The sequence below is a fragment of the Quercus lobata genome, chromosome 4 (assembly GCF_001633185.2).
Source record: "Quercus lobata isolate SW786 chromosome 4, ValleyOak3.0 Primary Assembly, whole genome shotgun sequence".
NCBI classification, from domain to species: Eukaryota; Viridiplantae; Streptophyta; class Magnoliopsida; order Fagales; family Fagaceae; genus Quercus; species Quercus lobata.
Window position 1 is genome coordinate 21,013,087 of NC_044907.1, and position 60,948 is coordinate 21,074,034.

A 60,948-nucleotide genomic window follows, 5' to 3' on the forward strand; every position below is an offset into this window, starting at 1 on the left:
CATTCTCCATGCTTACAAAATTTCTAGAAAATTAAAGATCAATAGCTATGTAATCAATAAATTGTTTAAATTGCATGTTTTTATAGTTTAGAATTATACATAAAATATAAGCTACTTATAAATCATATAATAAATAATATCCGATTGACACATAATTTGACATATGTATTAAGAGTATAAGGAACATACAATTCAGCGGTTAGCTTATTGAGAATAAAGTTGTAATCTTAGATTACAATCAATTTTGTAGCTAAACTTTGTTTAAATAAAAATATGTACAAAGTTTAACTACAAAATTAGTTGTAACCTAAATCTATAACTTTACTTAATAAATTAAACATTACTACATATTTTGAAAATCTAACTATTGAATTGCATGTTCTTTATGTTCTTAATACACAAGTCAAATTTTGTGTCAATCGAATATTATTTACTATATGATCTATAAGTTTATATTTTATGCATAATTTTAAACTACAAAAACTTGCAATTTAAACAATTTATTGATGACATAGCTATTGATCTTTAATTTTTCTTTTTCTTTTTTAATTTTGCAAGCATAGAGGATATATGAAGAATGTGTAATCTAATGAGGGATTTGTCAAAATTTACCTGCATTAAAAAGATATTGAATAAGATTGTAGTCTTAGGCTACAACCAATAATTTTGTAACTAAATTTTGTCCTAAAAATATATGATAATCTCTTTTTTTTTTTTTTTAGAAGAAAAATATATGACAATCTCAAAATGTAATACTGCAAGAAAGTTATTTTTTTTTATTAAATGACTTGCATTTATTGATGTAGAGTACCGTGTTATCTATACTCCAAGTGTAATATTGCATTTCCTCCACGAGACCACGATCAATAAATCTATATGGATGCTCAACTGTCTGGAGACTCCCTTTGGACCTCTTATTGAAAGATGCGGAAAAGAAACAAAAATTTTAGTGTCTTAAGCATAAGCATTCGGTATTCACAAAAAATCTCATTTTATTATCTCAAAAGTTGTTTTATCTATTATACTATACTATTTTTACAACACACTCAACATCTAATTTCTTAATTATTCCATTTATTCATTAAAATATTATTTTTACCAACTCTTTCTCTCTCTTCCTATTCATATAAAAATAATTAACATAATAAAAAGGAAGGGAAGACAAGACAGATAGGAGAGAGAGTAAGAATTTGTAGGTGCTTAAGAATTCTTGCCTTTGGCTTTGGTATTTTTGGCTTGATTGCCTAACCTTGCCTTTGGCTTGAATTCCCTTGTCCCACATTGGAAAGATCTCTTTCCTCTTCATGCCTTATAAGGCATGAAGAGGATAGGAGAGAGAGTAAGAATTTGTAGGTGCTTAAGAATTCTTGCCTTTGGCTTTGGTATTTTTGGCTTGATTGCCTAACCTTGCCTTTGGCTTGAATTCCCTTGTCCCACATTGGAAAGATCTCTTTCCTCTTCATGTCTTATAAGGCATGAACCAATGGATGAAGAGTACCACTAGTTTGGTTAAAGCCAAAGGCAAGAATTCTTAAGCACCTACAGAATTAAATAATGATATATATTTAGTTTTGTAATCCATGAATAGTAAAGTCTAAATGTAAAAGTGTACTATAACACTATTGTAAAAAATTTTACATTTTGCAATTAAAAGATTGGGTAATGGACTTGTTTTGTACTTTAATGCTAAAATCTCCCAACATATACCATTCGCTAGACCCAATGCCAATGCGCCTGGACAACAATGCCAAAAGTATCTCCAAATAAAGCAAGAAAAAGGAGGCAAACCTGAGGAAATTTAAAATAAAATTAAAAAATTAAAAAAAATAAATAAATAAATAAAAAGATCCTCCAAAGCCCACTGTGTCTTGTGAGACAAGCACAAGAAAGTAACTTAAAGTTCTATAATCTTGGTACGCCAAGTCCACGTCCAAAGGGCTTTCAAAGAGCAATGGAAGCCCATAATTATAAAACATTCATGGAAGAAAAAGTGAAAGAATTCGAAGAGGTAAATGAAAAGCTTATAGGCAATGGGAGGAGTGAGTAGGACTTGCTGGGTTGGCCCAAATAGAGATCCAATAGTTGGGTGCAAATTCAAAAGCTTAAACCTTTTAAGTTAAGTGAAGTCTCTATAATGACATATTAACTACTCAATTAGAGTTTCTCTAATGTGTTCTCTCTCCAACAAAATACAAGTTAATTAATGGAGAAAATGTACATACTATTTTTGTGAGAAAATTTACATACTTGATTAGGAGAAAAAAAATACATGACTTCTATAAGGAAGCTGCTAGATTATTTATTTGCTTTAATGTTATATATCATAAACTCAAAAAATCATGATAACCACCTTCATAATTGTTAAGTTATGATTTTTCTCATAACATTTGTATTGGCTTATTTCATGACAAAATGTGTTGTAATTGCAAAAATTTATTTCCTTATATTTTTGTAGGATTTATTTGTAATGGGTTTAGTATTAAGTGGTGAAGATTTGATCAAGACAGCTGAAGGTCACATGAGAAGCACATACAAGAAGGTGAACAGTCATGCTAGGTGTCCAACTCAGTACAGCTTGTCCATGAGGTTAACTCACGACTTGGATTAGCAACTTACACCAATTGCAAGTGACTCGCAAAGTTCCCCTGTTTTATTGAAAATTGTGACTTTTCGTATTCCCATCACTCATACTATATATACCCTCATTACCTAAAGAAATTGTGAGGAGCCTATTAAGAGAAAAACCCTAAGAGAGGTTTCTACAACACACCCACCTTATCAGAGCGAGAGCTACTCATTCTTAGAGAAAAATCTCTATAGTCTTTTCTCATTCCCTCTCCCATTGTTATACCCATTAAGAGGAGATTTGTACCCAAACACTACCCACACCCATTTAGAGTGTTGAGAGTGTTTTTGGAGCTTGGGAAGCATTGGAAGATGTCAAGTATGGCGGATGTAATATGGAGCTTATTGCGGGATCCAGAAAGCTAAAGAAGACACGGTTAGACTTAACCTTATTGGAGCAAGAAGCTTGGAGGGCTTAGATGCATTGGATAGATTAGGTTTAGAGGATCTATTGCTATTCGTGTATCATAACTTTATTCTTTAGTTGATCATTTTACTGCTTGGAGGGCAGCAGAGAGGTTTTTCGCCAAGTTCTTCGATTTCCTCTTCGATAACACGTGCCGATATTATCCTTGTATTTGCATCTCTCTTCTCTTACTCTTTAACCATGAATTGCTACTATTTTTGTGATTAATTTTGTGTTAAAGTAGTTTACCAAATTGGGTATTGCTTATATTTCATATTCCGTACATAAATTCTTTGAATATAAGCTTGCTTAGGTAATTTTGTAATTGGGGGTCCAAATGTTCATTAGTGTTTTATATGCTAATTGAACTTTCACTTGGTATCAGAGCGAGTACACTTGTTTTGGTTTCGTTACCTAAGTGTGATTCTTGAACCCTTGTGTTTTTTTTTTTTTTTTTGCCATGGATAGTGCTTTGTATGCTTCTATGCATGTTTTGGTTGATGATGAATGTAGCATGCCACGAGTTTGTGAAAATGCCTCTATGAGTGTTTATCCTTATAATTATTGATGACATGTTACTTAAATCATTGGTTGTTGTTGATATTCCAAACATCAAACTTTTGAAGAAAGAAGCTAAGAGGTTTCATAAGAATGTGAGCAAGTTCATTTGTGAAAATGATGATTTGATTGCTAAGCTCAATGAATCCAACAAATTGGTTGAGAAATGTAAGAAACTTGCTGAAAATTCTCTTGAAAAGCTAAAAGGGTTTTGAATGTTTGAATTTGGACTTAAATGCTAAACTTGTTTTGTCTAACAAACTTGTTGATGAGCTAAAATGTGAAAATAAATCTCTTAAGATGCATGCCAAGTATTTGATTGCTGAACCTATTGTTAAAAATGATGAAAATATTTGTTACAATCATGTTGTGGTATCTAATTTTGTGCCTATTGTGTGTTCTACCTCAAAGGACAAATCGATGTACATTCCTCCACATAAAAGAAATCAAAAGGTGGAAAAAAAGGCTATTAAGTCAAAGCCTCCGTTTAGGTCTCAACCTAGGGTTTTGGATGGATCTAAGTTTGTTCCAACTTGTCACCATTGTAGTGTGATTAGTCATATAAGATCTCAATGTCATAAGTTGAAGAGAGAACAAAACCATGTTACTAGATCCCTCCCCAAAAAGCCTAGTGGACCTAAACACAATGTTTGTCACCATTGTGGTGCTTTTGGTCATCTAAGATCTCATTGCTCTAAGTTTTATGCTCTTATAAGAATTAAAAGAAAAGATAAACTTGATCTTCTTGGAAGTTGTGCTAAAAAGGGATAAACCGGTTTTAAGTGAAAATAACATGTTGTTAAAAAAAGTGTTTAATGCTCTTAACTTACTGTCTATGTGCATCTCCAATTCTCATTTTTCCAACCCTCGTCTCTCTTCTCTTGAGACACTCATTCCAAGCAATTGTTTCGTTTGAATGAGAAATGGTTCCTATGATTGAACTTTTGCTCTTTTGGTCCTTGATCTAATTCTTTCGATCTTTGTAAGACCTTTCATGCATTGAATATCATATCTTCATGCATTTTGTGCATCTTGCATTTATTCATGTGCATTGTTTTTGACTCTTCATGCATTGAATGTCATATCTTCATGCATTTTGTGCATCTTGCATTAATTCATGTGCATTGTTTTTTACTCTTCATGCATTGAATGTCATATCTTCATGCATTTTGTGCATCTTGCATTTATTTATGTGCATTGTTTTTGTTTTGATCTTACTTTTATATTTTAGTTTTGTGTGAGTAAAAAATCCAAAACCACATAAAAAGTGAAAAATTCAAAAAGTTTGATCATATATGTTTGAGCACATATCATGTGTGTTTGGCCTAGTGCCTTCGTACAAATGGCTTAGTGTATTTATGAGCTTAGTTTGTTATGTATGCACATCTATCTTTGTAGGAAAAATTTTGACATCTATGTGTGATTATTGTAAATCGATCTTCAAGCTTGCCATGAATAATTAGTCAAAAATCATGTTGGTTTTGATATATGCGTAGACTTGTGCCTATATCTCTTCCCACTCTCTTATGTTTTTGCTTAAGAGCTCAACAAATGTCAAATCTCAAAAAGAGATAATGAGTTGCAAAAACCGTCGTACATGTTAGTATTTGACTAAGAAAAAGGAAAAGCGACTTTTATTGAAAATGTATGGTACCTAGTAGCCAAAGGCTTGTTCATCAAATTAAAATATCAAAAATTTCAAGTATCAATCTTAAAAAGAAATGTAAAGATAAAAAATAATCAAATGTTATAAATTGTAAAGAAACCAAATGAAAAGTTTCAAAGATATGTAATCATTTTCTTGTGGGAAGTCATATATGTTCATTTCTATAATTGAGATAGACCACTTGTCTTAGTACTAGTTGTGTATAACTTGATTGATTTGATCATTGAAGTTTCACTCTAGACTAAGGCTATTTCACATTTGATACACACATGCCTAATGTTCAATGAATATCTTATTCATTTGTTCGATTGTACTTATTTAAATATGATGTGTGTGTACTCAACTATATATGGATCAAACAAAAACAAATTTTGATAATTTTATATGTATTCGGAAGTGATTTTTATCACTCTTTGTGTTCATGTTTAATACTTAATTTGTTTTTCATTGTTTTAAGCAAGTTTTGTGTTGAAAAACAGGTGTCAGAATTTTTGGCTACTCGTTCTGGCTACTCGTTCTGGCTATTCTCGCAAGTAGCGAGGTTTGGCTATTCATTTTAGCAACTCGCCCAGTCGTAAAATGCAAGTCGCAAGTTCATCCAAAAGCTTTCGTGACTCAGCTCATGACTTGCCAGTCGCAAAACGCCTAAAAACAACTTTTTAAAGGGCTTTTCGTGGAAAACATGTTTTAAACTTCTCCAATCCTCTCTAAAACCCATCTTTCAATATTTTTTTCATCAGAGCCCAACCAATTTTAAACTCTTTTCGTTAATTTGGATCCTTATATTATGTTTTGGAGAGTTTTGTACACTTGGTTGGGATTTTCATTATAGGGATTGGGAACACTTAATTTTTGTCAAAAAAAATTTTATGAGATTGGTTTCTTTTGATGATTTGCTTTGGATGTTGGCCCCTTGTGGCAAAAAGAACATATTTTAAGAGTAGATTTCATGATGTTCATGCATTATTTTACATTATTATTCATATTGTGCACGCTAGGTGTTTGATTAAATGCCTCTTAAGCATTTTCTCACTTGTTTAGATTCAGATGAGTATCAAACTTTGGGGTTTCTCGTGTTTCCTCATTAGAACATATTTGGTTCATTAGTTGTGTATTTAATACACCTTGCCCCACGTGTGCATTTTTTATGCTTTGGTCATACATTGCACATAGTCATCTCTTGCACACACATTTGCTACCCTTGTCATGCATTGGTCTATACCTTGTTTCTTCATCCTAGCATGTCATGTTTACCTTATACTTTGTAGCATTTTTTCTTCATCCTAAGAGAGGTTTCTACAACACACCCACCTTATTAGAGAGAGAGCTACTCATTCTTAGAGAGAAATCTTTGTAGTCTTTTCTCATTCCCTTTCCCATTGTTATACCCATTGAAAAGAGATTTATACTCAAATACTACCCACACCCATTTAGAGTGTTAAGAGTGTTTTTGGAGCTTGGGAAGTATTGGAAGATGCCGAGGATGGTGGATGCAATAAGGAGCTTATTGCGAGATCCAGAAAACTAAAGAAAACACGGTTAGGCTTAACCTTGTTGGAGCAAGAAGCTTGGAGGGCTTAGGTGCATTAGGTAGATTAGGTTTGGAAAGTCTATTACTATTCGTGTATCCCAACTTTATTCTTTAGTGGATCATTTTACCACTTGGAGAGCGGCAGAAAGGGTTTTCGCTAAGTTCTTTGGTTTCCTCTTCGAGAACATGTGTTGGTGTTATCCTTGTGTTTGCATCTCTCTTCCCTTACTCTTTAACCCTGAATTGCTACTGTGTTTGTGATTAATTTTGTGTTAAAGTAGTTTGCCGAATTGGGTATTGCTTATATTTCATATTCCACACATAAATTGTTTGAATATAAGCTTGCTTTGGTAATTTTGTAATTGGGGGTCCAAACATTCATTAGTGTTTTACATGCTAATTGAACTTTCAATAATTGTAAATTTGTGATTAACAACTATATTTTATGTTGGTTTTATTTCATGACAAAAAGTGTTGTAATTGCATTAATTTATTTTCTTGTATTTTGTGGGATTTTATTGTATTGGGTTTAGTATTAAGTTGCTGAAGAATCGAGCATGTATTGGATGAACAAGTGGATTTCGCAAGTGTCTCGCGAAGCCTACCCGCGAAAGAGTCACGTGAGAAGCACATGCTGGAAACTGAAAAGTCGCATCAGGCTATCAGTTTCACAAGTGTCTCGCAAGAAGGGCTAACCCGCGAAACTCTCTGCCTAAACGATTTTTTAAGTGTGACTTTCTTACCCTTCACCCATACTATATATACCCGCATTACCCATAAAAGGATGAGAGGCCATTTAGAGAGAAAAACCCTAGATAGGTTTTCTACGACACACACACCCATTTTTTAGAGAGAGAGCTACTCATCCTTAGTGAAAAATCATTCTAGCCTCTTCTCCTTCTCTCTCCCATTGTCATACCTTAAGTTGAGATTTGTACCCAAATACAACCCACACTTTTTTAAAGTGTAGAGAGTGTTTTGAAACTTGGGAAGCTTTGGGGATTTGCCAAAAGAAGCCGGCGAGGCTTGGCGGATGCAATCAGGTGTATTGTGGGATCCGGAAAGCTAGAGAAGACATGACTCTGAGAAGTCTGTTGGTAGCAGGAGCTTGGAGGGCTCAAGTACATGGGGTAGATTAGGCTTGGAGGGTCTTTTGTTATTCGTGTACTCCAACTTTATTCTCTAGTGGTCGATTTCGACTTGGAGGGTTGCGGAGAGGTTTTTTGACGAATTCTTTGGTTTCCTCTTCAATTACACGTCTTGGTATTATCTTGTGGTTGCATCTCTCTTCCCTTACTCTTGTGCTTTACTTTTATTGTCTGTTATTCATGTTTATGCACTAAAGTAGTTATCAGTTTATTGCGCTTCATTTACTCCTGTTCTGCACTTAGATAAGTTAGAGTAAAAGCAATCTAGCCGTAATTTTTTTAATTGGGGGTCTAAATAAGCTCTTGTGTTTTCACACAAATCCGAGCTTTCAATAATAAGTCATCATCCTTGTTCACCTATGGAAAAGGAAGATAATTTCAATATATTATAAAAATAAGCTCAGAATTTCAATATATGATAATATGTTGAATGAAATTTTTCCTAAAGGAAGAATAATTCTAAATATATTCATTGTCAATAACTTTTTTTATTTTTTATTTTTTGGGAAACTCATTGTCAATAACTTAATTTGCAAAATTGAACACTCAATTATGTGTTACTAGTAAGAAAATAATGATATAAGAATGTCCATTTGCGAAATTGACAAATCCCAACTCATTCAATATTTTTGGAATTGGTACACATTTACTTAAATTTTTATTTTAAATTTTGAATTTAAACTTTGTAGCCTGCAAAATCTGTCAATAATTCAATACAATAGACAATAATCTTATGTCATCGAGAGAGACCTCTACATAACTAGAGTAAGAAGATAAGATGTAAGGTAATTTCTTGTGAACCACTACAATAAAATAAATCACCAAATAGAAAATAGATTTCAGTGGCATATTACGTGTTAGATATTATACTAGAGTATTTGGACTTATCCCCATACCAAGCATAGCATAATGAGCTAATCAAATTTCAAGTGGCACAATTTTTCAGATTTGCTTGAATAAAAAATACTGGCATAAAGGTATTGACTTCTAATCACTATATAAATGTCCCATTCTTACCTTAAGACCAACCAAAACAAAAACCTGTGCCTTGAAGACGTTGTGTAAATTAGTTTCAAGAAGTTTCTTTCGAATTGAATGTAGCTCAATAATAACAGCACTCATGTACATCCTTTCTCTTGGAAGTTCGACAGAACAAGCAACACCAATTCCAAGTATCACAAACAAGTAATCTTGAATTATTGGACTTCCATTTTGACCCTCATTGCGAGTAATGTCGATCATTGTTGCCTCTCTTTCTTCACTTTTCCAAAGAAAAAGAAGAGGATCTATAATCTCAATTATTTGTTTTGGCAAAGCGGCTTTAACAAAGTCATGAAGATTCGAATCATCTTGGAAGATGTTAGCAACAAGTCTTTTTCCTGTGAACATCTCTAGCAATAATATGCTATAACTATAGACATCACCATATGTTGAGACCTCATTTCCCATACCATATTCTGAAATTAAACATTATACATATGTAATATGAGCATAGTTTTGTACCAAAAAAAAAGAAAAAGAAGTCATAAGATATTTAACCTACAAGTCTTAGAAAAGCATTTTCAGTGGCATCTAAAAAAGAAAACGATTAAGATAAGTGGAAATTGTTGTTATATAACATTCTAACTTCTAACTACAAAACATCCTTATTAACAATGTTCTTTTAGACTTTAAAATATAGTAAAAGATTAAGGGAAAAGGAAATACAATTGACTCTAAAAAAAATAAAAGGAAATAAAAAATTTTAATCAGAAAAAAAAAATTGAAAATGATATTCACCTAGAGAGGAGTATAACCAATTGTCCCTCTTACTCCAATGGAGCTAAATTATTCAATATAAAAATCTTGGGTAGCATCAAAAAGCAATCTTGCCAAGCCAAAGTCACCTACATGTCCCATCATTTCATCATCAAGAAGAATATTTCTAGACTTAAGGTCGCAATGAATGATTGGTGTTTGGCAATGATGATGAAGATAATCCAATGTATTAGCAACATCAATGGCAATATATTCAATCTCTGAAGAAGACTTAAATTCCTTGCTTTGTCAAGAGTCTCATCCCTTGGATGCAACCATTCATCTAGGTTTCCATTTTCCATGAACACATATACCAAAGCTTTAAAATCATGACCTTCATAGTCAATAACAGAACATGATGTAAGCAACTTTAAAAGATTTCAATGTCTGATGTCTCGTAGAACCTCACACTCAGCTATGAAACTTTGGAGGATCCATGATGCAAAAGGTTGAGCACCTTGACAGCAACCATATTTACTTGTCCACCTTGGTCGAGAATTCCTTTATATACGAATCGAAAGCTACCCACACCAATTAGATTGGCAGAAGAGAACCCATTAGTTGCATTTAGGATACTTTGATAAGACAAATTCAAAAGTAAATTCCCTGAGTCACTTAAGGTGCTATCTTTTCTATTCTTTCTTAAAGAATAAAGAAGTAGAAGAGATAGAACCAAAGTTACACCAAAAAGTGCAGAAAATATAGATATTATTAACTTCAAGGTAAGGGTCAACCCCCTCTTCTTGGATTCTTCATATTTGCATTTAGAAAGTTGAAACTCGGGTATTCCTCCACAGAGCTGACCATTTCCCTCAAGGAAGATTGCACTTGTATTCATGAAAACTCGATCTGTTGGCACCTCTCCTTCCAAATGGTTGTAAGACAAATTCAGATAATTCAAGTAGACAAAGGCCTCCAAAAATTTAGGAATTTGGCCAGTCAAATTATTGTTTGAAAGATCTAGAGATTGAAGACCCCTTAATGATTCCAAAGATGAAGGAATGATCTCTTGGAAAAAGTTGCTTCCCATGTATAGAAATTCTAACATTATGCAGCTTCCAAGACTTGCTGGAATTTTCCCAAACAACATATTTTTGGAAATATCCAACCCTTCTAGATTTTTAAAATTTCCTACTTCCACGGGAGTGACACCAATAAATTGGTTGGAAGACAAATTTAGAAAAATTGGTGAGAATGAGAGACCAATAACTTGTGGGGATATCGAACCACTAAGATTTTTGGCAAGATTCAAAATGAACAAATTTCGGCACTTGCTTAGACTTGGAGGGATGTTGCCTTGAAGATTATTCTCATCTAAATACAATCTTATCAAGGCTGTTAAATTTCCAAGAGAGGATGGAATGTTCCCAATGAAATTGTTTTTACTTAATATCATATATTGTAATTTTTGAAGCATTCCAATTTCAAAAGGAATATTACCAGATAATTTGTTTTGCCACATTTCAAGTCTCAATAAGTTGATCAAATTTCCTATTTCAATCAGAATCTCTCTAGTTATTTTATTATTATCTAGAACCAACATGGTAAGAGTAGTTGATAGATTGCCAATGCACTTGGGCAACTCTCCCCCAAAGTTATTGGAATTTATATACAAATTAGTCAAATAGGCATCATTTATCAAAGAACAGAGAAAATTCAAGTCATTTTCTTCTCCATTTCCAAGATTGTTTAATTGAATAAACAACTTTGAAATTCTATTTAGCTTCTCCAAAGAAGGAACTTTTCCATTGAATTGAAGTGTCTCTAGATTTGAGGCATTAGATATTGAAACAGGGATAGATCCAGTAAATTGGCCATTGGCAATGCTTAATACTTTGATATTTGGCTGATACCTATGTCTGATGGAAGATACCCATGAATTTGGTTAAATCCTACAAGTGGCAGCTCCAGAAATTTTGTTTAGGGAGTCATTAAAAAATTTTAATAAAAAAAAAAACTTGAATATATCGAATTATCGACAAAATAAAATTAATACATGAAGTTTTATAATTTTCTTCTACAAGTTTTCAAATTTTAAATTGTTATATGATAGTTCCTTATAAGTATCTATGCCCAATGTGGGTAGCTATGACTATGAGGCTATGACTATTTTATTTTGTTAAGTCTATCTAACATTTTTATTTTTATGCAGTTGTTATTATCTATTTGTTATTGTTTTTATAAAATATTTTAAACTAAATGACTAAAATAAACTCATTAGCTTTGTATTAATTATTGAGACACATAGCCACACTCATTCATATATAAACTAATACACTTTGCATCTACTTAACCAGACAAATGCTTGAATAATCACTAACTTTACAATTTTTTTTCTTAAATTTTACTAACTTTATAAAAAAGTTATTATAACATAATAACAATACACACACATGTAACAAATCATCTCTATTTCCTAATTATTAAATTATATAAATTTATATTATATTTATATTGTACACACAAATGTCCACACACATCATAATTCACACAAATAGTATTATAACAAAAGTAATACACACTATCAATATTAGACACACTCACACACATGATATAAATTTATAAAAAATAGTGATACTTACAATTTACAAACACTGACTCTTTACTCTTAGAGTTAGAAATACTTGTAATAAGAGTGTGCAAAATTTAAGTCAGGGTGTGCAAAAATATTTTTAAAAATAAATTAAAGTATTAAACTAACAAAAATAAATAAATATTTTATATATATAATTTTTTTTTTTTGGAAGTCAAGGGGTTCATTTGAACCCCTGAATATAGAATAGCGCCGCCCCTGAATCCTACATCAAATTTTCTTAATGAAGACAGATTGAAGATTGAGGGAGGAATTGTACCAAACAACATATTTTGAGCCACAAGTAGTTTTGTAAGCTTGGTCAGGTGGCCAAAAGAATGAGGGATGGTCCCTTCCAAGTTATTCTCAGCTACAGATAACCAAACTAGAAACGAAAAGTTTCCAAAAAAAATGTGGAATGTTTCCAGTTGGATTATTTAAGTGAAGAGCAATATTTTGGAGCTTTGTCATGGAGGCAAGCGTCATAAGAATTTCTCCTCCCGGCTGGTTAGAATCGACACTAAGCGAAAAGATCGAGGTTGGAGCAACCAGATATATTGCTAGGAATTTTGCCACTTATTGTGTTGTTAAACAATGTTAAGCCTTGCAATCTAAACAAGCGGCCAATTTCTGGAGGGATTTCATTATAAAAGCTGTTATTTTGGAGGTTTAAATTTCTCAAAAAACTTAAATTTCCAATATGTGGTGATATAGAGTCTACCAGATTTAGAGATTGCAGGTCCAATGTTGTGACCCTCTGATGTCGACGACCACAAGTGACCCCTTGCTATTGACAAAAGTGGATGTTGTTATTAGGTTCTAAGAATTTAGGAACTAATGTATTAGAATTTCACTTTGTATTTGTTGGCAAACTATTATCAAAACATATAGTCTAGGTTAAACTTGCTCAAAGTTTGGTTTAATGTAAAGTTGGAATCGAGTAATTGCAGGAAATTACTATTGAATTTCTACAAGGCTCGATCGATCGAAAATTAGACTCGATCAATCGAGAATCATGTATCAGTAATTTTCTATAGAATTTTTGAACCAGCCCAAGCCCATATGACGTGTAGGGTTAAGTATTTCACTCCAAGTATAAAAGGAAAAACTTCAACTACGTTTTAAAAGTCTTTGTTGAGTTGTGTGTTGAATCTTTTGTGAGATTTCAAAGGTGTTTATCTTCATACACACACATAGAGCTATCAAGATCAAGATTCACGTCAAGAACTTGATAGTTGTTTCAGTTGCTGCATAAAGAACTTTTAAGAAGATCTAAAACCTTTGAGTGGAGTATCAAAGTCACAAGTAGGAGAACTTGTGGTTGCTACAAATCAAGGAAAGAAGTAGTTCGTGGACTCGGAGCTGTCACGTGATCGTGATAGTAAGTTTTCTATACGAGGTAGCAATAGGATGTTAGTGGCCTAAGTCTTACTATACAAACTTCAATTCTTTTATAGTGGATCTGTTTTTATCTTAGGGATAGCTAGATTAAATCCTCCCAAGTTTTTTACCGGTTTGGGTTTCCTGGATCATCAGATCTATGTATTCTTTATTTTTCACATTATATTTGTTTTACACATATTGGTTTAACCTAGATCTAATTAACAATCTTGTTAATCAACTTGGCTTAATATTAGGTTAAACATATTGTGTTAAGGGATCTAAAACCAACATCAGCGATCTTGGCTTTGAACTCAAGCAACGCCAACCTGTCAGTCTCATTATTCCCGCAAACCACAAAGGAGATTAACAAGCCAAACCAGCAGAAATAAACAAAGGCACGTATACAAAAAGATGAGGTGCATGAGGATGGTTGAACTGAACTCAACTGGGAAAACCCCATGCAGAGTGACGCTTGGTACGTGTGGGTGTTGGTTTGATTTCACTGCTTATGGCTCAGTATTGAAAGCACAATTCATTTTGGTTCTTTGATACCTCAAGGATAAGCATGGAGATTTATACCAAGTAAAGAACAATGACGCAACCTTAGTTTAGTGATGTGAATCGGACTGAATCCAAAAGACAATAGGGACTTGCGGGTTATAGATGCAGACCTTGTCAAAGTAGGTAATAAGTTATAATTGGAAACCTTTCAAAAGAAAAAAAAAATAGTAGGAAAAATATATATTTTATATAATGTACTAATTATAAGAACATATCCTGTCCACAATAATTGCTGAAAAAAATTAGAAAAAATTACATAAGATACTAGGTTTGATATGTTTCATATCTTAAGTTTACATAATTAAAGTCTCAAACTTATGAAACTATTTATGTTTGAAGTCATGTAGATCTTCATTCTTCATTTCCATTTTTGAGTAGTGACAGAGCTAAGAAAATTGGGAAACTAGAACTACTAAGAAAAAAAATGTGTTTCACCTAGGTAGTTAACTTTGATTTTTTTTTTACAACAAAATCTTAAAAAAAGTTTATTGCTTTATATGCTTTAGTTGATATATGATTATGCATGCTATATAAAATTGGCTAATCACTTATATTGAGCATAAATTGTTAGTTTAGGGTAAAAGTGATTAAGCCATATAATTGGTATTTGGGGTCTAAATATTTGCTAGGATGTTAGTTGGCAATTTCTCATATATAATATAAAATTATTTATATTACCATTTAAAAAAATATATGTGTTGTGATATTATTTTTAAAATAAATGTATAAATATAGGAGGTTTTATAAGAAATATTCAGCCTTTTCTGGTTGTTTTCTCTTAGAAAGTTTTGAGTCAAGGAAAAAAGTCCAAAAAAAATAAGTTGGAGTTCTCTTGGAAAGTACCTGTGGGTAGTGGGTACTTTTAATTTTTAACATCATGTCATCAATATGACTTCGTCTTACACTTACCAATCGAACGATCGTCATTTTATTTTTCAGCTATTAAAAACTATATATTTGGGGTGCAACTTTTGTGATAACTTTTCATATTCAGATTGTTTTCTTCAGAATTTTGACTCACGGCAAAGAGTCCAAAGGTTAGGTCGAATTTCTCTTGTCATGAAGGATGTACGTACCACATTAAATTTGACTTCGTCTTATTTCTAATCTTTCTGTAACTATTTTTTTACTGTTAAAATTACAGTTTTTGGGTAATATATAATATATTATTTATTTATTTATTTTATGAAGATGACTTACAACACACACCTAATTAAAGGTTAAGTTTTACACCAACTTATTTTTTTTTTTTTTAAAAACTAACTTTATTCTTTACTTACTTGATATAGGAGAAAAAGAAAAATACATGACTGCTGAATTAAACAACAAGCGATCTAGCTTTTCCTTTTTGCTTGAGTGCTATATATATTATATAATAAACCATGCATGATAGCAACCTCCATAATAAGTCATCAACCTTGTGCGCCTGTGGTGAAGGAAGATAAACTTCAATGTATTAAAAAAGATAAGCCTTGGAGATATATATATATAAATATATATATATATATATATATATAATTTATAAACAAGCAAAAATTTTATTTTGAACAAGCTATTAAGACAAAAAAAAAAAAAAAAAAAAAACCATGGATAGGTACTACATAAGAATTATTAGGCTTATTCCTATTCATATTATACAGAATGAGCTTATTAAATTTTAGCTCATGTAGGCATAAGCCTAATAATTCTTATGTAGTACCTATCCTTTTTTCTTCTTTTTTTTTGCTTGTTTAAATTTTTGATTTTTATTTATTTATTTATTTATTTATTGTCTACATAAGATATGGAGCTTATTAAACATGGGATAGGTACTACATGAATTAGTAGAACATTCTTGGGTAGCATCAAAAAGGAATCTTGTCCAGCCAAAATCACCTACATGTCCAATTATTTCATAATCAAGATGGACATTGCTAGGCTTGAGGTCACAATGAACAATTGGTACTTGGCAATGATGATGAAGACAATCCAATGCACTAGCAACATCAATGGCAATATTCAATCTTTGGAGAAGACTCAAACTCTCTGGTTCCTTAAGAGCCTCATGTATTCTGGGAGTTGGATGCAACCACTCTTCTAGGTTTCCATTTTCCAAGAACTCATACACCAAAGCTTTAAAATCATGACCTTCATAGTCAATACTTAAACATGTTGTGAGCATTTTCACTAGATTCCAATGTCTAATGTTTCTTAGAGCCTTACACTCAGCTTTGAAACTTTTGGAAGCTCCATATCTCAAATGGTTAAGCACCTTGATAGCAACCGTTTGTCTATCATGATCGAAAATTCCTTTATACACCGACCCAAAGCTGCCCACACCAATTAAATTAGTAGAAGAGAATCCATTGGTAGCATCTAGGAGACCTTGGTAAAATACATTCAAAAGAAAATTTAATGAATCACTTGGGGTATTCCCTTTCTTTTTCTTTCTTAAATAAGAAAAAAGTAGAAGCAATAGAACCAAAGTTACTGCAAGAAATCCAAAAAGTATTGAGATGATTAACTTCATGGTAAGGGTCAAATTCTTCTTCTTGGATATTTTGGATTTGCTTTGAGGTAGCTGAAAGCCTGAAACTCAGGCACAGCCCTACAAAGCTTACCATTTCCCTCAATGAAAGTTGCACTTGTGTTATTGAAAACACCCTCTATTGATACTTCACTCTCAAAATGGTTGTAAGAAAGATTCAGTAATTGCAAGTCAAAGTCCTCCAAAAATTTTAGAATTTCTCCAGACAAACTATTGTTAGAAAGATCCAAAATATCAATACCTCTTAATGAATCAAAAGATAATGGAATGGCCCCTTCAAACATGTTTCTTCTCATTATGTTTTTGGCTGATTATAACCCCCAGCAAGAAGGTTATAATCAGCCAAAAAACATTATGAGCTTGGCACAACCTGATATATTGCTAGGAATTTTGCCACTAATCATGTTATTTCTTAATCGTAAGACTTGTAATCTGCCCAAACGACCGATAGCAGGAGGGATTTTATTATAAAAACTATTGTCTTGGAGGATTAGCTTCTGCAAAAAACTTAAATTTCCAATGTGTGGTGATAGGGAACCTAGCTACCAGTTTGAGAGATCGTAGGTCCAAAGTGGTAACCCTCTGAGTCTGATGTGGTTGATCACAGATAACCCCTTGCCATTGACAAAAATGGTGGCTGTCATTCTAATAGCTCACAATTTCAAAAGGGTCTTCACGTATCTTGGCTTTGAAGTCAAGCAATGCCAACCGGTCGATCAATTTCATTATTGGTGCCAACTTCAGAGGTTACTAACAAGGCACACCAGAATAAAAGCATGCATGCAAAAAAAGGAGGATGTTGGAGCTGGATTCAAGTGGGAAATCCCCATGGAAATCAGAACAAAGGGTTTGATTTTCATGCATTGCATTCAAATGAAATTAAGCACATTTTTATACCATGTAAAGGACATTGTGGGATCTTCGAGTGATATGGCGCCGGCCAAACTCAAATAATTGTCAATAATGCTATTGATTCAACTTTTTTCACAATAACTTTCATAATTGCTAAAAGGTCAACTATGAGCGGTGATCTGTCCATGAGTGAGAGAATACTGCTCTTTAGCTAATCACTGCCGGCTTTATCAATATATATTATGTTTTATTGTTTTCTAGAGACCAACGTGAAAAGTTTAGGGTATGTTTGGTAACTATTTTTCTTCTTTTTTCTGTTTCTAAGAATAATTTTCTATTGTTGAGACTAAAAAACTTATTTAGCAATTCAAAATAAACAGAAAACAAAAACTGTTCTTAAAACTTAATTTGTGAAGGAAACTGAAAACATGCAAAAGACTGTTTTCAGTTTCTAATTTTCAAAAGTCAACAAAAATACGCATTTAATTTAATGAATTTATCTCATTTAATGAATTAGCATTAAAATTCAAATCCTAGTAACAACATTTTTAGTATTGTTCTTTTTTTTTTTTTTTTCAAAAAACTATTTCTTTAATTTCAACTAACCAAACATATTTTTTATTTCAAAAATACAAGAACTTTGTTTTTCCTTTATATTTCCCAAAATAATAAAAAAACAAAATCTGTTACTAAACATAACTTTAGAAACTCTCTTGTCGTGTATCAATTGGATCTTTCAAGATCAAATTCGACGGCATTTACTGAAAGAATTTTTGGAGAGCTTTTGTTCGTTCTTCTTTTGTTAATGATACTCTCTTTACGAAGTTATGGTCAGCTAGCTGAGGTGATGCTTTCATTTCATCAGGGTTTTCGTCAATTTTTTTTTTTTTTTTCCCCAATTGCTCATCACAAAGTGGCATTACAATTTACAGTATCTTCCCAATTAACTTTGTATAACTGCATTAAAAATGGTGAAATTGTCTAATCTTTTTAGGCAGTGTGTGTTTTTTGCATTTTGGGCTCATTGTGAAAAATAAGTGATACTAAATTTTTGTTACAATATATGCACCCAATAAATAGTTATGGCTAAATTATGTGTGTTAGGTTTTAGACCCCTGGAAAAAACAATAAGTTTAACCTAATTTATTAGTCAAGTTGTTACTTAGGTTAATTATTCAGATCTAGGTTAAACATTCATCACATGTAACAAATACAATGGAAAAGTAAATAACACAAGATGTGATGATCTAGGAAAACTAATGAAACAACTCGTTTTAAGGTAAAAAACTTGGGAGGGAATTATCTCAAAAAACAATCCACTATATCAAGTTGAGATTTACAATCAAGAATACCAATACGTAATAAATCTAACACAATTACCAAATTGGGCTCTGAACTTCACAGACTTCCTTGATCTGGATTTGTTATCACATGAACCACCTGTTCATGCCTTGGACTTCAATACGCTTGATAGCTGAAGGCTTTGTTGCAACTTTACTCCACTGATACTAGCAATATGGATTTGATCTCCGATAGGTGCTTGATAAAGTTAGAAAGTACAAAATCTTGCAGAGCTCACAAGATTAACTCCCAAGACTTGAAAAACGTGTATTAAGATTTTCTTTTTATACTTAGGAGTACTGGACTCAAACCTTAAATGTTTTTACGGGTTGTTGGGCTTTATTTAAAATTGTGTAGATCACAGTTTGACCCGTCGAGGCTTCTCTTCGATCGGTCAAGTTTAACAGATTTCTAATTCTTCTTTCTGCAGCTTGTATGTTCTTGAATCTTAACTTGTATCAACTTGAACAATGCATGTCTAAAAAATTGTAAAGGCACTAAAATCTTTTTCTAGACACATTTTTGTACTCAGATTGTCAACATACAACAAATTTAGTTCCTAAACATTTATGTCTAAATATTTAGAACCTAATAATATGAATAGATTTTTTGAAGAAAAAGGAATGAGATTCATAATAGACAAGTAAAAAGGTATGCATATAGAATAAAAAGATGACCTTTTTGGGCAAGCATGGCAAATGACTTTTTTGGGCGGTCTAGCCGGGGGTAGCCCCCCAAACTTCTTCGGCTTTTGTATCTGCTTTTGTTGCTGGATAGATGTCGTTGCGAGGATGCTTCCACATAGTGTACATACATCAGCAATGTGATAATCAGAACATGTGATAGCATATAAACCATGAAGAAGATGCTCAATAGATTATAGCTCCCAATCATTAATTTCTTTGAAGAATATAACATTCCCATGAGGGCACCGATTTCGATATAATTGAGAATCAACCAAACTGCCATCCCCAACAATTAGGCAAAGCGCAGGATACTTTTACTTGAATATCATGCCACGCTCGTATCACTACTCCATATATCATGCCAAAAACGATTTCTTGTCCCATTCCCCACATCAAACAAATTTAGTGAAGCTATCCCAATGACGAATTCTTATCCCATTCCCCACATCAAAGCTATTTTATACAGACTCCCTCCATGAGATTCCATACTTCTTATCAATCACCTACTTCCGCAATGAATTTTCCTTACTGGGGGCATATTGATGATGCACGGGATTGTTAGTAATATGATTGTCCAGATTGAGCCGAGAGTAAGTGTGTCTGTGACCTACAAAACAATAATTGTAAAGTTGTAATTTACAACTATTTTTTGTTGTCCATGTCAAATTTGATTGTAATTTCTTCAATCATATTTCCTTGTATTTATGTGGGTTTTTAATTGTAAGGGACGAGTATGAGAGAGTGTGAAGACTCAAGCTTAAAAGGATGAACAAATGGATTTTGCGAATGCCTTGCAAGAAGCTTACCCATGAAATAGCCACGTGTAGAGCACATGACTAGAAGGCGAAGAGTCATGCCAACCTAGAGGATTTCGCGAGTGTTTTGTGGGTAAAGTCTTCCCGTGAAATACTCGCGAAACATTCTGTTTAGCAAAATGTCATGTTTTGTTTTACCAAGTCTTTTCTCACACTATATATACCATCATTACCCACATATTGTAAAGAGTGCTTTTTAGAGAGAAAACCCTAGAAAATACATTTGGGAGTTAGAGATTGTTATACCCACAATCATCTACACATTTTCTTGTGGTTTTCCTCTACTCCTACCTCTCCATCTCTAAATCCTTGAGAGATTGATAGTCCGAACACTTACCACACCCAATCTGAGTGTCAAGTGAGATTTGGTGTTGCTGGGAAGTATTGGAATGAGTCATTCATTGGTGGATGCAATCGGACTAAATTGCAGGATCCGGGAAAGCTAGAGAAGACAAGGTTCCGAGAAGCCAGTTGGTAGCAGGAGCTTGGAGGGCTCAAGTACATTGGGTAGACTAAACTTGGAGGGTCTTTTATTATTCATGTACTCCAACTTTATTTTCTAATGGATTGATTATCGTTTGGAGGGCGACGGAAAGGTTTTTCTTTGTTTTCTTCGATTTCCTCTTCGATAACACATCTCGGTTGTTAGGACATATGTAAATCATGTTAGGAACATATGTCAATGTAGAATTGGCTAATCTTTTGACAAAACGCACTTTACTTGTAATTGGGTAGATCTAGAATGTGTTTAATACTTCAAGGAACAAGGTTTCAAGTCCAAGTGTTAAAACCATGCAAATCTGTCCAAGAATCAAGTGAAGAAGTGCTGGATTTTAAAACTTAACAGATAGCATCTATGGAGGTTTAAAAGGCAGCTTTTGTCGATGCTCGACAGCTGCTCAATAGATACCCTATCTATCGAGATTTAAGAAAATCAGATTTTCAGATCTGATTTCACTCCAATCCATGTATACACGTTTAGGCTTTCTTTTCTTACAACCCTAAATACATATAAGGATTATTTTAAGGGCTGTCACAGATGATGCAAGTGAGTGCAACTTGATGCAAAGGTTTTTCACAAGCATATTGTGACCAAAGATAATTTTCCCTAATTCATCTTTCTCTTCAAGAAACTGTTGTGTTTGTACGCCGTAGGGTTTTGTAACCAAGGAGTTTTGTAATCTTAATCATGTTGACGAACTGAAGAACTTTGCAGCCAAAATCCTTCTCAAGTTGGTGGTTAGTCACGTACTTAGATCCATGCATCAATTGGTTAGTCACGTACTAAGAGCCATGCATTAAAATGAGAGATTGTCACTACAGAACAAGTCCAATTGGGTATTGGGGTAAGAGCTCAACTGTAGGTCGGTATACGGTACTGGGATTTATTTATTTGTAACCGCTTGTTGTGATAATAATGGATTTTCGAGAGTGGTGACCTTAAAATCACCCAGTAGAGTTTTTGCCTTGGAGGTTTTCCCCATTCGTAAACAAATCACCATATCAACTTTATTTTCCACTACATATTAACTTAGTGATTTGTTTGTGCTACCATGCGTATTGCATACTAATTGAACTAATTAATTAACTTGACTAATTAATTGGTTAATTCATTACAATGGGTCAATACATTATTGGTCTATCATTGGTGTTATCTTGTGACCTCATTCTTGCTGGAGTCTACTTTGGTGAGTTTGAGCGGTATGTGGAATGTGCTCCCAAATGGATTTTTACTTCTGGAACTTGTAAAATTGTCTTTTTTTTATAATGCATATCAACAAAATTAAGATCTGCCAACTACATATCACATTTGGTTTTTTTTTTTTTTAAAGATAAAATAAATACTAAATAAGCTCCAAAAACACTCTGAGCTTATTGGAAAAGCTCCAAAAGGAGCACTTATTCAAATGTGTGTTGCTTTAGAGACAAAAGCACTAAGCTTCTGGCGCTTTGCACTTTGTGGTTAAGCGTGCCGTTACCATAAGCTTGCAAGCAGATCACGAGTCTTATTTATTATGTTTCTTGGCTTTAATCAGTTGCCGCGAAGATGTCCTGATCCTTGGGTCTTTTTTTAGTTTTTATTATGTTATTCGGTTTTATCTGTGGGGTTTACTAGTTATTTTTTGTTTTGGCTCAATAGTCTAAGCCTAAGGAGTCTAATGTCCCCTCAATTTAAGGCCCCCTTGGATCCTCTACATTTAAGTAACTTATTTCCTTTTTTTTTCTATAAAAAAATTTATTTTACATCTTAAAAAATTTAGTTTTGGATCCTCTTTTGAAAAAGTCATTCAACTGAGATGACTTTCATTTTCACTATATAAAAATATTAAAAAATAAAAAGGTGGAAAAGTAAAAGTCACAAATTCATGACTTCTTCAATGCCGCAACTTTTTTTTCTAATGGTAAAATTTGGCTTATTTGACAGAGTCAAGAAGTAGGAGAAATTGTACATGATGAGCTAATATATTGTCCTGCCATATTGCCACTCAGAAAATTATTATATACTCTTAGAATACTGTGACATTAGGGATGGAGCCATGTTTTGGCTTGGGGGGGGGGGGGGGGGCAACGGCGCCCACTAGAATTTGGAAAAAAAATAGTATATATATATATATGTGTGTGTGTACTAATTTAGCATTTTTTTTCAACAAAATTACATGTAGGCTCCCTTAAAAATAGCAAGCTCCAAAAAAAATAAGCCCAATAACAAAATCACCAATAGCAAAATTACAAAAATAATTAAGCCCAATCTACCAATTTTACCAAAATAAAAATAAAAATAAAAGCCTAACCCTTTAAAATTTTTGAAACAAAACTAATCTACAAATTTAAAGTTTCGATCCTTCCATCAAATTCCCAAAGGAAAAAATAAAATAAAAATCCTTTACTCAGAGAGAGTGAGAGACACTGAACTAAAATGAAAGGCAAAGAGGTAGAGTCATTACAACACAACACAATAGCATATTGAACACTTGAGAGAGGGTTTACAATGGATGAGAATAAATCAAATGAAAACAAAAACAAAAAAGCATGGCTCGTAAGAGCAACCACATCAATTCGTGCAAATTTTCTGTCTATTTTGCAAGAAAAAACATATTTTTTTCTATTTTACACATCCACTTTTACAAAAGACCCACATCAGTTTATCTATTCTACACATTTATTCAATAAAATATTCATTCTTTTTATATTTTTTATTATTTCGTTTCCTCTGGAACAAACTCACAAACTTGTCTTCTCTGTCAAGCCACACCCACACACAGCCAACCACCCTTCAACAAAATCCTTCAACAAAATCCGTCGAGCCACACCCACACCCAGCCAGCCGCCGTCTTCTCCATCAAGCTACAGACCCAACACAAACTCAAAATCACCCACACCCAGCCACCAACCACCATCAACAATCAAATAGAACAAACCCGTTGGAATCACTGATGTTCATTAAGTCAAGGACTTGGAACGCTGGATCATGGTCTACCGAGAAAGCCAGTCATTTTCATGTGATCGAAGATGAGAGAGGCTGATCGGAATCATGGTCCATCGTTTTCATGATCCGTCGGAATCACCGCTGTATTTGATTGGAGAGACTAATCGGATTGTTGGATCGGAGAGGCTGATCAGCTTTGAGAGAGAGTTGATCGGTGAGAGTGAGGTGAGAAAGGAAATGAGAAAAAGAGAGTGAGTTGAGTCAGAGGTAGAGAGAGGAGAGAGAAAAAAAGGAATAAAAAAGTCATTTACATGATGAACAATAACCGTGCATATATGCACGATTACTATTCATTTACACAGCCATGGTATATATTTGCACATTTTTACAAAGACTGATGTGGGTGTTTTTTGGGTAAGAATGTGTGAAATTGGTACTTTTTTCTATTTTAGAATATTATAAATGAGCTGATGTGGTTGCTCTAAGTGGGTGGTAAACGGAAAACTAAAGATAATATAATTCTAGTTCAAATATAATATATTTTTATATTACTATATATTAGGTTAATATATTGATATTATATAATGTGCAATATATATATATATATATATATTAAAGTAATGGTAATTTCAAAACGGTATACGGGTATTAACTGGTATAGAATTGATTGCCTTGATTTATTAATACTAATTGGAGTTTCATAATAATTTTTTTTATTCTTCAGCCCCCCTTAATTCGGAGTCCTAACTCCGTCCCTGTGTGACATGGTGCTTCACACTTGCAAGTTATTCTCAAAAAGTAATACTAAGAAAAAGTTAGTTATTATAATACACTAGTCACTAACTTACACATGAATGACTTACGCAATGTGTGGAAATATATAATTTATTCTCTAAATTTTATTGTAGAAAATCTATTGATCTCCCTAAAAATTAAACAATTTCTAAAAGTAATTTATATCTCTCTATTTTACAAATATATAATTTTTTTCACTTTCGGTGCTTTTGATTGATATTATTCTTTTTGGAAGTGATCCATATTTTTTGAAAAAAAATTTTCATGCGTTATATTTTTCCTAATTTCTTGTGGTACAACTAAATTTTTAAGTTTTTAATTTATTATTCAAATTTCTCATTCTTTTAAGGAGATTATTGTGGTGGGCCTTTTTGTGGTTAAAGTGGGCTGGGCTGCCTCCTGCGGTGTTAGGCCCGAGTATTCTGAGTAAGGGAGTTGAGACTGGTCCAATTGCAACTCAATTTGGTCCAACTTGTGCGCAAACTATGTCTCGTCTGCCACGAGCACGCTTATGGCGGGCAGAACGTGGTGCTTATCATCTTTTTTTGCTGCAGAAGTAACTTTTCCCCAGTTTCTGCCGCAAAAGGAACTTTTTTCCAGTTTCTGCTGCAAAAAGAACTTTTTTCCAGTTTTTGCCGCAAAAGGAACTTTTCTCCAGTTTCTGCCGCAGGACTGACTTTTTTTGCTATGTAGCAAAACTTTCTGCTTTGCGATAAAGCTTCCTGCTGTGCAATAAAGCTTCTTGATGTGCAACAAAGCTTCTTGCTGTGCATTGAAGTTGTCTGCTGTGCATTAAAGTTTTCTGCCATAAAGCCTTCTGCTGTGCAATAAAGCTGTCTACTGTGCATTAAAGTTGTCTGTTGTGCTTTAAAGCCTTCTGCCGTGCAGTAAAACCTTTTGCAAAGTGAATGACTACTCTTCGTTTTGACTACTCTTCGTTTTTACTACAGAAATACTTTTCTACTTCCTGCACATAAACAAATCTAAAGCCCAAAAAAAAATACCCATCAAACAAATGTTAGTTTAAATGGGTTAGCATATTCTCAAATATATACATACATATATGAGTATATATACTTATACATATTCACATATACATATATAAAATATATTTTGCAGAACATGAGAAACAAGATATATGTATATATATACTTATGGCAGGATAATGGTTAGTTTGTGTCAACAGTGAAACACGTAATAACAAATAAAGAGGAAAGCTTCCACAGAAAAGGTTTAGCTAGTATAATAGCTAACACGGTACATATAATGAAAAAGTGCTACAGTAGAATAACTAGTACAAAAAGTAAAGATACCACAGCAAGACAACTGATGCAGCAGACGTGATAAAAACGTGTTACGGCAGAATGACTAATTACAACAGATATAATTTATAATGAGAGAAATCAAATATATTTGCAATCAAAATCAAGTATTGAATCTTCCCATAGGATAAGTAAACCAAGAAAGAACCCAAACCCCAACTTGAACAACCTTGTCATAGGCTTTTGCCACCAAAATTGTGCATTTTGGAGAATAGGCCTAAATGGCTACTAGCTATTACTTTTGGAGACATCAAAGAGAGCGTTTGCTAAGAGGGAGGGAAAAGATGGTCTATTGTTCCTGCCATATTTTCTCTCTTTGTTTTACCACTTTCTTTCTTTCTCTCCATTCTTTCTTTACTCTTAGTTTCTTATTACTCTCCTGTCGTGGGTTGTTCCCCTTTTTTGGTCTTTCCTTTTCCTGGGTACCTCTCTCTGGGTGCTTACTACTCTCTTACCATGGGTTTTCTCCCTTAAATGCTTCCCTCCATTGGGTCTCCCTCTTTTAGTGTTTTTTTTCTCTTCCCCTGTTTTTTTCCTTTCCCCTGTTTTTTCCTCTTCCATTCGGTCCTTCTTTTCTGCCGTGGTTACCTTCCTTTTATAGCAAACCAATTCAATGAGATTTCTCCCTTTTACCCTTAGGGCTTCACCAACTGTTTTTGGTTTGTTGTGGGCATCCTTTCAAGATTACCCACTCACCCATTGGTTGCCCCTGCCATTGCTCAGTACATGTTTGCTGCAACGCTACTCATTTCACGACAAAATTCCATTTTGTTTGTTCTTCCTGTATACCTCTACCTCTAGGTGACTAAATAAGGATTGGGCTACCTCACTACCTAGCTCTATGGCATGCATCAGATGGTCTCAACCATTTATTACTTCTTTTGGGTAAGATATTATCCCAGAAAGATATATTCCCCAAAAGAATTCATGGCAGGAAACCAAATATAGACCCCCTTTTCCCCCCACCACCAAACCATGCTCTCTGAATCCCTTTGACCGTGGGCCCACCTCCCTTGTATTGGCTAGGTACAGGTTGGTGGTACCCCGGCCCTTTTGTGCTTGCTCCACTATCTTCTGTGTTTGTCTCTCACGCCGTTTCTGCTATAGTAGATTAACTTTGTTTTGGTCTGCTGCGTGTTTTGTCTTATTTCTTCATGCGTTTCCTGCTACGTTTGTCATTTTCCTTTGGTTTGGCTTTTCTTTCTTTCACATGATTCCTGCTGCTGACACTTCCTGCCATTCCTTGTTTCTTTTCATCTTGCTTCTTCATATCAGTTTTTACGCCTATCCTTTTATATAAAAGAATTTGGGCCTTTGTAGGCCAGATAATGTTGACTGGATCAAAAAGGTCTTGGGCCCAATTTGTCTTTATCTGCCAAAGTCATTCTACCAGGGAACTGTATTACGTGGCAGATCTGTATTCTGTGGTAGATTTGCGTTTTGCTATAGATTTGTATACAAAAGGATTTGAAAAGGGTCTTGGGCCCAATTTATCTTCATCTGCCGAAGCCATTCTGCCAGGGAACTGTATTCTGCGGCAGATCTGTATTCTACTGCAGATTTGCGTTTTGCTATAGATTGTTTTCACTTCTACTTATTTCTTTGGACCTTTCTTGCTCTTCGGTCTTCTTGGTGGGTCTTTGGGCCTTGCTTTTCATTGGGTTTTCTTCCTCATGGGCCTTTGGGTACAGTTTTGCAAAAATGGGCATCAACAATTATTATGATAATAAAAAAAATCATATAATTACAATTGATATTACTTAAATAATTGATGTTGCTCTCAACCCAAACTTTTCTTTTCTCATTCTTAAGTAAGTGCTCCAAAATAGGCCGAATTTGACCTAAATGAACCAAATAGACCTAAGTGGACCAAATTTCATTCCCTAATTAGTTAACATAACTCAAAACATTAATAACAATTGTAATAATAAACTGATGTAAAGCAATAGTCTGTGATAAGTAATGTATTCCAATGTGATGGAAGTGGTTTGTTATTGAAGTAACATCAATCAAATTTGTTAACACAGTAATTTTTTTAACTAAATTAGTATGCATGCAACTATGATTCTGTGCATGTTGAAGGTTTTATTCAAGTTGAATTTGGTACTATGTAAAGAAAGTTGGTACAACACAAAAAAGCATATCAAGAAAACCACTTGCATGTAATATTTTATCCAAAAAGAAAAAGAAATGGGGAAAAAATGTCTTTGTTAAGAGTTTTATTATCTCTATCTCTTGAAGATGATGAAAATGATATACGGTTCTCTAAATAAGAGTGGAATTAGACCTTTCAACCTAGCATTGAGTACTACATTGGCATATGGATATGAAATAAATAAATAAATTACATTTAGATTGAAGAATGTGTAAAGCTGTTTATAAAAATATATACATTTAGATTGCAAGTGAGTATAAAGCAAAAATAAATAAATAATTTCTCTACTCAAGCTATTTGTATTACATATGTTTTATATTATAAATTACATTTATATTGGAGAATGTGTAAAGTCACGGTAGTAAAATATTATGGTGATATCATAATTGATAAGTTATTATTAGTTTTTTTTTTTTTTTTTTTTGAGATGGAAGTTATTATTAGTTTTGAGAATGAATAAAGACATAATGCATTGTTGCATACATTAATACTATATACATATCAAGTCTAAATTTTCTTGAGCATGTAAATTCTATAGGGTCTTTTTTTTTTAGAAACATACACACACAAGGGAGAGGGAAAAAGATTTTAACACAAAGAAATTAAAATATTATTCAATGGTACATTAAAATACAAGTTAATTAAAGAAGAAAATTTACATACTTTTTTTTTATGTGAAGAAAATTGATATACTTGATACAGAAATATATATATATATATATATATATATATATATATGACTTCCATAAGAAAACTATAAATGGAAGCTTCAAGATTATTTATTTGCTCCAATGCTATGTTTCATAAACTTGGAAAATCATGATGACCACCTTCATAATAGTCATCATCGTTGTCCACCTGTGGAAAAGGAAGATAATTCAATATATTAGAACAATAAGCTTTGAATTTCAAAAAAATAAATAAATCGATGGTATGTTGAATGACATTTTCCCTAAGTAAAAGGGATTCTAAAGATATTCACTATCAATTACTTAATTTGTAACTTAAACATTCAATTATGCGTTACTAGTAAGAAAATCATGATGCAAGAATGCCCATTCGTGAAATTGGCAAATCCCAAATCATTCGGTATTTTTGAAATTGATAACCATTAATTTACTTAAATTTTATTTAGAATTTAGAATAAATAAACTAAACTAATTCAGTACAATTGACAATAATCTTATGTCATCGAGAGAGACCTCTGAAAATCGAGAGTAATAAGATATAAGCCAGTTTCTTGTGAACCACTACAATAAGATAAATCACCAAATAGAAAATAGATTTCAGTGTCATATTACGTGTATATGTATTAAACAAGAGTAATTGGACTTATTCCCAATTTATGTATAGCATAATGAGATTATCAAATTTCAAGTAGCACCATTTTTAATTTTCAGATTTGCTCGAATAAAAAAAATACTAACATAAATCTTAAAACATTTGGGGTGGCCTTATCAGATTAGATCACTTGGTGTGGAAAACTACCAAGTGTCCCTTTCTAATCACTATATAAATGACCCATTCTTACCCCAAGACAAAGAAAATTTACCTGTGCCTTGAAGCCTTTGTCTATGTACATTAGTTCAAGAAGTTTTTGTTGAATTGAACGTAGCCCAATTATAACAGCACCTATGTTCATCCTTTCACTTGGAAGTTCGACGGAACAAGAAACACCAATTCCAAGTATCACAATCAAACAATTTTGAATTATTGGACTTCCATTTTGACCCTCATTGCAAGTAATGTCGATCATTGTTGCCTCTCCCTCTTCACTTTTCCAAGAAAGAAGAAGAGGATCTGTAATGTCAATTACTTGTCTTGGCAAAGCAGCTTTAACAAAGTCATGAAGGTTTAACCCATCTTGGAAGATGTTATCAATAGGCCTTTTACTTGTGAACATCTCTAGCAACAATATGCCATAACTATAGACATCACCATATGTTGACACCTCATTTCCCATACCATACTCTGGAAATTAAACATAACACATATGTAACATGTGAGCATAATTTTGTACCAAAAAAAAGAAAAAAAAATTGTGATAAGATATTTTTAACCTACAAGTCTTAGAAAAGATTTTTCAGTGGCATGTAAAAAGAAAACAATTAAGATAAATGGAAATTTTTGTTATATAACATTCAATCTTCTAACTACAAAACATCCTTATTAACATTGTTCTTTTAGGGTCTAAAATATAGTGAAAGATAAAGGGAAAAGGAAATACAATTGATATACTTTTTTATTTAAAATGATAATGATATTCACCTGGAGGAGTATAACCAATTGTTCCTCTTATTCCGATGGAGCTTGATTGATCAACAGAAAAATCTTGGGTAGCATCAAAAAGCAATCTTGCCAAGCCAAAGTCACCTACGTGTCCCATCATTTCATCATCAAGAAGAATATTGCTAGGCTTGAGGTCGCAGTGAATGATTGGTGTCTGGCAATGATGATGAAGATAATCCAATGCATTAGCAACGTCAATGGCAATATTCAATCTCTGAAGGAGACTTAAATTCTTTTTTTTGTCAAGAGCCTCATCCCTTGGATGCAACCATTCGTCTAGGTTTCCATTTTCCATGAACTCATATACCAAAGCTTTAAAATCATGACCTTGATAGTCAATACCAGAACATGATGTAAGTAACTTTACGAGATTTCGATGTCTAATGTTTCGTTGAGCCTCACACTCGGCTATAAAACTTTTGGAAGCTCCATGATGCAAAAGGTTGAGCACCTTCACAGCAACCATATCTACTTGTCCACCTTGATCAAGAATTCCTTTATACACAGATCCAAAGCTACCCACACCAATTAGATTTGCGGGAGAGAATTTATCGGTTGCATTTAGAAGACTTTGGTAAGATAGACTCAAAAGCAAATTTTGTGAGTCTCTTGAGGTGTTATCTTTTCTTTTCTTTCTTCCAGAATAAAGAAGTAGAACAGATAGAACCAAAGTTATTCCAAAAAAAGCAGAAGATATAGAGATTACTAACTTCAAGGTAAGGGTCAACCTCCTCTTGTTGGATTCTTCGTATTTGCATTTAGGAAGCTGAAACTCAGGTATTCCCCCACAAAGTTGACCATTTCCCTCAAGGAAAGTTGCACTTGTATTCTTGAAAACTCCGTCTGTGGGCACCTCTCCCTCAAAATAGTTGTAAGACAGATTCAGATATTCCAAATAGACAAAGGCCTCCAAAAATTTTGGAATTTGGCCAGTCAAATTATTGTTTGAAAGATCTAGACATCGAAGACCTCTTAATGATTCCAAATATGAAGGGATGAGCCCTTGGAAAAAATTGCTTCCCATGTATAGATATTCTAGCATTATGCAGCTTCCCAGACTTGCTGAAATGTTTCCAAAAAACATATTTTTGGAAATATCCAATCCATTTAGATTTTTAAAATTTCCTATTTCCATGGGAAAGACACCAGTAAATTGGTTGGAAGACAAATTTAGAAAAGTTGGTGAGAATGAGAGGCCAAAAACTTGTGGGGATATTGAACCACTGAGATTGTTTTTAGCAAGATTCAAAGTAAACAAATTTTGGCAGCTGCTTATACTTAGAGGGATGTTGCCTTGAAGATTATTCTCGTCTAAATACAATTTTGTCAAGGCTGTTAAATTTCCAAGAGAGGACGGAATGTTCCCAAAGAAATTGTTTGTACTTAATATCATATATTGTAATTTTTGAAGCATTCCAATTTCAAAAGGAATATTACCAGATAATTTGTTTTGCCACATTTCAAGTGTCAACAAGTTGATCAAATTTCCTATTTCAATCGGAATCTTTCCAGATATCTTATTATTATCTAGAACCAACATGGTAAGAGTAGTTGATAGATTGCCAATGCACTTGGGCAACTCTCCCCCAAAGTTATTGTAATTTATATACAAATTAGTCAAAAAGGTAGCATTTATCAAAGAACAGAGAAAATTCAAGTCATTTTCTTCTCCATTTCCAAGATTGTTATACTGAATAAAAATTAACAAAATTCTATTTAGCTTCTCTAAAGAGGGAACTTTTCCACTTAGTTGATTATCACCCAATCCAAGTTTGTCTAGATTTGAGGCATTGGATATTGAAGCAGGGATAGATCCAGTAAATTGGTTATTGGCAATGCTTAATAGTTCAATATTTGGTAGTGTGGTACCTATGTCCAATGGAAGATGCCCATGGATTTTGTTATATCCTACATTAAGTTGTCTTAATGAAGACAAATTGAAGATTGAGGGAGGGATTGTACCAGACAACCTATTTTGACCCAAAGAAAACATTGAAAGCTTGGACAATTGGCCAAAAGTATGAGGGATGTTCCCCTCCAAGTTATTCCCAAAGGCAGATAACAAAACTAGAAACGAAAAGTTTCCAAAAAATGGTGGGATGTTTCCAGTTAGATTATTAAAGTGAAAAGCAATAATTTGGAGCTTTGTCATGGAGGCAAGTGTCATAGGAATTTCTCCTACCAGCTGGTTAGAACCGACACTAAGCACAACAAGGTTGGAGCAACCAGATATATTGCTAGGAATTTTGCCATTCATTGTGTTGTTAAACAATGATAAGCTTTGCAATCTAAACAAGCGGCCAATTTCTGAAGGGATTTCATTATAAAAGCTGTTATTTTGGAGGCTTATATTTCTCAAAAAACTTAAATTTCCAATATGTGGTGATATGGAGCCTACCAATTTCAAAGATTGCAGGTCCAATGCTGTGACCCTCTGATGTCGACGACCACAGGTGACCCCTCGCCATTGACAGAAGTGGATGCTGTCATTCCAAGAACTCAAAACCTCAAAAGGGTCATGAGTGATCTCGGCTTTGAACTCAAGCAATGCCAACCTATCCGTCTCATTATTCCCGCAAACCACAGAGGTGACTAACAAGCCAAACCACCAGAAATGAACAAAGGCACGCATACAAAAAGATGAGGTGCGTGAGGATGGTTGAACTGAACTCAACTGGGAAAGCCCCATGCAGAGTGTTTCTTGGTACGAGTGGGTGTTGGTTTGATTTCACTGCTTATGGTTCAGTATTGAAAGCACAATTCTTTTTGGTTATTTGATCAAGGAAAGCACGGACATTTATACCAAGTAAAGAACAATGACGCCACCTTAGTTTAGTGCTGTGGATCGGACTGAATCCAAAATACAAAAGGAACTTGCGGATTATAGATGCAGACTTTGTCAAAATATGTAATTGTCTATGACAGATGACTAACACCCATCCAATTTAAAGTTTTTTTTTTTTTTAAGAAAGTGGAAGACCTTCATAATTGTTTTCTAATTTGTTAAGTAATAAAGTTATATTTGGAACTCAATCAAAAAATAATAATAATAATAACCTATAATTGGGCCAATATCTCTTCTATATAATTTACTAATAAGAATATATCATGTCAACAATGGCCGAAAACAATTAGAAAAAATTACACAAGATAAGATACTAGGATTTATATGTTTCATATTAGTTCTTAAGTTTTTAATTTTATAAAATTAGGGTCTCAAACTTATGAAACTATTTCAGTCATGAAGTGCTCTTCATTTCCATTTTTGAGTAGTGACCGAGCTAAGAAAAGTGGGAAACTATTGAGAAAAATGTGTTTCACTTAGGTAGTCTACTTTGATTTTTTGACAACAAATTCTTACTCTGAACGAAGTTTTTTGCTTTTTACCAATCTTTTATGGCTATCAAATTGATTTATAGTCCTACATAAAAGTGATGGGTTGATTGACCTCAACTAATTAATTCAATTATCCAAGTTGATTGATTATTTAAATTACATGCAATATCGTGAAGGCACACACAAATTACCAAATAATCTAGAGCTCAACGGAAAGTAAATTTAACGCTTTGATTTGTTAACTAATAGAGAAAACGTACATAAGGCAAAAACTCCACCCAATTAATTTCAGGTCATCACTCTCAATAATCCACTAATCAAAAACAAACTATTACAAGTATAAGGAATCTTACTCCTACCCAAACTATCCTAAAATACCAACCTACAATTGAACATTTGTGCTAATTTCCAATTAGACTTAATCTTGTAGAGACTTCTTCAATTGCACAAATCTCTAATCTGTGTCTAATAGCTTTGCACGAATCCCAGTACGTAATTAACTCCATAGCAACCTTTTTTACTGTTGTAGTGGATTTGCAATAGTTTTACATAAAAACACCAATAAGATCTTCAATTGTTTGTGTCATAGATTTTACTTGGTACAAAACTCAATGGCGCACAAGAGTCACAATAAATTCTCTTTCTTATGTTTTTTGAATTCACAAGTTCAAAAGGTGGAAGTTATGGTTTCAATAAGAAAACTTTATGAAGCATTAGGGTTAGGATTTTCTTTTTCTACCACATTATTTAAATAGGAGCTTAATGGACCTTTTAATAGGCTCTCCTATTCTTATTAGGTTTACACAAACCCATAAACAAATAGCCAATTAGAATAAAACATTGCAGGTTATATTCTAAAATCCCTTTAGCTCGATACATCGAGATAGGTGGTATAGATCGATGGTGTTGAGGCTGGTATCAAGATCCCAGTTTTCAGGTTTTCACCATTTGTTTCGTGAGCAATCTTCTTGTCTTCAATACTACCACTTGTTATACTTCTTCAAATTACTTCATGATGATCTTGAAATCACTTAGATCTACCCAAATATAAGCAAAGTGCGTTTTGTCATAGGATATACCAACTACAAAAAATATGACTCTAACAAAAACACATAGTTTAATCAATAGTTTCTTACTTTTCTTTGTTCAATTACTATACAAAGTAACAAAAATGAATAATGGAGGTGGACAGAAAATTCAAATTGAAATTATTTAATAAATTTTGTACTTTAATTAACAAAAATTAAAAACTTGATGCCTAATCTAAAATATGATATAAAATTTGAATCTTTTTATATAATTTTTCCAAAAAATCAGGATTTTTTTTTTCTCTAAATTTATCGAATGCCATTCACGCCACATCACAGCCATCAATAATTCAGTTGAACTTTAGCTAACCTTAACCGAGTTTGTCCTTATATATTACTAGTTGTTTGTATATTGTGATATCCTTATTTTGTTCGCTTTAATTTCGTGACAAATTTACTTGTAATTGCTTCTTAATTTTCATATAATTTTGGAGAATATTTGTAATTGGGTAGAAATAATTGAGCCTGGTCAAAGCTGCTGTGAAGATGAAATCGCTACCTAGTCGAGCCCGCGAGATGGACACATGTTAGAAAAATGCGAAATGATGTATCTGTGGTTACTTTTTAAGTTTTAACATCAAGTCATCAAATATGACTTCGTCTTGCACTTACCGATCGAACTACCGTCATTTTTTTTTTTTTTTTTAACTATTAAAAATTATATACTTGAGGTGCAAGTTTTATGATAATTTTGTATATTCTGATCGTTATCTTCAGAATGTTTTGACTCACGACAGGGTCCAAAAAGTTAGTTAGAAGTTCTCTTGTCAATTTGTCATGTATGATGCATACCTGAGTACGTACCACATTGACTTCTTCATAGTTCATACATCAGCTGCAATGGCTGATTGGTTGTGCTGTTTAAACAACAGTTTTTGTTGTTTAAACGATACAATATGTATATTTACAATATTTTTTCACCCACACATATTTCTATAATACTTAAACAACGTTGTTAAAATAATATTATCAAATGGGCCCTAAATTCTTGAGCATCTAATTCTGTAGCCTAATGCTTTTTTGTGTACGAAACTTTCCCTACAAATTGTAAACCAATAGACAATAGTTCATAAAAGACTCAAAGTTAATCAATGAACGTAGTAAATTTATGGGAGAAAAAGAAAAATACATGACTGCTGAATTAAACAACATGCGATCTAGTTTGACTTTTTGCTCCGAAGCCTATATATTGTATATCATAAACTTTGGCAAACCATGATAGCAACCTTCATAATAAGTCATCAACCTTGTTCACCTGAATGTGGTGAAGAAAGATAAACTTCAATGTATTAAAATAATAAGCTTTGGATATTTTATTATTATAAACAAGCAAAAATTTTATTTTGGACAAGCTATTTACACCAAAGAAAAAAAAACTTGGATAGATATTACATAAGAGTCATTGCGCTCATTCCTATTCATATTATAGTAGAATGAGCTCATTAAATTTTAAGTCCCTCCAATATTTTTTCAAGTTTGATAGAATGAAAAATACTAGCGCGAAGGCATGTGGTTAGGGATGGCCAAACCCCAATGGATAACGGGCACCCAGACCGACTCAACCCGAAAGTACATAGTATTATCCAATGTCTTAAGGAAGAGAATCATGCTCCCTGAAACCCGAAGGATTTAGACTCCTGAAAATACTTAAATCTCCAACATATGGTGATAGGGAACGCACCAGTTTGAGAGATCATAGGTCCAAGGTAGTAACCCTATGATGTAGCTGATTATAGATAACCTTGCCATTGGCGAAAATGAATACTGTCATTCCAAGAATAAAAAAACGAGGATGTTGGAGCTGGACTCAAGTGGGAAAGCCCTGTGGAAAGTCGGTAGATGTGGTTTTTGGTTTGCCAAAACAAAGGGTTTGATTTTCAAGCATTGCACTCAAGAGGATATTAAGCACATTTTTATACCATGTAAAGGAGGACATTGTGGGATCTTCAAGCGATGTGGTGCCGGCCGAACTCAAAAGATTTTGAATAATGCTACTGATACAATTTTTTTCACAATAAATTTTATAATTGCTGAAGAGGTCGATTATGAGTAGTAATGTGTCTATTGAGTAAGAGAAGGTTGCTCTTTAAATAGCTGACCACAGCCGGCTTTGTCAATATGTATATTTTGTTGTTTTCTAGATATCAGTGTGAAAAGTTTAGAAATTCTCTTGTCGTGGGGATCTGTCAGGATCAAATTCTACGGCATTTAATGTTGTATGTATTTTTTATTTTAAGGGGTTGTTTGGTAAGGTGTTTTGGACTACAACTTTCAGTATTTAAACAACATTACACTTATTTTCATGCATTTTTTCACCCACGTGTATTTCTAAAAAATACAAACAACGTTACTAAAATAACATTACCAAAAGACCCCAAAGTTTTTGGAGAGCCTTTATATTTTCTTCATTTGTTAATGAAACTCAAAATCTCTTTACAAAGTTATGGTCATATAGCTGAGGTGATGCTTTCGTTTCTTCAGGGTTTTAGTCAATGCTGTTTCAGTTGCTCAACACAAAGTGGCATTACAGTAGCTTACCAGTTAACTTTGTATGGGGAATCGGTTTGGATAATTGCATTTGGATGGTGGAATTGTCTATAAGTCTTTTTAGGCAGTATGCATTTTATTCATTTTGGCCTCATGGTGAAGAATAAGTGATATTAAATTTTCGTTACAAATGTATGCACCCAATAATAGATATGACTAAATTATGTGACTCGATTTTTTTAAGAAAAAGGAATGCGATTCATAATAATAGACAAGTAAAAAGGTATGCATACGGGATAAAAAGATTTGTGTTTAATTATAAAAAATTATAAAAAAATAAAAATAAAAAAAATAAAAAATAAATAAATAAAAACCAACTACAACAACAACGACAACAACCTAAACCCCAATCACATTTCACACATTTTAATCTTATGCCATACCAACCAAATGAAATCTGCCTCTTTCACTCCATAATCGCAGCAAATCAACTTTTGAAGAATCACCAATCTATCTGTGTACATAACTCTGCGAGGATCCGAAGCACTGTACCACCCAACACAATGAAGCAGAGTGGAAAGGGAAATTAACTTAGCAGTCAGCAAAAAGAATAAATCACACAAAACAGTAAAATCTGAAATTTCATACCGCTTAAAATCTTAAATTGGCTCAAAAGGAATTCATTAAAAGAACTTTTGAATTTTCTCACAGATTATATTTGAAGAAAATAAACAGTCTATATTACAAAGCTTTCCCTTCTATAAATTAGACTCGCATTAAGCTGAACAAGAGGAGAAAAATACCAACACCACAAAATTGGAAAAATGAAAAAAGCTTTCCATCTTCTTGGTATGAGAATACAGATAAATACACCCCCTCTCGTGGCCACTCAATATATATCAAGCCATTGAGATCTCAGCATCATCATCATTTATAACACCTACGCCTTCAACATATTGAAACCTGTCTCTGGCACAACTAATGATACACCATTTAAGAAAGCCTTGATCATGGCACCATTTAACACAATTCTGTACTTTCTGAGCTACAACTGTCAGGCTCCAGCAGCATTGCTTAGCTGAAGGGTCATTTTTATATTCATAGCTACCAACTCTGCAGCCAAATATCGGAACACATAAGGCATAGCAACTGTCTCCATCCCTTTACTGGACTGGCAAGCATGGCAAATGACCTTTTTGGGTGGTCTAGCCGGGGGTAGCCCCCCAAACTTCTTCGGCTTTTGTATCTGCTTTTGTTGCTGGATAGATGTTGTTGCGAGGATGCTTCCGCATAGTGTACACACATCAGCAATGTGATAATCAGAACACGTGTGGAGCCTATCGTGCAACAAATATGCCGCCCCATGTGCAAGCATGGAGTCTCGTTCCATTTCTCCAAAACGAATACCACCACCACGCTTTCGTCCTTTGATAGGTTGTCGGGTGACCTGACCAATAGTTCCAGTCGATCGGACCTGCACACCAGCATATGTCCAAAGAGAATACGCTGATTAATCTAACAATTGCAATTCACTCATCATATACAGGTATAAAATGATTTCATGTGCTCATGTCATACGCTCTTACCATTTGAAATGAGCTAAATACATCACTATTTGGACTTTTTGTTAAGCTTATGATTTTTTTTAATAAGTATACCATTCTTTTAATGAAAGCAAAGAATTAACCACTGAAAAAGAAAGAGGAAGATATTGATATCTCTAGCCACGAGCATTGTGGCTCAATGGCACTACCCAGTTGTCAACCCCACTGGTAGAACCTGTATTTGAATGCTCTCCACCCACTATTATAAAATTAATCTAAAAAAAATAAAAATAAAAAAGATGACAATATATTTAAATTTTGAGCTTCGAGTTCAATATCATTAAAAAAAATAATAACAATGAAAAAACTTCATACCTGATATTTGTCTGAAACCATGTGCCGGAGTCTCTGATAATAAACAGGCCCAATAAAGATCTCACATGTGAGCTCTGTTCCATATACACCACTATATAATACCTCCACACCATGGTAATTGAACCCCTTTATTTTTAGCATTTCACCAAGCTCCTCAACAAGTGAATTAGGTTTTGATTCGGTCTTTCCGTCAGTTTCCTCGAGAGAACTAGTTTTTGGTTTAGAATCTCCATTATCTTTCTTGACTGGAATAGTAAATGGTGTCGCATCCACAAAATAACCATGTAAGCTACCTCCCTGTGGTGAAAATTTTTAAGAATCCTTTATAGGTTTTTGAATGCTATATATGTGTGTGTGTGGAAGCTCAAAAAAAAATTATAGGTAAGAAGTAAATATTATTTAAAAAGGAATAGATGGAAAGATACACAAAGTTCACAATAGTGAACATAGAACAAATAGAAACAAAGAGGAACAAACAATCATTAAACTAATCTAAGAGAAAAAAGAAAATCCATAAGACCAAAACAATCAGAGAGACCCCAACACCGAGACCAATCAAAGAAAGTCCGTTGGCATAAATCTAAAAAATAAGCAAGAAATTTCTCAATATCCTCAAAGAGAAAACTATTTTAATTTAGTTTTATTTTATTTTGCAAGTCAATTTTTGTTGCCCAATTGTATTTTTATTGAAATCAGGGTTTCCTATGCTACTTAGAATTGGGGTTTAGTACTCCTATATAAGCAAGTACCTATCAAAGAGATTATTTGGATGAATAAAATATCTATTGAAATTGTCTCCATGGTCTAGTGCCAACTCTAGCCAAACCTAGGTGTTGACTCTTAGAGGTTTAGGTTAGTTTGCTTAGTACTAACTCCCAGCAAACCTAGGTGCCTACCCTAGGTTCTCTAACTTTATTTTTCCAGTTCTTTAATTTCATGTCGCAAAGTTATTAGAAGTAAAGAATCAATTATACAGGCTGAAGTACATTCATGTAATGACTTCAAAGAACTTCAAGTTCATTTAATGTTAAGGGTAACTACTTGTTCCCTTAAAGAGGTGAGCATTCTGTTCTCCCTATATGTACCATATTAAGCATAACCGAAAAGACTTCCATGTTTCAATATTGATTCTCTTGCCAATATGTCCTTCCAACAAGGCAAGGAATCAATAAAAGAGTTAGGCATTCCCCCACTAACACCAAACAAGCATAATACTAATGACTGCATCTCCCGAGTAATTTCACAAGGTAAAAATTGGTTTGCCACTTCTTCCTATAATCCTTTCACCTATAACACCAATCAATAATAATTATCACCCTACCTTATATGTTGCCAAAATTTTCCCGAACACAACACTCCCAAGAGAAAGGACCACTCTCAAGGATACTCTTTAACTTTTTCATATGCTTTGCCGTGGAGGATATCTCCCCACCAAAAAATTAAAATAATGCCTTGTAGTAACTCATCACCCAGAAATCATGATTTCCAGCTGGAACAAAATCATTTTATCTTCATCCTCCCACTCATCACCCGGAAATCATGATTTCCAGCAGGAACTAAATCATTTTATCTTCCTCCTCCCATTGTACGTGATAGCATATAAACCATCAAGAAGATGCTCAATAGATTATAGCTCCCAATCATGAATTTCTTTGAGGAATATAACATTCCCATGAGGGCACCCATTTCGATATTATTGATAATCAACCAAACTGCCATCCCCAACAATTAGGAAAAGCACAGGATACTTTTACTTGAATACCATGCCAAACTCGTATCACTACTCCATATATCATGCCAAAAACGAATTCTTGTCCCATTCCCCACATCAAAGCTGTTTTTACATAGACTCACTCCAAGAGATTCCATACTTCTTATCAATCACCTACTTCCGCAATGCATTTTCCTTCTATCACAAAGCATGGGATGCATTCAATATTCCACAAAGAAAACACATATCTTTTAAACTCCACAGAAAATAAAACATTGTAAAATGATCACCCTACTTTCTACATAATGAATTGCATCCGCTAGTTACTTAAATTCCCTACTCCAAAATGATCATAAGAAAATATAGTAGGCAAAAAAAAAGCACATAAGAACAAGAAAAATGTACAAAAAATATCAAGTCTAAACAGAATCACACAACAAAATAATAAGTTTGTGTTGGTATGCTACACAACCTAGTGGTTTTGAACCCTTGACCTTATCTGTCAATTCTTATGAGAGATGAAACTGTCATTTGAACTAGAATTCGTTGGCAAGGTAGAACAAGGTTTGGGTGATCCATTGAAGAACATTCGGGATTATGAATCAACACCATATTATATAAAGAGACCAGTTAATTTATAAGGTTCTAGGGAAACAAAATTTCATATATCTATACTTTTCAATTTGTTGGGAGTACCTTAGCAGCGACAGACTCCAAAAGCATTGCAATTGTCATCCCTGATGGAAACGCATGTGGGTTAATTATCAAATCTGGACGCATTCCTGTAACTCCAGAAAATGGCATATCAATATCTGGCCACAATTGGGAGCACACACCTTTCTGACCATGTCTACTGCTAAATTTATCGCCAATGACAGGGTTTCTAGGATGTCGAAAACGTATATTCGCCTACTCAAAAATGTGAACAGAAAACATTAATTCCAGAATATAGGTATAGTCTGCATTTTTTAGTAAGTTATGCACATAGCTGCTATTTAAGCCATGGCTTATTGATAATATAGTCAATTTAATTAAATAGCTATGCACATAAAATGGTCCACATAGCAAAGAGGAATAGCCGTAAAAAATAAAATATATTAAAAAAAAATCAATTTTTTTCTTTTTCCTTTTTGGTGAGCTAAAGATTTATATTAACAGCTATAGGCATAAAAATAGATCTTACTATCACTGGTAATGATGTATGCTGCAGTGTTTGTAGTGCTTAACTAATTTTTTTTTTTTTTGATGCGAAAGATAGATATACTTTTATTGCGACTACAAAAAGGAGTTTACATCATGGATAAGAGCTTGCATAATACAGCAAGGATTCTCTTCAATTCACGCAACATAATCATTTATGCTAGATGCATATTTTGCTAAAATATGGGCCGGCATGTTTCCTTGTCTCCGCACATGAGAATAGTCAACACTTCTAAACTCTTTACTGATGTCCTGAATCCCGTGAGTCACAGCAGCTATTGAAGATGGGGCCCAGGAATAGTTACAGATAGCATTATAAAAAATTCTAGAATCACCTTCCAGGATGACATCACGAACGCCAACGTCCTTTGCAAAAAGTAGGCCTACCTCGAAAGCTTTTGCTTCTACCTCTGCTGCGCCTAATGGTAACGGAATTTTCTTGCTTAGAGCTGCTTCAAGCCTACCCTCACTGTCACGGATTACTACCCCAACACCCACTGCTTTCTGCTTCAAGAAAACTGCGCCGTCAACATTGATCTTGAAGAGGCCATCCCCTGGAGGAATCCACCTCACACCATGCTGAGGCGCCGAAACTACTGGCCGGTCATGCAGAATCGCTGCTCTGTACTCCCTGAGATACTCTGACGCCCAACTGAAAATCTGCCTCCCTGTCTTTCTTGCTCCACCGCACCAGACCTCATTATGGTTATGCCATAATGCCCATGCCGTCGTGACAACCTGAGCCACGTGCTCCTCTCCCACATCCTCATGCATTATCAGTTTCCACATTACGTCTAAGAAGGACAAAGATGTACCACCAGATGCTGAAAACACCATCTTGGAGCACTCCCTTGCCTCCTTCGCTTTTCGACATTCCCAGAGGACATGGTTCACTGACTCTGGCGCCTCCTTACAATCTTCTCATAACTCATCCTGGACTATTTTACGGCATAGCAAATTGTCCTTCATCGGCAAGGCATTACGGCAAGCTCGCCACGTAAAATGGCGAATTTTGTGAGGTACAGGGATGCTCCATATCCTTCTCCAAAAACACCTCAAATTGCTAGCATCCGATGAAGAGCCTTTATTAGGAGGTGAGAGTAGGTTCACAACCAGTTTATATGCACTCCGCACCGTAAATAAGCCATTCAATGTTTCGGACCAAATAAGTTTATCAGGTGGTAGACAGGCACTAATAGGTATGCTTTTAATAATTTCAGCCTCATGTGGTAGGAACACAGTGTCAATTACCTCAGTCCGCCACTCCCCCTTTGCACCATCTAACAGTTCTGCCACCCTGGTATCTGCATGTAGGAGGAGCCTTGGGGAAATAATTTTATGTGATGGAGGAGTAGGCAGCCATCTATCTTCTCATACTCGAATGCTTGCCCCATTTCCAACCCTCCACTTCAAGCCTTCTTTAACTAGTGATTGAGCTGCCATAATACTTCGCCACGAGTATGATGGATTATTGCCAAGTGAAGCATGGATAAACTCACATCTTGGGAAGTATTTCACCTTCGACACTCTATAAACTAGAGAATCATGGCCTACTTGGAGTCTCCACCCTTGTTTCGCCAACAAAGCCAAATTAAAAAGTTTAAGGTTTTTAAAACCTATACCTCCATTTGACTTTGGTTCACACATTTTGTCCCAACTCAACCCAGGGATTCTGTTTTCGTCCTTCACTTGACCCCACCAATACTTCCTTATCATAGCTGTCAACTCATCACAAAGATTATCTGGCAATATAAAACAGCTCATAGTGTAGATTGGTATAGCTAAAGCCATTGCTTTAATCAAAATTTCTTTTCTGGCTTTGGACAACATCTTCTCTTTCCATCCAGACAATTTCCTGCCAGGCTTCTCCTTTATATCATTAAAAGTGCTACACTTTTTTTTGCCAAGATATTTCTCATGCTGCTTAATTACTTAGGCACCAAATCTTCTTTTGATCTCTTCCTGGATCTCCTTGGGGGTGTTACTGCTAAAAAATAGGGAGGTTTTTGCTCTATTCAGTTGCTGACCCGAAGCACACTCATAAACCCCCAAAACTCTTTGCAATGAGTTACATTCTGCAAAAGATGCTTTGCAGAAAATGAGGCTATCATCAGCAAAAAATAGATGGGAAAGCTTAGGACCCCCACGGCAAATAGCAATCCCCTCCATGCTGCCATTACACATTGAAGCTTTAATCAAAGCTGATAACCCTTCTGCACATAATAGAAATAAGTAAGGTGATAGGGGGTTTCCTTGTTGGATACCCCTGGAAGGAATAATGCGACCTCTAGGGCAACCATTGATCTTGATAGCATAAGATACAGTAGTAATACATTGCATGATCAAACTCCTCAATTTAATATCAAAACCCAATTTCTCCATAATTTTCTCCAAAAAAAATCCATTCCACCCTATCGTAAGCCTTACTCATATCAAGTTTAATGGTCATCTCACCCACTTTACCCCCTTTTTTTCGGCTAATATGATGCATAGTCTCAAAAGCTACCAGAATATTATCCGTGATTAACCTTACATGCACAAAGGCACTTTGGGTATCACTGATAATGGATGGGAGAAATTTTTCAGTCTGTTTGCTATTGTTTTAGAAGCTATCTTATAAGCTACATTACAAAGGCTGATCGGCCTATAGTCAGAAACATGTTTCGGTTCATTTATTTTTGGAATAAGCACAATATGAGTATCATTAAAATTTGGAGGAGACATACCATGATTGAGGAAATCCAACACTGTGCTTGTTACAACTTCACCACAAGTATTCCAAAAGTGTTGGAAAAAAAGAGGGGGCATACCGTCAGGACCAGGGGCTTTCAAGGGGTACATCTACTTCAGGGCCATTCTAACTTCCTATGCCGTGTAAGCTCGGGTCAGATAAGCATTCATAGCATTTGTAACTTTCGGTTGGACTGCATGTAAGATTTCGGAAAAGTCATCTGGCTTGCTTGAAGTAAAAAGCTTGTCAAAATAGGCCACAGCCACTTCCTCAATCTTCAACTCATCCTCCTGCCACCTCCCCTGTTCGTCAACTAAACCATCAATATAGTTTTTCTGGTGCCTAGCCGAAGCTTTTGCATGAAAAAAGCTAGTGTTCCTGTCGCCCCCTTGAAACCAGTGGATCTCTATCTCCACATCTTATCTTCTTTCTCTAGCCAACTGTTTAGATCAGTTCTCGTGGACCTTAACTCCCTAGCCATACCAGAACTAGATGGCTGTAATTCCAACCACTCCAGTTTCTATTGAAGCTCAGCAATTTTCCTTCCCACGTGGCCAAATTCTTCCTTATTCCAAGCATCTAGGTCATGTTTGCAATGCTCCAAGCAGCTCTTCAGGACACCCTCCGCACCCAAATGCACCCCCTCTTCCCATGTAGCTTTAACAATCTCCTCACATCTACTGTCCTTCAGCCACATTGATTCAAATCTAAAACTCTTCCTTATTTTCTTTTTCTTCCTTTTTGGCACAAGATGAAGTGAGAGTGGTGAGTGGTCAGATGCCGATGAAGAGAGATGATACAGTTTTGCAGCTGGAAACAAATCCATCCATTCCTTGTTAGCCAGCGCCCTATCAAGCCTTTCCCGAATTTGCGTACCATCTGCCCGATGATACCACCAAGTGTATTTCGGTCCTGTGAAATCCACCTCCCTAAACCCACAGTAATTTATGGCATCAATAAAATTCTCCATCTGCCTCCTTGGTCGTGCACGGCCACCTTCTTTCTTCGTGAGACCCGTGATTTCATTAAAATCTCCAATAGCGAGCCATGGCAACGAGGATATTCCCTTAAGGGATTTTAACTTGGCCCATGACTCTAGTCGTTTCCCTATATCGGGATTACCATAAAACCCGGTAAGATGCCAGCAACCTCCTTCCCATCCACCTTCAACCCATGCATCGATGTGATCCTGAGAATACATTTTAATCTTCACAGTGATACCTTCCTTCCACAACATAGCTAACCCACCTTTACTTCCATCACTAGGCACAATTAAACCATGTTTCATCTTACATCATTCTTTTACTTTCTCTAACCATTCCCTTTTCAACTTTGTCTCCATCAAGAAAACAATTTTGGGCTCTTCCTTATTAACCACCTTTTCCAAGGCTTTAACTGTCCGGAGGTTCCCAAGCCCCCAGCAGTTCCAGCTTAAGAGACTCATTGGTCTCGGTGGGGTTGCCCAGCAACCTCTGCCGTTTTTGCAACATTATTTTCCTCTGTCACCTTCTTCTTTTTTTCATGCATGTTTACGTCCATTAAGTCTCTGTCTGAGCCTTCATGCTTTCGTTTCATCCCAACACCAACACTCATTGTTTGATCCATATTAGCTGATGGGTTTTGTCTTGCCCTTCTTTTCCAAGACCCCTCACTTAAGCCCAAAGCCTCCTTATTTGATACAACAGTTTCGGACCCCTTAAGAAGAACATTGGGCTTTATTTTTTGTTTCCCCTTACTTCCACACTTATTGGGCCTACCTTTATCTTTCATTCCTTTCAAGCCCGTACCAGCCCAACCCATACTAAATTCAGCTTTAGTCAACACTTCATCAGAATTTAATTCCACCAGCTTTCCATTCCGATCTTGCTGTTGAATTTCCAAAACCGGATCATCCTCCAGGATCTCAACGTCAACCAAATTTAAAATGCTATCAATCTGATTTGCCATTTTTTCAGAAACTGCAGCCTTAACATCCGGACTCCTAGGCCCGTTACAGATATCATCATCAATTGCCTTTAAAGATTCCTCAAAATCCGGGATTTGCTTCTGAGATTCCCGTACAGCCACGTCATGCACACGTTCACCAAACCTCTTCACACTTCCATCGCTGTTTACCTCCATCAACGCCGTTGTCCCAGTTTCAGGCAACCCTTCTATTACGGATGCATTCGCAGTATCCTCTCTACTCCGATTATCCATCACCTCATGACCCGATTTCGCTTCACTAGAGACCACTGGCTATGTCTTCATCCGTCGTGGTTGGTCGAAGCCCTGCACCTCAATGACTGTTTTTCTCCCATGGTTGAACTGCAAAGCTCTAATCCAAGGTCCGAATTGTTGCTCCTCGATCCATAGCGCGCCCTTACTATTCAGCCATAGCAAGCAGTCCTTGTCGTCGTGGGAAACAAGCCCACACCAGTAACATATATTTGGTAGCTGTTCATACATGAACGCTGCCCATCCCTCACCTGATTGATCCCACGATATTTTCCTCCCCTTACACAGCAGTTTTGTTATGTCCACCTCCACTCTGACCCTCATAAAATTCCCACCTTTCATCTCTCCGAGGTCCTTTGGCCGGCTCACTTTTCCAATAGTCTCGCCGATACTCACCGCCGCTTCCTCCATTAACAATTGAAATGGAAGATTATGAATTTGAATCCAAAAGGTGGTCGTCTTAAAAACTATATCCTGGACCAGTATCGACCTATCGTACCGCTACACCGCCACCAAATGCCTATCAAACACCCAAGGTTTCCCCTGTACAACCTTTTCCGCATCTACTTCCACCTCAAAATCGAACAAAAGGACATTGTCTATGCCCTCGCAAACCTCAAACTTCCCTCTAGTTCGCCATAATGGTCTGAAGGTCTTTGCCACCGCCTCAACGTTTACATTTCTCCGGGTGAAAATTTTCGTAGCCAAAACCGCGCCCATTGTCTTTTTTTCCTTCGTCAGATCCATCTTTACCTCCTCCTCCGTTGTTAGTGAGAGACTCCGCCACCTGTTGGTTAATTCCTCCATTCTGAAATACTGCCCCACCAGAACACAACTCGCATCAGACTACACCAATAGAAACTAATACCCTCCTAGTAGCTACGTTACTAGAGGGACCACAGCCTCCTTCACAGAGAAGGGAAACACACTACTACAGTAGAGAGAAGAAAAGACTACTCCCTACCGAGAACTTTTTTGAGAGTATGTGTAAGTTATTCTAGTAGTTTCCTATGTAGTGCTTAACTAATTAATTTTAAATTGAGGATATTATAGCCAGATAAGGCATGTAAATTAAAGGCCATTTTTTCTTTAAACTAAAAATTTTGACCTTCATTAGAAGTGGAATGAATGTAATGTCCATACGTTGTACACAAAAAGGCAATGCCCACGGCTTTTAATCTGACAGGCAAAAGATGAAAACAACCACTACAACAAAAAAGCTTTGAAGGTGACTGTTAGCTACATGAGCGCTCAAATTTCTTCATCGTTATTGCGCACATTTAGGTTTTGAGTCCCAAAATTTTTGAGATCAACTATGGATTCTCAACAGATTAGTCAAGGTTGGCTACATGTATTCTTTTCCTCAATTCTGTTCTACCCAAAGTCATTGCCTCTGTTACTTTCTTGATTGACATGTAGTTTTCACCTACTTCTACTAATGGTATTTTGGTCTTCCTCTACCTTTTTTGCTCCCTCAACTTGAATTTACTTACTATTTCTTACTAATGCATTAATCATTCTCCTTTGAACATGAACGAATCATCTCAAGTGACTCTCTGCATCTAATCATCAGTAAGGGCCACCCCCCATCCTTAAGCAAATTTCCTCATTTTAAATCCTATCTTTCTGCATATTTCCACTTGTCCATCTTAACATTCTCATTTTAACTACACTTATTCTACAAATATGTAGCAGCTCAGCCTTCAATACCCTTTTTTTTTTTTTTTTTGATAAGAGAAGCTCAACATTCAATACCATAGAGCATAGTTGGTTTTATAGTAGTAAAATAAAATTTTACCTTTTAACTTAATATGTATTCTACAATCACATAACACTCATAACGCTTCTCCATTTCAATAATCCTACTCTTATCCTAGGATTCACATCCCCTTCAAGCTTCCCATCTTTATGAACTATTGATCCAAAATATCAAAAACTCTCGCTCTTTTGCATCTATTGACCATCGAGTCTTTTTTTTTTTTTAATAGATACAATATCATTTCAACATATAGCATTCGCTCCATGATAATTGATCTCTAACATGAGGCCAATACACCAATCATTTCTTGGTGGAGGTAGAGTTTAAACCTCAAATTTCTTGCTCAACAACAAACAAGAGACTTTATTAGTTGAGTTGACTAGAACCCATGTCTCTTGCCATCAAGTTTTACTGCCCTTTCATCTTTGTTTCTAATTTTTACTAAAATTACATTCCATTTACTTTGTATTAGTCCTACTTAATCAAAAACCTTTAGATTCTAGAGTGTCTCACCAAAATTCTAACTTAGAATTAAAGGCACTTCTAGTATCATTCATTAAAACTATATCATCTACAATAAGAATACACCAAGGGACTTCCTCTTGAATCATTTTAGTGAGCTCATCCATCACTAGTGCAATGAGATATGAACTTAATTTGATCCTTGATGCAAACCTATAATGATAGGAAACTCACTTTTGATGCCTCTTCTTGTTCTCACACTAGTTATTGCTTGGTCATAAATATCCTTAATCAACTTAATACACTTTAGAGGAACTTCTTTTCCAAAACCCACCACACAACCTCTATAGGGTCTGTATGATCTTTACAAGCCTCTTTACAAAACTAGTAAAAGCTTCTTAACCTTAGAATTTTTACCCACAAACAACAATATAGACTTGCATCTAGACAAATACAAGAAATACAATCCAACCAAAGGCATTTACCATTTCATTTGATACCTATAACTATCATATTCAATGCCTATCCTTTTTCCTTCATTGGATATCAATTTTTTTTTTTCTACTTAGAACTCTTCTTACTGAAATTCTTTTTGTTTGAACTCTTCTAAACCATTCTTTTTTCAGTTATCATTTTATGACTTGAATCATTTTCTTTTCCTTCATCTTCATATCCCAAGTCTTCCTATTGCTCTTCATGATTCACTATATACACGTTGTAGATTTGATGCTCTATCACTTCCATTTAGCTTATAAGTAACCTCATTGAAAAAACAAAAAGGAGTGCAACCTATGTACACAGGAAGTATACAACAATTACAACAAAATTAGAGACAAAGCAAAAAGATCAAGAAATTCAAATAAATCAGTGAAATAAAAACATGTGTTGAAAGCCACCAAATTCCAATCATATAAGGTCTTCAACAGCACAAGCTTCAAGTCCAATACTGATTTCTCACAATCCTCAAATTAACTAGCATTTCTTTCTCTCCAAATACATCACATGACGCATAAAGGGATTGCATTCTATATCTGTATATTACAATGACAACCAAACCATGCTTTTCCACCCTCAACCTCCTAACATTTAAGCCAGCCTCAAAACCATTGGTTAATGTAACACACACATAGTCCTTTCAAAAATACTTGTCTGATTGCAGAACTTAAATTTCGAAAAATATCTAATCATGGAATTGAATTCCTTTTTCACTTTTGAATGACTGAACCTGGTTGGGACTCCTACAACCTTTGTAAATGAGTGGAGCGAAGGGTTTTCAGCAAGTGGAGGCAACGCTAAAGGTTGTCTAAGGAACCCGAGCATAAGTTTGTTAAGCTAATCTAGAACCATTTGCTTAAACAGTATACATCAACACATACACTTAGATATTGAAATTCTATCTGAACAAACTTAAGAGTACATCACTTTCTATGCATTACTCTCAATTTTATTTTTTTTTCTTTTTTTGATAAGTAAGAAAGATGTATATTCATGAAGCTACTTTATGCATGAAAAGCACAAAGCAAACCAAAAATAAGAGAAAAAGAAAACAAAACAAAAGAGTAATTACAAAGGAGAAGAGAGTTTAGGAAAAAGGGGAGAGGAACCACTAGAAGTGAGTCCCCCAAGCCTTGACCAGTCAAACAAAGATGGCCCCACTCTGCTCTTCAAGGCACTGTTAATGCATTAAAGTGCAATTAGTTAATCCTCCACACACAGCATTTTTTAATCCACATCATCAGATATGGTCAAAGTAGCACAATGAAATGAATCCCCCCAACCCCTGCCTCATAGTTTAGATAAAAAAAAGGAAATAGAGTAGAGAAAAGAAAGATTCCTCATGTTTTTATTCAGAGAAAAGGGAAAAATAACAATAAATAAATTTGATGCCTTCCAACCCTCACAACCAAAATTTCTCTCCAAATCCCTTTTATCTTGTAAATTATAACAATTGGTCTCATCATCTCCTTTCTTTTTCTACAACTTATACATTAGAAGTTGTGATTTTAATTTATTGGTGTGGTTACTCTTAATGCATTGTTAGAAATGTTTCTTATAACATAGTTAATGTTTTTACTTTACGATTTTAACGAAGTATTGTTTTTATATTAATTTGTGCAGATTTCTTATTGGTGGCTTTTAGGAGATTTACTTTTGGTATTACTTGAAGACATATGAGGACATCTTCCGTTAGTTCTAAAATAGGGTTTAGGTAAAGTTATTATATGTATTGCAAACAATTATTGTATGGAATGAGTTTGAATTAGATACTTGTTTTATTTTTTACTTGTGGAATGTATGGATCTTTTTTTATAAATGTGTTGTTGAAATAAATGTGTAATTCAAATGTGAGGTTTTAATAATGTAATGACAGGTTACAGGTTAATATCAAAGCCATGAAAAAAATAAAAACAGAAAATAAGTTTTAATGACGAATTTTTTCGTCACAAATATAGCCACAAAAATGGTATATAGCATTTTGTAAGAAATATAGCAAAATTTTGTAAGAAATGGTTTTAATGACGAATTTTTCCATCACTATATGTACCCGAACATAGTTTTAGTGATGAAATTATTCGTCACTAAATATGATTTAGTAAACTAAACTGTTTTTAGTGATGAAATATTTTTGTCACTGAATAGTGTTTTTAGTGAGGAAAACATTTAGTGACGAAACGTTTTCGTCACTAAAAAAAATTTTTTTTTTTTTAAATCAAATCAGACTTTTAGTGACAAAATTTTTCGTCACCAGGACTTTAAGTGACGGGGCTACAGTGACGAAATGAGTTTCGTCACTAAAAGTCCAATTTCATCACTAAAGGTCCTTAGTGACGAAAAACTGGACTTTTAGTGATGAATTTTTTCATCACTAAAAATACATTTTGTTGTAGTACCGCTTGAAGGGCAGCGAAGAGGTTTTTCGCTAAGTTCTTCGGTTTTCTCTTCGATAACACGTCTCAGTGTTATCTTATGTTTGCATCTCTCCTCCCTACTCTTTAAGCTTTTCTTTTATTGTTGATAATGGATGAATATGGCTTAGGGTAGTGTTAGCAATTGTTTGCGCTCATTTACTCTTATTCCACACTTAGTTTAAATTAGAGTAAAAGCAATCTAGCCATAATTTTTATTGGGGGTCTAAACAAGCTCTTGTGTTTTCATACAAATCTGAACTTTCAATAATGAATATTCCTCCCTCTAGGGACGCTAGCGTGGCACCAACCAAAGAATCTCCGATGACAAAGTCAAGTATATTTGGAAGAGAGGGAGAATAATGAGAAAAAATAGTGTAGCAGTGTATACGTTTGTACCTTTCTCTTACCCTTTGAGTAGTTTATATAGCTAATCTCTTTCTAACCATTGGAGGCCTTTAATGTCCATATTTACACTTTCGGTAACACTTCTGGTGCATTAATGAGGTTATTGCTAACCTAGCCAACGGTCATGTCTCCGTGTGTTCCCGTCAGTAACGGCTCTTGCACTAAATGCTTATTTATGGCGTTATGGTCGTCCAATGATAAGTCTAAACAACTTGAATTTGTGTACTCATCAATTATAATTGTCAAAAGTGTAAGTAATAATTCAAAATTTATATAAAATCGTCATCCTCATTGAGCATATGACTATTATATTTGTCATCATAAAGATTTGTAACATTCATCATCTTCCTCATCTACTTCATTGAATCTAGTTGTCCTTCCTCATCATCTTCCCCATCCACTCCATCTAAATTAATAGTCTCACTTTCATGAGAAGTATGTTGAGACTTGTGAACTAGAACATGCCCTCCCTAGTGACCTTATTCTTGCTGGAGTCTACTTTGGTGAGTTTGAGCGGTATGTGGAATGTGCTCCCAGATGGATTTTTACTTCTGGAACTTGTAAAATTGTCTTTTTTATATATAATGCATATCAACAACATTAAGATCTGCCAACTACATATCACATTTGGTTTTTTTTTTTTAAAGATAAAATAAATACTAAATAAGCTCCAAAAACACTCTGAGCTTATTGGAAAAGCTCCAAAAGGAGCACTTAATGTGTGTTGCTTTAGAGACAAAAAGCACTAAGCTTCTGGCGCTTTGCACTTTGTGGTTAAGCGTGCTGTTACCATAAGCTTGCTAGCAGATCACGAGTCTTATTTATTATGTTTCTTGGCTTTAATCAGTTGCCGCGAAGATGTCCTGATCCTTGGGTCTTTTTTTAGTTTTATTTTGTTATTGGGTTTTATCTGTGGGGTTTACTAGTTATTTTTTGTTTTGGCTCAATAGTCTAAGCCTAAGGAGTCTAATGTCCCCTCAATTTAAGCCCCCCTTGGATCCTCTACATTTAAGTAACTTATTTCCTTTTTTTCTATAAAAAAAAATTTATTTTATATCTTAAATTGAGTGTTTGGATCCTCTTTAGAAAAAGTCATTCAACTGAGATGACTTTCATTTTCACTATATAAAAATATTAAAAAATAAAAAGGTGGAAAAGTAGAAGTCACAAATTCATGACTTCTTCTTCAATGCCGTAACTTTTTTTTCTAATGGTAAAATTTGGCTTATTTTACAGAGTCAAGAAGTAGGAGAAATTGTACATGATGAGCTAATATATTGTCCTGCCATATTGCCAGTCAGAAAATTATTATGTATTCTTAGAATACTGTGACATGGTGCTTCACACTTGCAAGTTATTCTCAAAAAGTAATACTAAGAAAAAGTTAGTTATTATAATACACTAGCCACTAACTTACACATGAATAACTTACGCAATGTGTGGAAATATATAATTTATTCTCTAAATTTTATTGTAGAAAATTTGTTGATCTCCTTAAAAATTAAACAATTTTTAAAAGTAATTTATATCTCTCTATTTTACAAATATATAATTTTTTCACTTTCGGTGCTTTTGATTGATATTATTCTTTTTGGAAGTGATCCATATTTTTTGAAAAATTGTTTTCATGCATTATATTTTTCCTAATTTCTTGTGGTACAACTAAATTTTTAAGTTTCAAATTTCTCATTCTTTTAAGGAGATTATTATGATAATAAAAAAAAATCATATAATTACAATTGATATTACTTAAATAATTGATGTTGCTCTCAACCCAAACTTGTCTTTTTTCATTCTTAAGTAAGTGCTCTGAATTAAATAGGCCGAATTTGACCTATAAGTGAACCAAATAGACCTAAGTGGACCGAATTTCATACCCTAATTAGTTAACATAACTCAAAACATTAACAATTGTAACAATAAACTAATGTAAAACAATAATGTGTGATAAGTAACATCAATCAAATTTGTTAACACGGTAATTTTTTAACTAAATTAGTATGCATGCATCTGTGATTTTGTGCATGTTGAAGGTTTTATTCAAGTTGAATTTGGTACTATGTAAAGAAAGTTGGTACAACACAAAAAAGCATATCAAGAAAACCACTTGCATGTAATATTTTATCCAAAAAGAAAAAGAAATGGGGAAAAAATATCTTTGTTAAGAGTTTTATTATCTCTATCTCTTGAAGATGATGAAAATTATATATGGTTCTCTAAATAAGAGTGGAATTAGACCTTTCAACCTAGCATTGAGTATGTCAAAGGCCTTGTAGCTGAATTGACATCTCTCCATGCATAAAGTACTTGGGGGTCCAGGAGGGAAATGGTTCGAGCTGCGAGGTTAACAGCATATTGTAATTATTTCTCAAAAAAAAAAAAAAAAAAAAAAAAAAAAAAAAACTAGCATTGAGTACTACATTGGCATATGGATATGAAATAAATAAATAAATTACATTTAGATTGAAGAATGTGTAAAGTTGTTTATAAAAATATATACATTTAGATTGCAAGTGAGTATAAAGTAAAAATAAATAAATGATGTTTCTACTCAAGCTATTTGTATTACATATATTTTATATTATAAATTACATTTATATTGAAGAATGTGTAAAGTCACGGTAGTAAAATATTATGGTGATATCATAATTGATAAGTTATTATTAGTTTTTTTTTTTTTGAGAAGTTATTATTAGTTTTGAGAATGAGTAAAGACATAATGCATTGTTGCATACATTAATACTATATACATATCAAGTCTAAATTTTCTTGAGCTTGTAAATTCTATAGGGTCTGTTTTTTTTTTAGAAACAAACACACACACACACAAGGGAGAGGGAAAGAGATTTAACACAAAGACACATTAAAATATTATTCAATGGTACATTAAAATACAAGTTAATTAAAGAAGAAAATTTACATACTTTTTTTATGTGAAGAAAATTGACATACTTGATACAGAAAAAAAAAAATATATATATATATATATATATATATGACTTCCATAAGAAAACTATAAATGGAAGCTTCAAGGTTATTTATTTGCTCCAATGTTATGTATCATAAACTTGGAAAATCATGATGACCACCTTCATAATAGTCATCATCGTTGTCCACCTGTGGAAAAGGAAGATAATTCAATATATTAGAACAATAAGCTTTGAATTTCAAAAAAAAAAAAAATCGATGGTATGTTGAATGACATTTTCCCTAAGTAAAAGGGATTCTAAAGATATTCACTATCAATTACTTAATTTGTAACTTAAACATTCAATTATGCGTTACTAGTAAGAAAATCATGATGCAAGAATGTCCATTTGTGAAATTGGCAAATCCCAAATCATTCGGTATTTTTGGAATTGATAACCATTTACTTAAATTTTATTTAGAATTTAGAATAAATAAAGTTAACAAATTTGTTAAATTTAACTTTGTAGCCTCCAAATATCTATGTCAATAATTCAGTACAATTGACAATAATCTTATGTCATCGAGAGAGACCTCTAAAAATCGAGAGTAATAAGATATAAGCCAGTTTCTTGTGAACCACTACAATAAGATAAATCACTAAATAGAAAATTGATTTCAGTGTCATATTACGTGTTTAGGTATTAAACAAGAGTAATTGGACTTATTCCCAATTTATGTATAGCATAATGAGATTATCAAATTTCAAGTAGCACCATTTTTAATTTTCAGATTTGCTCGAATAAAAAAAAATACTAGCATAAATCTTAAAACATTTGGAGTGGCCTTTTCAGATTAGATCACTTAATTGCTGTGGAAAACTACCAAGTGTCCCTTTCTAATCACTATATAAATGACCCATTCTTACCCCAAGACAAAGAAAATTTACCTGTGCCTTGAAGCCTTTGTCTATGTACATTAGTTCAAGAAGTTTTTGTTGAATTGAACGTAGCCCAATTATAACAGCACCTATGTTCATCCTTTCACTTGGAAGTTCGACGGAACAAGCAACACCAATTCCAAGTATCGCAATCAAGCAATTTTGAATTATTGGACTTCCATTTTGACCCTCATTGCAAGTAATGTCGATCATTGTTGCCTCTCCCTCTTCACTTTTCCAAGAAAGAAGAAGAGGATCTGTAATGTATATTACTTGTCTTGGCAAAGCAGCTTTAACAAAGTCATGAAGGTTTAACCCATCTTGGAAGATGTTATCAATAGGCCTTTTACCTGTGAACATCTCTAGCAACAATATGCCATAACTATAGACATCACCATATGTTGACACCTCATTTCCCATACCATACTCTGGAAATTAAACATAACACATATGTAACATGTGAGCATAGTTTTGTACCAAAAAAAGGAAAAAAAAATGTGATAAGATATTTTTAACCTACAAGTCTTAGAAAAGATTTTTCAGTGGCATGTAAAAAGAAAACAATTAAGATAAATGGAAATTTTTGTTATATAACATTCAATCCTCTAACTACGAAACATCCTTATTAACATTGTTCTTTTAGGGTCTAAAATATAGTGAAAGATAAAGGGAAAAGGAAATACAATTGATATACTTTTTTATTTAAAATGATAATGAAATTCACCTGGAGGAGTATAACCAATTGTTCCTCTTATTCCGATGGAGCTTGATTGATCAACAAAAAAATCTTGGGTGGCATCAAAAAGCAATCTTGCCAAGCCAAAGTCACCTACTTGTCCCATCATTTCATCATCAAGAAGAATATTGCTAGGCTTGAGGTCACAGTGAATGATTGGTGTCTGGCAATGATGATGAAGATAATCCAATGCATTAGCAACGTCAATGGCAATATTCAATCTCTGAAGGAGACTTAAATTCTTTTTTTTGTCAAGAGCCTCATCCCTTGGATGCAACCATTCGTCTAGGTTTCCATTTTCCATGAACTCATATACCAAAGCTTTAAAATCATGACCTTGATAGTCAATACCAGAACATGATGTAAGTAACTTTACGAGATTTCGATGTCTAATGTTTCGTTGAGCCTCACACTCGGCTATAAAACTTTTGGAAGCTCCATGATGCTAAAGGTTGAGCACCTTCACAGCAACCATATCTACTTGTCCACCTTGATCAAGAATTCCTTTATACACAGATCCAAAGCTACCCACACCAATTAGATTTGCGGGAGAGAATTTATCGGTTGCATTTAGAAGACTTTGGTAAGATAGACTCAAAAGCAAATTTTGTGAGTCTCTTGAGGTGTTATCTTTTCTTTTCTTTCTTACAGAATGAAGAAGTAGAACAGATAGAACCAAAGTTATTCCAAAAAAAGCAGAAGATATAGAGATTACTAACTTCAAGGTAAGGGTCAACCTTCTCTTGTTGGATTCTTCGTATTTGCATTTAGGAAGCTGAAACTCAGGTATTCCCCCACAAAGTTGACCATTTCCCTCAAGGAAAGTTGCACTTGTATTCTTGAAAACTCCGTTTGTGGGCACCTCTCCCACAAAATAGTTGTAAGACAGATTCAGATATTCCAAGTAGACAAAGGCCTCCAAAAATTTTGGAATTTGGCCAGTCAAATTATTGTTTGAAAGATCTAGACATCGAAGACCTCTTAATGATTCCAAATATGAAGGAATGAGCCCTTGGAAAAAGTTGCTTCCCATGTATAGGTATTCTAGCATTATGCAGCTTCCCAGACTTGCTGAAACGTTTCCAAAAAACATATTTTTGGAAATATCCAATCCATTTAGATTTTTAAAATTTCCTATTTCCATGGGAAAGACACCAGTAAATTGGTTGGAAGACAAATTTAGAAAAGTTGGTGAGAATGAGAGGCCAAAAACTTGTGGGGATATTGAACCACTGAGATTGTTTTTAGCAAGATTCAAAGTAAACAAATTTTGGCAGCTGCTTATACTTAGAGGGATGTTGCCTTGAAGATTATTCTCGTCTAAATACAATTTTGTCAAGGCTGTTAAATTTCCAAGAGAGGACGGAATGTTCCCAAAGAAATTGTTTGTACTTAATATCATATATTGTAATTTTTGAAGCATTCCAATTTCAAAAGGAATATTACCAGATAATTTGTTTTGCCACATTTCAAGTGTCAACAAGTTGATCAAATTTCCTATTTCAATTGGAATCTTTCCAGATATCTTATTATTATCTAGAACCAACATGGTAAGAGTAGTTGATAGATTGCCAATGCACTTGGGCAACTCTCCCCCAAAGTTATTGTAATTTATATACAAATTAGTCAAATAGGTAGCATTTATCAAAGAACAAAGAAAACTCAAGTCATTTTCTTCTCCATTTCCAAGATTGTTATACTGAATAAAAATTAACAAAATTCTATTTAGCTTCTCTAAAGAGGGAACTTTTCCACTTAGTTGATTATCACCCAATCCAAGTTTGTCCAGATTTGAGGCATTGGATATTGAAGCAGGGATAGATCCAGTAAATTGGTTTTTGGCAATGCTTAATAGTTCAATATTTGGTAGTGTGGTACCTATGTCCAATGGAAGATGCCCATGGATTTTGTTATATCCTACATTAAATTGTCTTAATGAAGACAAATTGAAGATTGAGGGAGGAATTGTACCAGACAAACTATTTTGACCCAAAGAAAACATTGAAAGCTTGGACAATTGGCCAAAAGTATGAGGGATGTTCCCCTCCAAGTTATTCCCAAAGGCAGATAACAAAACTAGAAACGAAAAGTTTCCAAAAAAAGGTGGGATGTTTCCAGTTAGATTATTGAAGTGAAAAGCAATAATTTGGAGCTTTGTCATGGAGGCAAGTGTCATAGGAATTTCTCCTACCAGCTGGTTAGAACCGACACTAAGCACAAGAAGGTTGGAGCAACCAGATATATTGCTAGGAATTTTGCCACTCATTGTGTTGTTAAACAATAATAAGCTTTGCAATCTAAACAAGCGGCCAATTTCTGGAGGGATTTCATTATAAAAGCTGTTGTTTTGGAGGCTTATATTTCTCAAAAAACTTAAATTTCCAATATGTGGTGATATGGAGCCTACCAATTTCAGAGATTGCAGGTCCAATGCTGTGACCCTCTGATGTCGAAGACCACAGGTGACCCCTCGCCATTGACAGAAGTGGATGCTGTCATTCCAAGAACTCAAAACCTCAAAAGGGTCATGAGTGATCTCGGCTTTGAACTCAAGCAATGCCAACCTATCCGTCTCATTATTCCCGCAAACCACAGAGGTGACTAACAAGCCAAACCACCAGAAATGAACAAAGGCACGCATACAAAAAGATGAGGTGCGTGAGGATGGTTGAACTGAACTCAACTGGGAAAGCCCCATGCAGAGTGTTTCTTGGTACGAGTGGGTGTTGGTTTGATTTCACTGCTTATGGTTCAGTATTGAAAGCACAATTCTTTTTGGTTATTTGAAAAGCACGGACATTTATACCAAGTAAAGAACAATGACGCCACCTTAGTTTAGTGATGTGGATCGGACTGAACCCAAAATACAATAGATGCAGACTTTGTCAAAATATGTAATTGTCTATGACATATGACTGACACCCATCCAATGTAAAGTGGATGACCTTCATAATTGTTTTCTAATTTGTTAAGTAATAAAGTTATATTTGGAACTCAATTTTAAAAAAAAAAAAAAAAAACTTATAATTGGGCCAATATCTCTTTTACATAATTTACTAATAAGAACAAATCATGTCAACAATTGCCGAAAACAATTAGAAAAAATTACTTAAGATAAGATACTAGGATTTATATGTTTCATATTAGTTCTTAAGTTTTTAATTTTATAAAATTAGGGTCTCAAACTTATGAAACTATTTCAGTCATGAAGTGATCTTCATTTCCATTTTTGAGTAGTGACAGAGCTAAGAAAAGTGGGAAACTATTGAGAAAAATGTGTTTCACTTAGGTAGTCTACTTTGATTTTTTGACAACAAATTCTTACTCTAAACGAAGTTTTTGCTTTTTACCAATTTTTTATGGCTATCAAATTGATTTATGAACAAGTCCTACATGAAAGTGATGGGTTATAGATTGACTCCAATTAATTAATTCAATTATTCAAGTTAATTGATTATTTAAATTACATGCAATATCGTTAAGGCACACACAAATTACCAAATAATCTAGAACTCAGCGAAAAGTAAATTTAACACAGTGATTTGTTAACTAATGGAGAAAACCTACATATAAGGCAAAAACTTCATCCAGTTAATTTCAGGTCACCACTCCCAATAATCCACTAATCAAGAACAAGCTATTACAAGTATAAGGAATCTTGCCACTACCCGGACTATCCTAAAAT

At 34.2% G+C, this 60,948-nt stretch overlaps 3 protein-coding genes and 1 pseudogene across 3 annotated transcripts; all 4 read right to left on the reverse strand.

The window, feature by feature from the left end:
• Positions 1 to 10,146: 10,146 nt before the first annotated feature.
• LOC115984814 (putative receptor-like protein kinase At3g47110) lies at positions 10,147 to 17,070 on the reverse strand. Its single transcript, XM_031107813.1, has 3 exons — positions 16,848 to 17,070; positions 16,123 to 16,611; positions 10,147 to 11,066 (listed from the first exon to the last, which is right to left on the reverse strand). Exons 1-3 carry the CDS (start codon positions 17,068 to 17,070, stop codon positions 10,147 to 10,149), a joined length of 1,632 nt encoding a protein of 543 aa, XP_030963673.1.
• Positions 17,071 to 28,953: 11,883 nt separating this feature from the next.
• LOC115984815 (putative receptor-like protein kinase At3g47110) lies at positions 28,954 to 33,145 on the reverse strand. The gene is made up of 4 exons (XM_031107815.1): positions 31,374 to 33,145; positions 30,436 to 31,301; positions 29,720 to 30,138; positions 28,954 to 29,025 (listed from the first exon to the last, which is right to left on the reverse strand). Exons 1-4 carry the CDS (start codon positions 33,143 to 33,145, stop codon positions 28,969 to 28,971), a joined length of 3,114 nt encoding a protein of 1,037 aa, XP_030963675.1. The 3' UTR covers positions 28,954 to 28,968.
• A 4,886-nt stretch (positions 33,146 to 38,031) lies between these two features.
• On the reverse strand, positions 38,032 to 39,640 carry LOC115987107 (DNA-directed RNA polymerase I subunit 2-like). Its single transcript, XM_031110573.1, has 2 exons — positions 39,287 to 39,640; positions 38,032 to 38,841 (listed from the first exon to the last, which is right to left on the reverse strand). The coding sequence occupies exons 1-2, from the start codon at positions 39,425 to 39,427 to the stop codon at positions 38,422 to 38,424; spliced, it is 561 nt and encodes a 186-aa protein (XP_030966433.1). The 5' UTR covers positions 39,428 to 39,640; the 3' UTR covers positions 38,032 to 38,421.
• Positions 39,641 to 56,630: 16,990 nt separating this feature from the next.
• LOC115984816 lies at positions 56,631 to 59,961 on the reverse strand (annotated as a pseudogene).
• Positions 59,962 to 60,948: the final 987 nt, after the last annotated feature.

What these genes read in the sequence shown, in the direction of transcription:
- LOC115984814 (XM_031107813.1), bottom strand. Translation starts at nt 17,070, where the DNA reads ATGAGAAGAAACATGTTTGAAGGGGCCATTCCATTATCTTTTGATTCA. An exon ending in AACTTTCATTGAGGGAAATG is followed by an intron (nt 16,612 to 16,847) that starts GTAAGCTTTGTA and finishes TATTTTACCAAG; the next exon opens with GTCTCCTAGATGCTACCAAT. An exon ending in TGAAATAATTGGACATGTAG is followed by an intron (nt 11,067 to 16,122) that starts GTGATTTTGGCT and finishes GAAATTTAACAG; the next exon opens with CCTTGATAAGATTGTATTTA.
- LOC115984815 (XM_031107815.1), bottom strand. Translation starts at nt 33,145, where the DNA reads ATGGGGCTTTCCCAGTTGAGTTCAGTTCAACCATCCTCACGCACCTCA. An exon ending in TTGACTGGCCAAATTCCAAA is followed by an intron (nt 31,302 to 31,373) that starts ATTTTTGGAGGC and finishes AGAGGTGCCCAC; the next exon opens with AGACGGAGTTTTCAAGAATA. An exon ending in AATTGGTTATACTCCTCCAG is followed by an intron (nt 30,139 to 30,435) that starts GTGAATATCATT and finishes TTTAATTTCCAG; the next exon opens with AGTATGGTATGGGAAATGAG.
- LOC115987107 (XM_031110573.1), bottom strand. Translation starts at nt 39,427, where the DNA reads ATGCTAAAAATAAAGGGGTTCAATTACCATGGTGTGGAGGTATTATAT. An exon ending in TGGTTTCAGACAAATATCAG is followed by an intron (nt 38,842 to 39,286) that starts GTATGAAGTTTT and finishes GCTGGTGTGCAG; the next exon opens with GTCCGATCGACTGGAACTAT.